Source organism: Oncorhynchus masou, unplaced genomic scaffold, assembly GCF_036934945.1.
Source record: "Oncorhynchus masou masou isolate Uvic2021 unplaced genomic scaffold, UVic_Omas_1.1 unplaced_scaffold_1366, whole genome shotgun sequence".
NCBI lineage: Eukaryota > Metazoa > Chordata > Actinopteri > Salmoniformes > Salmonidae > Oncorhynchus > Oncorhynchus masou.
The window spans coordinates 1-69,703 of NW_027016704.1; the positions used below are offsets into that span (position 1 = coordinate 1).

The 69,703-nt window shown below is 48.1% G+C and overlaps 2 protein-coding genes, 3 non-coding genes and 3 pseudogenes across 5 annotated transcripts; 6 read left to right on the top strand and 2 right to left on the bottom strand.

The window, feature by feature from the left end:
- The first annotated feature begins 6,251 nt into the window (after positions 1-6,251).
- On the top strand, positions 6,252-6,420 carry LOC135539054 (U2 spliceosomal RNA; annotated as a pseudogene).
- Positions 6,421-6,685: 265 nt separating this feature from the next.
- Positions 6,686-6,802, top strand: LOC135539057 (U5 spliceosomal RNA). The gene has a single exon (XR_010455541.1). It is a non-coding gene; the product is annotated as a U5 spliceosomal RNA (small nuclear RNA).
- Positions 6,803-11,653: 4,851 nt separating this feature from the next.
- LOC135539067 (U2 spliceosomal RNA) lies at positions 11,654-11,845 on the top strand. Its single transcript, XR_010455545.1, has one exon. It is a non-coding gene; the product is annotated as a U2 spliceosomal RNA (small nuclear RNA).
- Positions 11,846-12,149: 304 nt separating this feature from the next.
- LOC135539059 (U5 spliceosomal RNA) lies at positions 12,150-12,268 on the top strand. The gene has a single exon (XR_010455543.1). It is a non-coding gene; the product is annotated as a U5 spliceosomal RNA (small nuclear RNA).
- A 4,184-nt stretch (positions 12,269-16,452) lies between these two features.
- LOC135539056 (U2 spliceosomal RNA) lies at positions 16,453-16,619 on the top strand (annotated as a pseudogene).
- Positions 16,620-17,769: 1,150 nt separating this feature from the next.
- On the top strand, positions 17,770-17,894 carry LOC135539061 (U5 spliceosomal RNA; annotated as a pseudogene).
- Positions 17,895-55,831: 37,937 nt separating this feature from the next.
- On the bottom strand, positions 55,832-56,782 carry LOC135539050 (uncharacterized). Its single transcript, XM_064964930.1, has one exon. It carries the CDS (start codon positions 56,780-56,782, stop codon positions 55,832-55,834), a length of 951 nt encoding a protein of 316 aa, XP_064821002.1.
- Positions 56,783-62,703: 5,921 nt separating this feature from the next.
- LOC135539051 (induced myeloid leukemia cell differentiation protein Mcl-1 homolog) lies at positions 62,704-63,425 on the bottom strand. The gene is made up of 3 exons (XM_064964931.1): positions 63,233-63,425; positions 62,900-63,150; positions 62,704-62,820 (listed from the first exon to the last, which is right to left on the bottom strand). The coding sequence occupies exons 1-3, from the start codon at positions 63,423-63,425 to the stop codon at positions 62,704-62,706; spliced, it is 561 nt and encodes a 186-aa protein (XP_064821003.1).
- Positions 63,426-69,703: the final 6,278 nt, after the last annotated feature.

Sequence of the window (69,703 nt, forward strand, 5' to 3'; positions counted from 1 at the left end):
CATGCAACAATTGAAAAGATTTTATTGAGTTACAGTTCATATAAGGAAATCAGTCAATTGAAATATGTTCATTAGGCCCTTATCTATGGATTTCACATGACTAGGAATACAGATATGCATCTGTTGGTCACAGATACCTTTTATTTGCGATTTTCAGAAATCGTTAACATTGCGTTATGCTAATGAGCCTGAGGCTTTAGTCACGATCCCAGATCCGGGTCAAACATTTCGGGTGGCCTTCAATAAGCTTCCCACAATAAGTTGACTGAATTTTGGCCCATTCCTCCTGACAGAGCTGGTGTAACTGAGTCAGGTTTGTAGGCCTCCTTGCTCGCACACGCTTTTTCAGTTCTGCCCACAAATTTTCTATAGGATTGAGGTCAGGGCTCTGTGATGGCCTCTCCAATACCTTGACTTTGTTGTCCTTAAGTCATTTTGACCCACAACTGTGGAAGTATGGACAATAAGTTATTGTCCATTTGGAATACCCACTTGCGGCCAAGCTTTAACTTTAACCTGTTGAAACTCCCCATCCCGGATCCGGGATCGTGACTAAAGCCTCAGGCTCATTAGCATAACGCAACGTTAATGATTTCTGAAAATCGCAAATAAAATGAAAATAATGCGCCTGCTCTCAAGCTTAACCTTTTCTTAACAACACTGTCATCTCAGATTTTCAAAATATGCTTTTGAACCATAGCAATTGACTAATTTGTGTAAGAGTATGCTAAGCTAGCTTAGCATTTTGAGTAGCATTTAGCACGCAACATTTTCACAAAAACCAGATAACCAAATAAATAAAATCATTTACCTTTGAAGAGCTTCGGATGTTTTCAATGAGGAGACTCTCAGTTACATACCAAATGCGCAGTTTTTCCTGAAAGCGTCTGTGTGTAGGAGAAATCGTTCCGTTTTGTACATCACATTTGGCTACCGAAACGAACCGAAAATTCAGTCACCTACAACGTCAAACTTTTTCCGAATTAACTTCATAATATCGACCGAAACATGGCAAACGTTGTTTGGAATCAGTCCTCAAGGTGTTTTTTCACATATCTCTTCATTGATATATCGTTCGTGGAAGCCTGCATTCTCCTCTGAATTCTGTGGAAAAATACTTGCAGCTGACTTTTGCGCACCAATTTCGGCACCGGGCGGACACCTGGTAAATGTGGTCTCTTATGGTCAATCTTCCAATGATATGCCTACAAATACGTCACAATGCTGCAGACACCTTGGGGAAACGACAGAAAGGGCAGACTTACTCCTCTCGCATTCACAGCCATATAAGGAGACAATGGAAAACAGAGCCTCAAAAATCCTGCTCATTTCCTGGATGCCGTCTCATCTTGGTTTTGCCTGAAGCTCACGTTCTAGGGCACGCACAGAAAATATCTTTGCAGTTCTGGACACGTCAGAGTGTTTTCTTTCGAAAGCTATCAATTATATGCATAGTCGAGCATCTTTTTGTGACAAAATATCTTGTTTAAAACGGGAACGTTTTTCATCCAAAAATGAAATAGCGCCCCTAGAGTTTCAACAGGTTAACTGATGTCTTGAGATGTTGCTTCAATATATCCACATAATTTTTGTGGATATCACATCAAATACAACTATAAATAATCTTATCTAAGTCCTTTACAATTTTGGGGGTAAGTCAAGTGATGACGAGACATAAACCAATCTGGATAACCCTTCAGTTTTGGGTAACTCGTTTTGGAGGAGAGCACCTTGGTGGAGTTGGAGGTGGTCCCGGAGATCCAGATGTCAATGGGTATTCAATCCATCAGTAGGCCACAGGAGGAGCAACGGGAGAGTTGGGCTCATCTCTTGACGAAGTATATATCAATGAAGAGGCATTCGGGGCCCTCGTGGGGTAGATGAAGGAGATTGTGGAGGAGCTCCAAATCTCACAAACAAGGACGGCGGAATGGGGGTCCATCTCACCCTTACTTGCCACTCCAAGAACGAAGAGGGACACCTCCACAGCCCAGCAGGCCCTGCAGGAGCGGGGGCTATTTGTGCACTCAGGTGAGGCCCGGAGGAAGAAAAAGAAGAGGCTTTCCTTCGAGATGGGGGAGGGCTAGAGTGGGCTGGGAGGGGTGGGGGTGTGAGAGCGATTGGGGACAGTGCAACAGAGGTGGCCCCCCAGTCACCGCGGGTATCATCTCTCCCACTCATCCCGATGGACATAGATCTGGTGGCCCCTGCGCTGTGTATGCCCGATGGAGATGGGGTGTTCCAGGCTTTTTCTGGGACGCCGGGACCCCCTGCATCTTGGGCTTCTCAGAAGGGGGATGCAGTGGATGGGGAGGCCTCAGAGGAAGGGGGTCAAGAGCCCTTGTCCGTGGATGTACGAGGGGTTGGGGATATGGTCAGTACTACCGAGGTGTCTCCCCTGTCCTCACAGGGTCCATCTCTCCAGCTCTTCCAGATGGACAAGAACATGTCGTCCGGGACCCCCATCCCCAACCCCTTCCCCGCATCTTCGGGTTCTCAGGGGGCGGTATGGGTGGGAAGGTTTGGGGGGGGGAGCTCGGACGCTGGACCAGCAGCCTCCAAGTTCGACGAGGACCTTTACCCACCGGACAGAGTGAGTACTTGAACCCTGCACCTTGTTGACTTTTTCTTTTAATTGTGCAATCATGGCAGAGATTCAAATAATGACTATGAATGTTCGGGGTCTAAGGGACACTGTAAAAAGAACTGCTGTCTTTAGTTGTTTATCAAACATATGTTTTACCTTTTGTTTCTTGCAGGAGGTACATTTAAGGGATGGGGGGGACGTAGAGCAGTTTAAAAAAGAGTGGGTAAAAGGGAAGTCTGTGTGGGGGGTGTTCACTCATCAGGGGTTGGGATTTTGTTTGGGACACGGGAGGTGAGGGTGGAAGGCACGTATGTTGCGATGCAGGGGAGGGTTTTGGGGGTGGACATAGCGTTAGGGGATTTTAGACTTAGGATTATAGGGGTATACGGGCCACAGACGGTGCCAGAGAGAAGGGAGATGGTGGAGAGTCTGGCACCTCTGTGTGCCACAAACAGAGTTTTGGTAGTGGGAGGGGATTTTAATGTAGATTTAGGAGGGGTGGGAGATGGTAGCGTGGGGGCCATCACTGGACTTATGGCAAGCCATGGTTTGGTGGATGGGGGCCTTAACACTACTCCGGCGCTGGCGGGTCCCACGTGGCGTAACTCCCGGGGGGTCGTGCGGAGGCTGGACTATGTATTTCTACCCAAATCCTTGGGACTTTTGTCTGGGCGTCTGTTGCCTGTGTTTTTCTCAGATCACGACGGGGTCCTCCTTCGGGTCAAGGCGCCTGTCTGCCTTTTCGGTAGGGGGTACTGGAAGCTCGACCGGGACATCCTGGAGGAGCGGGCTTTTGTCAATGCTTTCTCTGTTTTTTTGGGGTAGCTTAAGTGTCTCCGGCCTATGTGCGGAGGAGTTTTGGAATGGTGGGAGTTAGTTAAGGTAAGAATTAGGGTATTTATTATTGTTTTTTGTAAGAGGAAGGGGAGAGAGGAGAGAAGGGAGGTGGAGCAGCTTCAACGTTTACTCGATCTCGAGTACGAGGCAGGCAACCTCGGTGCTTCGATGGACGTTGAGCGTGCTACCAGCCTCAAGGCTCAACTCAGGGAGGTGCATGAGCGGAAGGCCAGTGCCTTCCTGCAGCGTGCACACTGAGTTTATAGAGCAGAATGAGACATGCTCGGCAGTGTTTTTTAAATCAGTTAGGGAAAGGCAGGTAAGACAGGTTTTTTATGGGGTGAGGGATGGACAGGGTAGGGTAGTTAGGGAGCCGGAGCAGATGGTCAGGGTGGCAACTGACCTTTTCCGGGGGGTTTTCCAGGAGAGGGTAGTAGAAGAAGAACAGGGTACCGTGTTCTTAGAACACTTGTCCCGGCGTGTGCCGGAGGACATTAGAAAGGCGATGGATGCCCCGATAACACTAGAGGAGGTGGAGAGCGCCCTCAAGAGGATGGGGAAAGGGAAGGTGACTGGGATGGATGGGCTGCCAGCTGAGTTTTACCTCAAGTTATGGGGTATGCTTGGACCGGTGGTCCTAGAAGTCCTGACGGCCTTTCTCGAGACTGGAGTCCCGGGCAGGTCAATGGCTGTAGGCGTGCTGTCCCTCTTCTACAAGAAGGGAGACACCGCCGACCTTAGCAACTGGTGGCCGTTGACCATGCTGTGCGTAGATTATAAGATACTAGCTAAGATCATGGCAGACCGAGTGCGCACAGCCCTTCCCTACGTTGTCCATGAGGATCAAACGTGTGGGGTGGAAGGCCGTTCCATTAGGTGGAACCTCCAACTGTTAAGGGACTCCATCGCCTGGGTTGAGGATAGAAGTCTACCTCTGATGGTAGTGGCGCTTGATCAGGCCAAGGCTTTTGATCGCGTCAGTAGGGTTTTTCTTTTCAGAGTGTTAGGTAGGTTAGGGTTTAGTGATCGCTTTATAGAGTGGATCAAGATTTTGTATGTGGGAGCGGGGTGCCGGGTGAGCATAAACAGCCATCTGGGCGACGTGTTTAGACTCTCCTCAGGGGTCAGGCAGGGATGCCCGCTCTCGGCACTCCTTTTCGTGCTCTATATGGAGCCCCTGGCGGCTGCCATTAGGGCTGAAGCAGGGGTGGAGGGCTTACTGGTCCCTGGTAGCGGCGGTTTGCGTGTTAAGGTGACACAATACGCCGATGACACCACCTTGCTTTTGTGCAAGGACTCGTGCCTGCTAAGGTCTCTGGCCATAATTGGAGACTTTACCCGCGCGTTGGGAGCGGTCCTTAACAGACGACTTGGCGAGGTTAAGTATTTCGGCAGATGGTGGGGTAGGACGGACGTGCCCGGAGGGCTATCTCTCTGTAATGGGGCCCTGAGGATTCTTGGGGTCCACTTTGAGACCTCCTGAACTGGAACATGAGGGTTGCTTTCGTTCAGAGGAAGCTGGCAATGTGGAAGGCCAGATCCTTGTCTTTCTTGGGCAAGGTTCTGGTCCTCAAGGTGGATGTACTGCCTTCCCTTCTGTACTTGGCTTACATCTATCCATTGCCAGCGAGCATGAGGAGGGGGCTAGTAAGGCTCGTGTTTCAGTTCATGTGGGGAGGCAGGTATGAATATGTCGCCAGGGCTCGCATGATCTCAACAATCGGGGAGGGTGGGAGGGGAGTTCCACACTTCCCAATCAAGTTGGACTCAATTTTTGTATCGTTTTTGTTGAATGAGCTCGCTAATCCGGTGATTCATCCCAACGGTTACTTCCTACGGGTGTTCTTCTCGTACCAGGCGAGAAGCATAATGGTGTGGTCCAACACGGTTCCTCGGGCTGAACAGCTGCCGTGGCACTTCAGCCATGCGGCGAAGTGTCTGTGCGCACATCCCGAGGTTGAAGTCGACCGAGTAGGTTTGGACCACAGATGCCTGTACGAGGAGGTCAGACGGACCGTTTGTGCACCCCCTGTGGTGGGTACCCCTGCTGTGGTCTGGGAGACCATACAGGCGCGGGGCCTAGACAATCGTCTTAAGGTTCTAAATTGGTTAAGCCTCCACAAGTAACTGCCGGTACGATCCATCATGTACCGGCATAGCTTGGCACGGTCCCCCCAGTGCCTGAGACCAACTTGTGGTGGGGAGGAGACAATACGCCACATGTACTGGGACTGTCCTTTCGCAGGAGTAGTGTGGGCCAGGGCTCAGGGTTTGCTAGGGAGAGTGAAGGGAGGTTTTGTTTTAACATGGGCGAGCGTAGAGAGAGGGGTAGGGAGAGCAGGGGGAAGTAGGGACCGTTTTCTGTTGTGGCTGCTTATCAGTCTTTTTAAGAAAGGGCTCTGGGATGCCAGGCAGGGGCTGGTTAAGTCAGGGGCAGACATGGGGGTGGAGGCAATAGTGAGGAGAGTGGAGGGAGATTTGAGGGGGAGGATAAGGAGGGAGGAGAGGAAGTGGGGCCACCATGCCGAATTAGAGCAGTGGAAAGGGGGGTTGGGGCTTGTCAGGTAGGTAAAGTTTAGAAGGAAGGTTGGTAGGTTTTGTGGGATTTGGAATGCTTATGCTTATTGATGGCTTGTGATTTTTGTTAGTTTGCAGCAGCCCCCTGGAAAAGATTGGGGGCGGGCGTTGGTTGCCTATCTCTTACCAGAGAAAAAGGGTTTCAGTGTTTTTGAAAAATGATGGGTTGCTTTTTTTGTTACAAGTTTTGTTTGGAAATGGACATGTTAAAAGAAATGTTCACCGTGTAAATGTATGCAAAGTTAGAATAAAAGCTTTGAATCATCATCTGTTCTTATCAGTTTAATATATGATACGTCCCCCATCGGGGGCCTTATATTAAATGGATTCTTCGAACAGGGAGTTGGAAATGGGGCTTGCTCCGTCCGCTCCACGCATCGACCCGGTATTGCAGTACCTCAGGGAACGGTGCAACCTTTCTCCCGTTGTCAATACTCATTCACAAAGCTATGTAGACAGCTAGCTAGCTAGCTAGCAGAAGAAGAGAATGGAAAAAAACACTCAAACTGAAAGAAGGGCGGAGCGACCTTCAATGGGGTCCTCCGTTTCCCGCCATTTTAGTAAAAAAAAAAATTGGGCCAGGATAGTGTGTGTGTGTCTCTGTCTCTGTGACCTTTTTATCCACAGCCCTCGAAAACTTGGAAGAGTGGGTTCCGGGAGCACCCGCGACCTCTGACTTCCATACGACTCTGGTTTCTCTTCATTACGCACAAGCCTTTCGCCTTTTACTAAAGACTTCCGTGGAGAGGAATACTTACGAGTTCAACGTATTTTTGGAGGGGCTTTGCTTCTTGCAGAGCCCGGTATCTTGTTTCAAGAGAAATTGACAGTGGGCCAGGATAGTGACTTAAAGACGCATTAGCGACTTTTTCCCAAAAACACCTGCCTGTCTGTCGCCGGGTGGAGGAGACGGCTTTTGCCAACCCGCTGAGGTCTGTCGAGACCCCCGGGGGCCCGGCGGTTGCAGGGTTCCATTTGTGGGTTATCGCTTCTTGGCCTTTTGGCTCAAATTAAGTGTGTGGCATGCCCGCAGCTTGATCAACAAAAGGAAGAAGGTGATGGCGACTGGAAACTTTACGTCGACCCCTTCGGCGCGACTTTTGAACACTATTCGGTTTGTCGGGAACGAAATGGACGGAATGCAGTTCGTTATGGGAAGAAGGAGTTTTGCAAAGGAAGTCATCTTTGAATTTCTGGGAGTGACGACGGAACGGATCTACTACTACAGAGACTTTCCTGTACGGAATGCTTTCAAGGTCACCTTCACGGGGGAATACCTGTGTCAGGAAGCTTGGAACAAGTGCCTGGAACACAAGGACGAAACACCGATCTCCAACTTCAACGTGGACCTCTGTTCGCAAGTTGGAACAAAAGCAATGGATTACGATGGCATGTGGAATGGGAATAGAAAATACGCTGTCCGATTTAGAACACGGACGGGGGGAATTGAATATCCCCCAGCGTCCTTCTACATTGGCGGTGTAAAGGGGTACCTGTACTTCCACGGACAGCCTAAAACATGTAGAAGATGCGGAGAAGAGGGCCACATTGCAGCATTGTGCCTGAATACATTTTGTAGAAACTGTTTGGAGGCGGGTCATCTGGCAAGAGATTGTAAAAAACCCAAAATGTTTATTCTGTGTGATTCAACTGAGCACATGTTCAAAGATTGCCCAGACAGACACAAAACCTATGCGGAATCACTGCGAAACATCGAAGTGGTATTGGACGAGATCACGAGAGACCATGCACCCGCACCTGAGAACCTCCCGAGGCCTCTCCCGGAGGCTTCCCCGAGAAAGGCTCCGGGTGATGTGTCGGAGCCCTGTGCTTTAGGGAACCCGGTGGCAGGAACCTCAGCTCAACCAGAACAGGCGGCAACAGAGGAATCGTCACAGGGGATAATAATATCAGATACCCCAGTGGAAAGGAGAGTACAGTGGGGTGAAACAGAAGAGGTTAAAGAGATGGATTGGAAAACAGTAGAGGGGAAGAGAACAGCAAAAAGGAAAGTAACAGAGGAGAGGTGGGACAACGAGGGAAAAAAACAAGTAATAGAGACATCCAGCAGGTTCTGCGCCCTGGAGAACAAGGAGCCAGAAGAGCAAGGAGCTCCAGGCCCTGAGCCTCCCTCAGCAAGAGAGCCTCCACCAGTACCGTTGGTTGCACCATCAGAGGAGGACAGCGAGGGCAGCAGGGATTCCCAGCCAGAGTTCGTGAGTGGCTCTATGGTGGACAGTTTGCTGTCAACAATGTTTCTGACCAAGGGGAAAAGAGACAGAACATAAAATAAAATTATGTTTAAAGTCCTGTCAGTTAATGCCAGGGGACTGAGAGACACTGTCAAGAGGGCATCTTTGTTTTTTTCCTTAAAGGCATTGGACTTCCAAGTGTGCTTCCTGCAGGAGTGTCACCTGAAGAATGCAGAGGACATCAAAAGGTTCAGCAAGGACTGGAAGGCAGGTGCTTCAGTATGGAGCATAGGCAACGTGCACTTGGATGGGGTGGGGATATTATTTAAGGATACTGGGTTCGTAATTGAGGAGGAAACAATTATTATCCCAGGGAGGCTTGTATACGTAGATGGCAGGCTGAACAATAACAGGGTGCGCCTAGTAAACGTATATGCTCCGGCAGTAAAAGGGGAAAGGTTAGATATTCTTTAAGAACTTACCCAATGTTTTGTGCACAAACCGCATAGTGATAATGGGGGGGGGGGGGGGGGATTTCAACACAGACTTAGAGGGGGAATATGATTTTACTGCACAATATTTAAAAAAACGTTTTGGGTGACTACAACTTGGCAGACATATACAGGAGACATAACAAAACAGGTATAGGGCATACATGGAGAAACTCAAGCAAGCAAAAGATTGGATTATCTGTTTGTATCCAAGACCATCCAAAGCTTGAGTTTCTTCATGCATCCAAACTGGTTTTCAGACCACGACACAATTGGGGCTTCTTGTGAAACTAAGGGGTGGAGATAGGAAGAGGACGTTGGAAGTTAAATATGAAGGTGCTGGAATGTGCAGATTTTAGAGCCGAGTTTACAACCTTTTATAATTCATGGAGGGATATGAAATGGGCATTTGAAAACACAGCTGAATGGTGGGAGGCGGTAAAAATCAAAATAAGGTATTTTTGTCAAAGTTATAGCAAAAGGAAAAAAAAGGAAGAGAGGCATCTCGAGAAAGAACTGCAAAATGAACTGCAGGCTATACATTCTGAAATAAATGAGGGTAAGCAGGTGTGTGGGGAGGAATACAGAAACATCCAAAAGAAAATAGAACACAACACTTTACATTTCTGGCCAAAATAACAGATAAAGAACAAGATGAAAAATGTTCCAAGTTTTTTTTTCAAAGTATTAAAGAAAAACAAAGAAAGTCTGTAATTTCTGAATTAGAAAGGTAGTGGGAAGGTTACCAAAAAGGAAGATTTAATGACGTGCGCTCAGGAATTCTATCAAGCTTTGTTCAAGAAGAAAGAATTGGATAAAGCAAGAATGGAGGAATTATTAAATAATATAAGCAAAAAGCTAAACACTGAAGAAAGAACACATTTAGAAAGGAAATAGAGGAGGCATTGAAATCTCTGAAAGCCGATAAAACACCAGGGAGTGATGGATGACCAAAAGAATTCTATTGTCGGTTTTGGGGTATCCTAGGTGAGGATTTACTAGAGGTGTATAAAGAGATCTTGGTCGAGGGGATGATGCCGGAATCCATGAGGTCTGGTGTAATTAGCTTAATTTACAAGAAAGGAGAAAAAGAGCTCTTAAAAAGTTGGAGGCCCATTACCTTGCTAAATGTGGACAATACAATTTTGGGGAAAGTAATAACAAATAGATTTAAAGAGGTGATGCCTAGTCTGGTTAATGAGGACCAGACATGCGGGGTTATGAATAGGTCAGCCACATACAACTTACAGTTAACCAGGGATGTGATTGTTTTGGGCCAAGGACAGAAATCTACCTTTGTGTGTGTTGAACGTTGACCAGGAGAAGGCGTTCGACAGGGTCAGTCACGACTTCTTGTTTTCAATTCTAGGAAGAATGAATTGTGGCACCATTTTTGTTAATTGGATTAAGACAATGTATAATAAAGCATACAGTAAAGTACAAATCAACGGGTTTCTCAGCAAACCGGTACTTCAAGAAGGTGGGGTGAGACAGGGGTGCCCACTGTCACCACTACTGTACGTATTATTTGCTGAACCACTAGCGAATTTGATGAGGAATGATACAGGTATAGACGGGGTGCATATCCCAGGGAGTAACGGAGAAAGGGTTAAAATCGCCCAGTATGCAGACGACACCACTCTGTTCCTATGCTCTGACCGGGCGATAGCGATTGTACTGTGGAAAACCTATGGAGAAGCAGTGGGTTCCAAAATTAATTTGGGGAAGTCCTCTATGATGTACTGTGGCGCCTGGGAAGGGAGAACAGAGGGCAAGGGAGGCATAACTGTCTGTAAGGATGGGCTAAAAATATTAGAGGTGCATTTCTTTCAAAGGGATGGGATAAAGTAAAATTGGGAAAGAAAGATTGAAAAAGTAAAGGTAAAACTCAATATGTGGAAAAGCAGAAGGTTAACGATCAGCGGAAAGATCATGGTAATAAAAACCAACATATTACCAACCTTAATCTACCTGGCACTGGTGTTCCCAATCAACGCCAGGAGCAAAATTGTGGTGACAAGGTTAATATTTTCATTTATATGGGGCGGCTCATATGAAAGTGTAAAGAGAGAGATGATGTATGGGAAAGTATCAAAGGGAGGGAGGGACATCCCATGTCTGTCGGTGAAGCTGGATTGTCTTTTCCTTAATCTGATGTGTAAAACCTTGTTGAAAATAATACAGCATAAATCATTTTTCTTTGTCAGGTTGTGGTTCGGGACTACTTTAAGAGGGATGATACCTTGGGACAACAGGGTACTGAATGCAGAGGTAAAACCTAAGTATTACAACACACAGGCCATATCATTTCTGAAAATACACATAAAGGAAATAGAAAGAGAGGTCTTATTGGACCACAGGAAAATGTATGAAATTATAAGGGAAAATTGGGAGCAGAGATATGATCTGAAAACAGTTAATTGGGAGGGAATACAACCAAAATGGATGGATAACGAGTGCAAGGATCTGGGATGGCTGTGTGCTTTAAATAGGTTGGCCGTAAAGGAGAGGATGTATAGACAACTGCGCAGTGAACGCAGAGTGCCCCAGGTGCAAAAAAAGTGAAACAGTAATGCATGTATTCTGGGAGTGTGGTTTTGCAAAAGATTTTTGGGGAAAGTGCGCACCCATTATTAACATGGTATGCAACAAGATTGTTTTGAAAGGTAAGAATATTGTGTATGGAGAGGAGATCCTAACACTGCCAAAGGAACAGTTTAGAGCCATATGGCAAGTTATTAGTTTGGGGAAGCTGGTACTGTGGGAAAAAAGAAATGTTTGTATTAAAAAGGAGAAGGACATAACTGTACCAGTAGATGCCTTCTATTTGTTTGTATGGAAGTTAAGAAATGTGATTGAAATGGACAAACACGTGCATGGGGAGGACTTTTGTAAAATAATTTGGGGAAGTGTAAAACTTGGATGAAAATGGAAAAGTGTTGATGGAAAAAAGAATGTCACAGTAAACTGTAACTTTTTTATTAATAAAAAATTAAAATAAAATAAAAATCTGTTCTTATCAGTTTAATATCTGATACGTCCCCCATCGGGGGACCTTATATTAAATGGTTTTTTGAACAGGGAGTCGGAAATGGGGCTTGCTCCATCCGCTCCACGCATTGACCCGGTATTGCAGTACCTCCGCGAAAGGTGCAACACTTTTCTCCCGTTGTCAAGGAAAAATACAAATTCACAAAGCTATGTAAACAGCTCGCTAGCTAGCAGAAGAAGAGAAGGGAAAAAAACATTCAAACTGAAAGAAGGGCGAAGCGCCCTTCAATGGGGTCCCCCGTTTCACGCCATTTTAGTAAAAAACAACAACAAAAAAAATTGGGCCAGGATAGTGTGTCTCTCTCTCTCTGTGTCTCTGTGTCTGTGACCTTCTTTTTATCCACAGCCCTCTAGGCGGGAACCCGGCCTAGAGTGCACAGAGTGTGTCTCGGGCCCCAACCTCTGACTTCCATACGACTCTGGTTTCTCTTCATTACGCACAAGCCTTTCGCTTTTTACTAAAGACTTCCGTGGAGAGGAATACTTACACGAGTTCAACGTATTTTTGGAGGGGCTTTGCTTCTTGCAGAGCCCGGTATCTTGTTTCAAGAGAAATTGACAGAGGTGGGCCAGGATAGTGACTTAAAGACGCATTAGCGACTTTTTCCAAAAAACACCTGCCTGTCTGTCGCCGGGCGCGGGGGACGAGGACGGTGGGTGGGTGGGTGGGTGGGAAGGGAGGGAGGAGACGGCTTTTGCCAACCCGCTGAGGTCTGTCGAGACCCCGGGGGCCCTGCGCTTGCAGGGTTTCATTTTGGGTTATCGCTTCTCGGCCTTTTGGCTAAGACCAAGCTTGGTACTGCGGTGCCCCAGAGCTCGCTTAGCTGAAAGCCGAAGGCCGGAGGGTGTATGAAGTTGTGGTCGAACTAGGATTATTTCCTTGGTCTTTACAACGCTATTTTTTCTCAACGGGTTCTTTTTTGAAGAAGGCCAGATTTTTTTTTCTCGAAAAAACCATTTTTCCTGGGAGAAATGGCAAGATCTTCAACAAGCAGGATGATCCCCGGGATTGGCCAGGCGAATACCATTCAATTTATTTGGAGGGAGAAGCAGATGGAGCCATTTGGAAGAGAGAGCTTTGGGAGAAGTATTCTGATGGGAGACCTGAAGCTGACAGTAAAATAAGTTTTCTGTCTCCAAGGGAACATGATGGAGGGGAGTTTTGATGTGACCCTCTACACCGAAGAGCAGCACGAGGAGACGATGAAGAGGATAAAAGAAGTGGGAGATGCGAAGCTGATGGGCCATCATGCAGTCTGGCCAAGAATAATTTCAGGGTGGTGACTGTAAATATGTATAACCCCCACGTAAAAGATGAAGATGTGAGGGCCTTCCTGGGGAGATATATGGAAAACATCTCCTCAGCAAGGCTTGTCAGGGATTCTCTCGGATTCTGGAATGGGAGGAGAAGCTTCCAGGCTCTCCTTAAAGAAGACCCCAAAGGCCTGGGGGGTTATCTCCATCCCCCTGCAATGTTCTCCCTGGGGGCTGACAGGGGGACTTTGCATTATGCCCGTCAGCCTCCTTTCTGCAGGCGGTGTATGGCCTACGGGCATACCATGGCCTCGTGCGGTGACATCAGGAAGTGCAGAATCTGTGGATCAGGTGAGCACGAGGCTAGGGCCTGTGCCGAGCCCAAGGTGTGCCACGGCTGTGGCTCATCAGCACACCTGTGGCGGGACTGCCCAGCTCGCCAGAGGTCGTACGCAGTTGCAGCTGGAGGGGGAGTAGGAGGCGGAGGAAGAGGAGGCCCGGAGACAAAAACAGGCCCAGAAGAAAGAACAGCACAGGAGGAGAGGAAAAAGGGGGCAACGGGAGGAGGTGTGCAAAGGGTTGAGAAGGACGGAGCTGAAGAAGAGGGAGTGGAGAGGCAGGAGACGGAGGACAGAACGGTGAAGGAAAAGAAGAGAGAAGAGAAGACGGGAGCAGATAGGGAAGATGGAAGGAAGGAGTGGGGGAGTGATCTGGTGGAACAAATGAGGGAGATGGTGGAGGGACTGGCGGGGATGGAGGACATGGTCACCCCTTTGCCTCCATCTCAGAGGAAGAGAGGGAAGAAGAGGATGGACCTGGGGGACGGAAAGAGGAGGGGGGGGAGGGGGTAGCAAAGAGAGGGAGGGGTAGGGAAAAGTTTCTCTAAATTCATTGTTTTCTTCTGCCCCTCAGGATACGGTGGAGAGTGAATCCCTGGAAGGGGCTCGGGACTGTCTGGCTGGGGTTTCTCAACTCCTCTTTGAGGAGATGGGGTCCCCTAGCCTCGGCCCGGAAGCTTTCAGGGAAGGAGTAATGGAGGGTGTTGGTGGAGAACCCAGGATGCAGGACACTTCAAGGCCTAAAACCATACATGCATTCTGGGTTGGGGAAATGGAGGAGGACGGGGGTACGTCAGGAGAGGAGAAGGCATCCCCGCCAGATGTGATGGAGCAGGGGAGCATCGGGTGATCCTCCTGTTTTTGGTTTGGGTTTATTTACTGAGGTTTTTGTTGTTGTAAATAATTAATGAATAGTTCTATTAAATTGTTTAGTTTAAATGTAAGGGGTTTGAGGGATTTTGTTAAGAGGAGGGCGGTGTTTAGTTTTTTAGAGGGGGTGGGTTTTGATGTTTGTTTTGTACAGGAGGTTCACCTGAGGGATGGAGGGGATGTTGTTAGATTTAAGAGGGAGTGGAATAAGGGAGAGTCATTTTGGAGCATAGGAGGGGTGCACTCGACAGGAGTAGGGATTTTGTTTGGGAATAGGGAGGTGAAGGTAGAGGGCACTTTTGTTGTAATGCAGGGGAGGGTTTTAGGGGTGGATGTCACATTTAGGGATAGTAGGTATAGGTTAGTGGCTCTATTAGATGGAACCTACAGTTGATTAGGGACTCCATCGCTTGGGTTGAAGATAGAGGGCTGCCTTTGATGGTAGCAGCGCTAGATCAGGCGAAAGCCTTTGATCGCGTGAATAGATCCTTTCTATTCAGGGTGTTAGGTGGATTAGGATTTGGGGAGAAATTCATAGGATGGATCCATACATTATATGTCGGAGCGGGGTGCCGAGTTAGTGTAAACAGTCACTTGAGGGACGTTTTTGACCTCTCGTCTGGGGTCAGGCAGGGATGCCCACTCTCGGCTCTCCTTTTCGTTCTGAACATGGAGCCTCTGGGGGCTGCCATTAGGGCAGACACAGGGGTGGAGGGCTTGTTGATCCCTGGAAGCGGTGGTTTGCGCGTCAAGTTGACGCAGTACGCTGATGACACTTCCTTGCTGCTATGCAAGGACTTGTCCCTGACAAGGTCTCTTGCCATTATTGGGGATTTCACCCGAGCGTCGGGGGCAGTTCTTAATCACATTAAGTCTTCCGTCAAGTTTTTTGGAAGATGGCGTGGTAGGACGGATGTGCCTGGGGGGTTATCTCTCTGTGACGGGGCCCTGAGGATTCTCGGGGTCCATTTTGAGACCTCTGGCTCAGCGACCCTGAACTGGAACATGGGTATCGCAGTGGTACAGAAGAAGCTAGCATTGTGGAAGGCTAGGTCTTTGTCTTTTATAGGTAAGGTCCTGGTCCTAAAGGTGGATGTATTGCCATCTCTTTTGTATTTGGCGTACATCTACCCATTGCCGGCTTGTCTGAGGAGGCCTCTAGTGAGGCTTGTGTTTCAGTTCATGTGGGGTGGCAGGTACGAGTGGGTCGCCAGGGCGCGCATGCTCTGTCTTATCGGGGAGGGAGGTAGGGGTTACCACATCTCCCCCTCAAGCTGGATGCAATTATCGTTTCCTTTCTGTTGACAGAGCTTGCTCATCCAGTGATACACCCGTCCGGGTACCTCCTGCGGGTGTTCTTCTCGTATCAGGCGAGAAGCATAATGGTGTGGTCTAACACGGGTCCTCGGGCGGAACAGCTGCCGTGGCACTTTGGCCATGCGGCCAAGTGGCTGCGTGCGCACCCCGAGGTTGAAGTTGCCCGAGTAGGTTTAGACCACAGGCACCTGTACGAGGAGGTCAGGCAGGCAGGGAGTCCGGCGCCTGTAGCGGGCATCTCGGAAGTGGTCTGGGAGGGAGTGCAGGCGCGGGGCCTGGACAACAGGCTCAAGGACCTGAATTGGTTGAGCCTCCACAAGTGCTTGCCGGTACGTTCAAGGCATAGTTTGGCGCGATCCCCCACCTGTCCAAGATCTGCTTGTGGCAGGGAGGAGACTGTGCGCCATGCCTTTTGGGACTGTGCCTTTGCCGGACTAGTATGGGCTAGGGCACGGGTGTTGCTAGGTGTGGTTAGGAGTGATTTTGTGTTGACATGGGCTAGGTTAGAGAGAGGCGTAGGGAGAGCGAGGGGAATGGATAGGGACACGTTTCTGCTCTGGCTTCTCATGAGTCTCTTTAAACGGGGGCTGTGGGAAGCCAGGCAGAATTTAGTTAAGACAGGGAGAGATTGGGGGGTGGAAGGGATAGTGAGGAGGGTGGAAGGAGATTTAAGGGGGAGGATGAAGTGTGATGAGAGGAAGTGGGGGCAGCATGCGGCACGGGAGAGGTGGAAGGGGGGTTTAGGGCTGGGAGTGATAGTTAGATTAGGGACGTGGAGATAGGGAAAGGATTTGGTTAGGTATGACGTGGATGGACGATGCTCCCCTGAGTTTTTGTTTTGGTTTGTGTGGTCTTTGTTAATTAAAAATGCCATTATTTGAGTTTGAAAGAAAAGTATGATTTTGAGTTGTATGAATGTATGGCATTGTGAGTAATAAATAATTTTTTCTATAAAAAAAAAAATCTGTTCTTATCAGTTTAATATCTGATACGTCCCCCAATGGATTTTTCGAACAGGGAGTCGGAAATGGGGCTTGCTCCGTCCGCTCCACGCATCGACCCAAGTGTCCAGCTGTCTCGTCTCTGCCTGGCCGGTTCCCCTCTTTCCACTGGGATTCTCTGCCTCTAACCCTATTACAGGGGCTGAGTCACTGGCTCACTGGGGCTCTCTCATGCCGTCCCTGGAAGGGGTGCGTCAGCTGAGTGGGTTGATTCACTGATGTGGTCATCCTGTCTGGGTTGGCTTGGGTTGTGCCATGGCGGTGATCTTTGCAGGCTATACTCAGCTTTGTCTCAGGATGTCCTCGGATGGGGCCACAGTGTATCCTGACCCCTCCTGTCTCAGCCTCCAGTATTTATGCTGCAGTAGTTTGTGTCGTCGGGGGCTGGGGTCAGTTTGTTATATCTGGAGTACTTCTCCTGTCCAATTCGGTGTCCTGTGTGAATCTAAGTGTCTAAGAATCTAAGCCCCAGGACTACCTGACATGATGACTCCTTGCTGTCCCCATTCCACCTGGCCGTGCTGCTGCTCCAGTTTCAACTGTTCTGCCTTATTATTATTCGACCATGATGGTCATTTATGAACATTTGAACATCTTGGCCATGTTCTGTTATAATCTCTACCCGGCACAACCAGAAGAGGACTGGCCACCCCACATAGCCTGGTTCCTCTCTAGGTTTCTTCCTAGGTTTTGGCCTTTTTAGGGAGTTTTTCCTAACCACCGTGCTTCTACCCCTGCATTGCTTGCTGTTTGGGGTTTTAGGCTGGGTTTCTGTACAGCACTTTGAGATATCAGCTGATGTACGAAGGGCTATATAAATAAATTTGATTTGATTTGATCGACCCGGTATTGCAGTACCTCCGGGAACGGTGCAACACTTTTCTCCCGTTGTCAAGGAAAAATACAAATTCACAAAGCTATGTAAACAGCTAGCTAGCTAGCTAGCAGAAGAAGAGAAGGGAAAAAAACATTCAAACTGAAAGAAGGGCGAAGCGCCCTTCAATGGGGTCCCCGGTTTTCCGCCATTTTAGTAAAAAAAAAAAAAAAAAAAAAAAAAAATTGGGGCCAGGATAGTGTGTGTGTGTCTCTCTCTCTGTCTGTCTTTGTCTCTGTCTCCCTCACTCTCTCTGTCTCTGTGCCGCCTCTGTGTCTCTGACCTTCTTTTATCCACAGCCCTCGAAAACTTGGAAGAGTGGGTTCCGGGAGCACCCGCGGGAACCCGGCCTAGAGTGGACAGAGTGTGTCTCGGGACCCGACCTCTGACTTCCATACGACTCTGGTTACGCACAAGCCTTTCGCCTTTTACTAAAGACTTCAGTGGAGAGGAATACTTACACGAGTTCAACGTATTTTTGAGGGGCTTGGCTTCTTGCAGAGCCCGGTATCTTGTTTCAAGAGAAATTGACAGAGGTGGGCCAGGATAGTGACTTAAAGACGCATTAGCGACTTTTCCCAAAAACACCTGCCTGTCTGTTGCCGTGGGGGGGGGCTTTTGCCAACCCGCTGAGGTCTGTCGAGACCCCCGGGGCCCGGCGGTTGCAGGGTTCCATTTGTGGGTTATCGCTTCTCTGCCTTTTGGCTCAGATCAAGCTCGGTACTGAGATGCCCCAGAGCCCGCTGAGTCAAAGGTCAAAGGCCGGTGGGCGTTAAGAGTTTTTTGGGAATTTTTCCCAAAATTTCTGAAAACTAATTAAACTACAGCCATACATATATGGCTGGTAGTGGGAACACATTGTCGGTTCCGAAGGCCGGACTAAAGAACACTATTCGGTTTGCCTGGAAGAATGAGGAAGAAGTACGAATGCCAAGAGATACATTTGGGAGAACTGTGCTGATGGGGGCCCTGAAACTGAGGATACCAGAGGTGATGTGTCTCCAAGGCAACACTATGGAAGAGGCTTACGACGTGACTCACACAGAAGGAATGTGCGATGTGGTGATGGACAGAGCGAAAGCGGCGGCTGGGGAGAGGCCTTTGTCATTTTTTGACATAACGTGCCTGGCAAAGACCAACTTCAGGACGATAAATGTACATATGTACAATCCGCATGTGGCGGACAGTGCGATAAGAGCGTTCCTGGGCCGGTATTGCGATGTGACGTCGGGGGCAAGGTACGTGAAGGACTCGTTGGGGTTCTGGAATGGTCGCCGCCAGTTCCAGGTACTGCTGAGGCCGGATAAAGAAGGGTTCGAAGGCTTCCTCCATCCCCGGCGGTCTTTTCACTGGGCTCAGACAGGGGGATGCTGTTCTACACTCGTCAACCCCCTTTTGCAAGAAGTGTAGGGAGTATGGGCACGTCACGGCTGCCTGCAGTAAGGGAAAATGTCGTTTCTGCAAATCGGGAGAGCATGAGGCAAAGGACTGTAGGGAGCCAAAGGAGTGCCATGGGTGTGGTAGTAGGCTGCACCTGTTCCGCGACTGCCCGTCCCGTCGGCAGTTATATGCCGAGGCAGCGGCAGGAAGGAAGCAAGGAGGACATTCTGTGGGGGAGCAACTGGAGAGGAAGGACCCAGAGAGGAAGGAGCAGGAGAGACCAACCTCACCAACGCCCAGTCCAGGTGGCAGGGCCGGGAAGGAGGTGTCATCAGAGCTGCCAGCTATGCAGAGGCCGGCGGTGGAGGAGGCGGGGGTGGAATGGAGGAGATGGGATCATCACTGGATGGGGTGGAGGGGCTAGGGGCCCTTGTTGAAATGGTGGGAAACCTTCCAGTGTTGGGGTCAAGAGCAGGGAGTGGGCCTCGCACTCCGGTGTGAAGGAACCGTCAGTCTTCTGTGTCTTCTTCCATGTTCTCTATTTACAAGAGGTTTATTTAACCTCTCTAGGCTATGTTAGCGTCCCGTATAGGATAACATCCAGTCAAATAGCATATTGCAAAGAAACTAAATGCACAATTCGTAATATTAAACATTCTTGTAAATACATGTATCTAACATAATTTAAAAGCTTAATATCTTCCTCTTAATCCAACCACAGTGTCAGATTTTAAAAATGCTTTTCGGCGAAAAAAATCCTTACGATAATCTGACGACAGCGCGCCACACACACATATTACTAGCATTTTCCAACCAAGCATTAGCGACACAAAAGTCAGAAATAGCAATCAAGAGCTAAACCTGCAATCAGAGAGGAGAAGGGACATTGGCACTCTGTGCTGGAGGAGGATGTGTTGCCTACACCTCCAGTATTCAGACCGAAAAGGCCATCGGGACCTCAGCTGGATATAACCTCCAAGTACAGTCCCATGCAACTTTTTCAGCTGTTTTTCACCTCGGCAGTTGTTGATTCCCTGGTGTCGAACACAAATAAGTGTGGTGCTAAGAAGCAGGCAGGCAAGAAAGAGGGATGGAAGCCCATTTCCATGTCAGATGTTTCTTGTTTCATGTCAATGGTCATTTACATGGATCTTGTGAAGCTAAAAACCCTGAAAGACTACTGGAAAACTGCTCCCCTCTACTGCCTTTTCCCTTCACTGTCATATTATGCAAAAGGTTTCTGACAATCTCACGGGCGCTTCATATCAGTGACCGAGAAGAAGAGAGGCATAGCAAGGTTTGATAGGCTCTGCAAAATAAAACACCTCTACCCCTGTTGGGGAATAATCAGAATTAGTTGGTAACATAGGTAAGATGTTTTATATTCATCATATGTTCATAAGTTACTTCTCATCAGAATGTTTATTTTTGTATAAAACTGTGGCCGGGTTTGCAGTTATCTGTTAATTGTCAGGACTAAGTTACGTGGGCTGGAGAGAGGGGAGAGGTCAAGCGTATATTTCTTGGCTCCACAATGTCTGTGTGCCAGTCAATGTGTCTCTGTGATCTTGTCAAGATAGGGTGGATTTGATATATGCCTGTTGATATGAGGATTTGTTTATGGTTCTGAGTTTGAGAAATTAACATGTTTTAGGAGACAAAGCTTAACGATAAATTATGGCCAATGCTGTCTGGATATGTGTGTCTTTGCTATAAAGGATCTCAGTTGCAATATGTAAGGGACTCTCAGAGAATTCATTTATAGACACTGAATTGATCTGAGAGTCACAGGGTTGTGATGGAGCTCATATAATTAAAGATGGACTTCGTGATAACTAACTCTGACTTGTGTGTGGTTTGCTCTCATGATTTGGTAAATACAGGAAATTTCCACGACACCCCAGCATCGTTGAGGCCTGCAAGACCTATTTTCAGCCTGCCCAGAACGTTTCCGTCGATGAGAGGATGGTAGCTTCAAAGGCCAGAATTGGCCTAAAACAATACATGCTTAAGGGACATGGGGGATGTTTCTGTTTTTTCAAGGGGGTGGATGAAGGGAGAGTCCAGATGGGGGTTGGGAGGGTGCACTCTTCTGGGGTGGGGATTTTTTTTGGTGGGTTATTTTCTGTCAAACAGGGGAGTGTTTTAGTGGTTGATGCAGACTGGAGTGGGCACCTGCTGAACCTCGAGTTGGAATGTATATTTTTTTCTTCCTGACAGATGTTGGCGTTACTAACCGAACTGTGGTTTTGGGCGGGGATTTCATTGACTCCTTCGAAAGCACTGGAGACTTTAGCCTACCCTATTTGGTTTCTGTGGTTACATTTTTTTTCTTTTAGGGACTATTTCAGAGTCAGTGACCCCAATGGGGAGGAGGGTATGACATGGGAAATCTCAAGGGGTTCCTGTAGTCTTATAGATTGGATTATTTTTTTAACTGTATCTGTGCCAGTCTCGCAAGTCACTGTTTCTCCAGCCCAGGTAGTGTTCTCGGTAGAAGGTTTTTGGAAATTAAACTCCCACATTTTGGCAGATCTTTCTTTTAGGGAGGCTTTTAAATCCCATTATGAGATATTGGGTGACCTCAAGCCATTTTTTGGTTCCCTAGTCGAATGGTGGGGTTGTGTAAAGCGCAATGTGCGCACCCTGGCCATTTCGCATTGTGTCGCTACGGCCCGTACAGATAGGGAGGTTTTTCAATGGCTTCAGGGGGAGCTGATTGCCTTGGTGTCAGTTGAGAACAAGGGTGAGGGGAGGGATGTGGAGAGGATGGAGGTTTTAAAAAGTAAGTTGGGGCTGTATTTTCAGGGGAAGGCTAGGGACTTTCTCTTTAGGTGTCAAAGAGACAAATTCGAGTTTAGGGAGGCTAGCAGCTCATATTTTTTAAAACAGGCTAAAGCTGACCGTGCCAAAGCAGGTATTGCTCAGCTGCAAACAGTAGGGGGGGAATGGTTTCTGACCCCAAGGGCATGGTGGAAGCAGTGTCCTCCTACCAGTAATCTTTTAGGGAGAAGGACATAGATGGTTCAACAGAACATGTCTTCTTAGGGTTTTTGAAGGAAACGGTTCCCCCAGAGGCAGCCTCTGATCTTGACCGCCCTTTCGAGCTTGCGGAGGTTGAGGCTGCTTTGTGGTTTTACCAACCGACAAGGTTCCAGGTTACGATAGGCATCCTCGGGAGTTTTATGTTACCTTTTGGGAAATTTTGGGCAGAGATTTTCATTCGGGAAAAAAAGGAGTGTATGATTCAGGGCTTCTGGGGTCTTGACACTGCTTTTCAAGAAAGGGGAAAGGGATAACCTAGGGAACTACAGGCCCATTACACTATTGTGCGCAGACTACAAGGTGGCAACCCATGTCCTAGCGGGCCGCCTAAGGAAGGGACGGTGCTCCCTGGGTTATAATTTTGGGTTTTTGTTTGTTTTGTGATATAAATGCCTTGTTGTGAGTATTTGTGGTGGTTTGTTTTATTATGCTTATGTTTTTTTTGCTGAGAGTTTAATAAAACCTTTCAATCATCTGATGTCTTTGATTTTAACCATGAAATTAAAGGAAATGGCATTTTTAGCAAAACAGAAAAGTAGGGGGTTATTTTAAGAAGTAAGGAGAGGGAATTAGAAGGGGAGAAGTGTACGAGGCACTTTAAGAAAATAGTTAGAAAGGGTAGGACGATGACAGGATTAAAAGCAAAGATGGGTTTTAAAAAAAGATAGAGGGAATAAAAGAAGTAGTCGAGGATGTTTATGGGGAACTGTTTGGAGTAAAATATTTGTGTGAAGAAACCATGGGGAACATTTTAACATACATTGACAGGACCTTACTCAACACAGACAACCTGACAAAAGACCTGACAATGACAGAAATTGATAAAGGACTGAAACATTTTAAGAGGGGTCAGTCACCGGGGAGGACAGCCTCCCTTGGTGTTTTGTCTGAACTTTTGTGATGTCTTAGCCGGCAAACTTCTGTCGTTACTGACTTTGAACAACTTGACAAACTACCTGACAGTTTTAGAGTAGGGATTGAGACTCTTTTACACAAGACAAACTGGAGACCGATTACCCCTTTAAAATTTTGACTGTAAACTTTTTACTAAGGTTCTAACATTCAGAATGTCTTCTGTTTTAGGGGAGGTGATCCACCTGGACCAAACCTGTGCCATTCCCAAAAGGAAGATCACGGACAGCCTGGTACTGATCAGAGATGCCATCTGTTATGCGAGAGACAGAAACACACAGCTTGTAGTCCTAAATATAGATTTTGATCGAGCCTCGCACCAGTACCTCTTCAAGGTACTGCAAAAAATGGGCTTCCCGGACAGGTTCTTAGCTTGGGTGGGACTGCTGTCGGGGATATCACCAGCAAAATCCTTGTAAATGGGCTTTACCAAAAGCAGTGGGAGTACACTGCGGCGTCTATCAGGGCTGTCCGTTATCTCCTCTTCTGTTTGTGGCCTGCATCGAACCACTGGCACAGGTCTTGAGAAGGGACCGACGGATCAGTGGGGTAGGTATCCCGGGGAGTGGGGAGGATGACCACCCAGTGCGTTTTTTACATGGACGTCGTCAACCTTTTATCTGTCGACAGGACCCTGGACAGAACAGACTGGTACGGACGAGCCTCTGGGGCGAGACTGTACAGAGACAAAACAGAAGCCCATTTTTTCGAACCATGGGCAGACCCAGACTTAACCAGACTACCACTGACTGTTCAAATGACCTACATAAGGGTACTGGGGGAAAGTTTGACAGGGAGGGAGGAGGAAGCGGCAAATGAAGTGGGATCATGGGGACAGTAAGACAGAAACTCGATTTTTAATCAGTTCTGTTTTTATCCCCCACGAATAACTCTTTTAGCACTGGAACAGATGCAGTTTTACTTCCTGTGGGGAAGAAAGTGGGAAAGGCTGAGAGGCAGGTGGTCAAGAGGCCCAGGACCAAGGGGGAGGGAAAGGCTTGCCTGACCTCTACTTGTTCCTGGGCAGCCGCGACACAGCGTTACATCTGACTCTTGCCACCTCCCCGGTCAACAACAAGACCCAGGCCCTCACACAGTTCTGGCTGGGGTCTTACCTTATAACCCTGAGGCTGATCCCAGTCGACCTGCAAGCCCCAGTCTCTTTCCTACTCCTGCACACTATACCCAGCTCCAGAGGTGAAGACATTTTTAACTGGAAAAAGAGGCAGTAACCGTTTGAGCTATACATCGTGCGCTTCTTTCTCTTTGCAGGAGCGGGAACCAGTGTGTCCAGTGCACAGGCTTGCTACAGGCGAGCCCACAGTGGTTTGGCGCAACGTGGCCCATCCGGCTCTTCTGAACCGTCAATGGGACTTGTCCTGGATTGTCATCCAAGAGATCCTCCAGGTCAGGGCCGTTATGAGGAGGAGGACACCCGACCAGGCTGCGGCCAAGAGGAGTCGGTGAGGCACTTGCTCTGGGAGTGCAGAGCTGCCAGGGGCCTGTAGAAGGAAGCACTGTGGTCCTCCCACAACCTGCTGGTAGCAAAACGAGTTTTGTCTACCCCCAGGCAGTGGCCATGGTAGCCACGGTAGACCTGGGGTGGTACAGAAGGGGCCTCAACCCAAGGCGAAGGGTTCCCCTAAACACCCAAGGTCCCGGCCTGACAGCGCTGCGGCGCCTAGGGCGATGCACCTAGGGGAGGGATCTCCTCTGGGCCCCGAAGGGCAGGACGGTTATTGAATTTGGAATAGCACTTTTTTAAACAAAGTTTGTATTTAAACATTTATTTTTGTTAAATAATTTATACACAATGTAAATGGCTTTTACAGATTGGATGTTTTACAAGACAAAATACATTTATTCATGGTTGTTTCTATTGTTTTTAACATAGACTAACAATTTAAATGTAATATTAAAATGCTGTTTTTATGTGTATAAATGTTGCCCTTCCGTTGTCTCGGCGGGTCAGAGTAACCCGGGGCAGTTCCGAGTGTATTGCCCGTGTCCGTGCGGGTCGGAGTGACCCCGGCGGCGTTAGCAAGGTGTACGTTGTAACACTCCTGTCCCTGTGTGGGCGGGGTCATAGTGACGTCAGAGGGGTCAGAGTGACCCCGGCGGCGTTAGCAAGGTGTACGTTGTAACACTCCTGTCCCTGTGTGGGCGGGGTCATAGTGACGTCAGAGGGGTCAGAGTGACCCCGGCGGCGTTAGCAAGGTGTACGTTGTAACCCTCCTGTCCCCGGCCGGGCTCTCTGTCCCCGTGTGAGTTTGGGTATCGATTCTAAAAACGCCCCCTACCTTCCCCGGTTGTGGAAATTTGTCCCCGGTGAGTTTGCAAACCCCCCCCTTCAAACTACCTTCCCTTGGTTGTGGAAATTGTGCCTTTTGGTTATTGCATTCATTACTTGTACCACACTACCACCAGGTGGGCCGGGCTCTCTGTCCCCGTGTGAGTTTGGGTATCGATTCTAAAAACGCCCCCCCTTCAAACTACCTTCCCTTGGTTGTGGAAATTGTGCCTTTTGGGTATGGCTGTTGTTACACAACCTTCCCCCTTGCCTTCGGCGGGTCAGAGTTACCCCCGGCAAGCTTTACGAGTTCAAACTACCTTCCCTTGGTTGTGGAAATTGTGCCTTTTGGGTATGGCTGTTGTTACACAACCTCCCCCCCTTGCCTTCGGCGGGTCATAGTTACCCCCGGCCAAGCTTTACGAGTTGATTCCCAGTGTGTGTGTGGGTCAGAGAGACCCCGGCGGCGTTGGCGAGGTGTATGTTGTAACCCTCCTGTCCCTGTGTGGTGCCGGGTCAGAGTGACCCCAGGCCCTGTTGTTAGGAGTTGTTAGGAGTTGTTCCCCCCGCTCTGTCTGGGACGGGTCAGAGTGACCCCGGCGGCGTTAGCGAGGTGTATGTTGTAACCCTCCTGTCCCTGTGTGGTGCTGGGTCAGAGTGACCCCAGGCCCTGTTGTTAGGAGTTGTTCCCCCTCTGTCTGGGACGGGTCAGAGTGACCCCGTCAGGCCCCACTCACTTGTCCCCGACAACTCAGTGCACGACCTCGGTGAAATCACACGGGGAGGCCAGCCGAGCGTACCGGATGGGACCCGAAGGGGCCGAAGGAGCAGACAGGCAGGGCCGACCACGCGCCTCGTCCCATTCACGTGGCCACCGTAAGCGGGGCGTAGAGAGGCTACTAATATTGTCAGGAAGAAGAAGAAGAAGAAGAAGAAGAAGAAGAAGAAGAAGAAGAAGAAGAAGAAGAAGAAGAAGAAGCAGAAGACGACGACGAGGACGACGACGACGAGGAATACGACCCCGCCGAGCGCGAGCCCTCCGCCTACGACTGTAAGCAGGGCGTAGAGAGCCTACTAATATTTTCAGGAAGAAGAAGAAAAAAGAAGAAGAAGAAGAAGAAGAAGATGAGGACGATGATGAGGACGAGGACGAGGACGACGACGACGAGGAATACGACCCCGCCGAGCGCGAGCCCTCCGCCTACGACGCCTCGCAGTCCTGGTTTCAGCGCGGCTCAGGTCCTGGAACAGATATCCTCCAGCGTCCACCAAGAAGACAAAGAAGACTACTGCGATTCCGAAGAGGAGGACGTTTCGGAAGATGAAGACGGCGAGGAATACAACCCCGAGCGCGACGCCGACGACTACGACGACGACGACGACGACGACGACTACTCGCGGTCGTGCTCCTCTTCGGAGGAAGAGCGAGAGGGAGACGCGGCCGCTGCCCGAGTGCGAGACATCCAGCCAGACAGAGAGCGAGCCAGAGACAGAGACAGAGACAGAGCCAGAGAGCCAGAGCGAGAAAGGGAGACGTTGCTGTCAAAAAACGGCAAAATCAAATGGTCCTCCGCGGCCTATCGCGGCCCGGACCGGCCCCGCGCCGTCCGCAGGCCCGGCCCCGCCGTGACGCCGGGCCCCACGGCCTACGCCGAGTCGCGAGCGATCGACATCGCGTCCTCCTTCCGGCTGTTTGTCACACCGGCGATAGAAAGGATAATTGTGGACATGACGAATCTGCAGGGGGTGAGAAAATACGGCGACGGCTGGCGACCCATGGACTCCACCGACCTGCGCGCCTACGTAGGGCTGCTGATCCTAGCCGGCGTCTACAGGTCCCGAGGCGAGGCCGCGGCCAGCCTGTGGGACGCCGAGAGCGGCAGGACCGTGTTCCGCGCCACCATGCCGCTCAAGGTGTTTCACAAGTACTCGAGGCTGCTGCGATTCGACGACCGCCAGTCGAGACCCGCGAGACTCGCCACCGACAGACTGGCGGCCGTACGAGAGGTGTGGGACCTGTGGGAGGAGAGGCTGCAGGCCCTCTACAACCCGGGGCCCGAAGTGACGGTGGACGAACAACTGGTCCCGTTCAGAGGTACCGTCTATGTATCTGTGTTTTGTACGTGTAAGCATAGAGAGCACGCATAGAGAGCACGGGCAGTCTTATGTATCTGTGTTTTGTACGTGTAAGCATAGAGAGCGCGGTAGCGGTCAATGTATCTGTGTTTGTACGTGTAGCATAGAGAGCACGGGCAGTAGTAGCACGGGCAGTAGTAGCAATCGGCAGTAGTAGCAATCGGCAGTAGTAGCACGGGCAGTAGTAGCACGAGCAGTAGTAGCACGGGCAGTAGTAGCACGGGCGGTAACGTAAACGCGGTGCGCCCCGATGGTGAGCCAGTAATAACGATGACGCTGCTAATCTCCTCTCCCTCTCCTCTCCCTCTCCTCTCCCTCCCATCTCCCCCCCCGCCCGAAAGGACGCTGTCCTTTCCGACAGTACATTCCCAGCAAACCGGCCAAATACGGCATCAAGTCGTGGGTGGCCTGCGACGCCAAGTCCAGCTACGCTTGGAAGATGCAGGTGTACACCGGCAAGGCGGCCGGCGGAGGCCCCGAGAAGAACCAGGGCGCGCGCGTGGTCCTCGATCTGACCGAGGGACTGCCGGCCGGTCACAACGTCACCTGCGACAATTTCTTCACCTCCTACGAACTCGGGCAGCGGCTCCTCGAGAGGGACCTCACCATGGTGGGCACGGTGCGAAAGAACAAGCCCGAGCTCCCTCCCGCTGCTCCAGTCCAAGGACAGACAGGTCTCGTCCTCCAGGTTCGCCTTCACGCCCACCGCCACTCTAGTGTCCTACCTGGCAAAGAGAAATAAGAACGTGCTACTTCTGAGCACGCGGCACGCGGAGCCCGACGTTAGCGATCGCCGAGACCGGAAGCCGGCCCTCATCCTAGACTACAACCGCAACAAGGGCGGCGTGGACAACCTAGACAAGGTGGTCGGGACCTACAGCTGCAGACGGATGACCGCCCGCTGGCCCCTGGTCATCTTCCACAACATCCTCGACGTGTCCTCCTACAACGCCTTTGTCATATGGCGAGAGATCAACCCCGACTGGATGCCTGGGAAGCGGAACAAGAGGAGGGTGTTCCTGGAGCAGCTCGGAAAGGCGCTCGTGAAACCCTTGATCCAAAGAAGGCAGCGTCTCCCCCGCACCGAAGCCGCGTCCGCGCTCGTCAAAGTCCTACGGGGCGAGCGTGTATCCGCCGACGAGGCTCGTCCGCAAGCCCCGGAGCGAGCCGCCGGCCCGGCCGCCGCCGCAGTCGCCACCCCGGCCGCCCCGCTGGGGGCGAGTAAGAGGAAGAGGTGTCAGCTCTGCCCACCCAAGAAGGACGCCAAGACACACACCACGTGCTGCAGGTGTAAGAAATACATCTGCAAAGGCTGTTCACACCCATACTGTCACACTTGTGCCCACTGGGCCTTTAGCCAAGACGGGACAGGGTGACCCAGGGGGGGGGGGGACACTGTGTGCTAGGCATAATAGGAGGACAACGGGAGGGTTATGTAACAACAACCATACCCAAAAGGCACAATATCCACAACCAAGGGAAGGTAGTGCAGGAGGGGGGGCGTTTTTAGAATCAATACCCAAACTCACACGGGGCCCAAGGGCAGTACGGGGGGACAGCCTGTCACTTCGCACACAGGGCCCTTGCCCGGAATGTTGAATCTGTGAGTGTCCACCACAACCTCTCAGTTATCCAAAACTTTATGTTGTATCCTGTCTGTGGAATGTGGAGGCTGTGACAATACATCCAGCTTTCAGTAGTGTAGCAAACCAGGTATCAGTTATCCAACACTTGATGTTCTAGCCAACGTACCAATACAGGGAAGTACTTATAAGTCAGTTTGGGTTGTTACAAGACTTTACATTTATCAACACTGGGGAAGAAGTATCAGCTATAACAAGAAGGACTATGATGGGCAACCTGTTGATCTTCGTTGCAACAATCCACTTGTCTCTATGTATGCATCTGTACGAAAAGCACAGTGTAATCAGTGATGGACCTGTGCTTGAAGAAGACTACCTGGGTGTGGATGGGGGACTTGACCTTGATGGAGAATATCGTGGTATGGATGGGGGACCTGAGTTTGACGGAGAAAATGGGGTTGTGAACGGAGGCCGTGAGTTTGACAGACCCGGATTACAAGGGAGATCTAGAGTGGCCCGCTCTATCCAAGGTGGTTCGGATGACCACTCTATGCCTGACCTCATTGGGGTAGAGAAAGGTTATTGCTACAGGAACATTTGTAGGCAATTTGACACCTGGAACGTTACTTACCGGGTGACATTGATGAAACCATACCAAGTGTATAAACTTGATGGTAAATGTCTGCCTATCACTCTAGTGCGCTACTACGGAAAAGGAAAGCCTGACGTCTCAGTGTTCTCTGTGGTGTTTAACTGGAAGACAACGTCTACTCAGTCTCTAATACCCAGTGGATCACAATACAAGGCAGGTCTACAGATCTTGGTGAACTGTGCATCTGGAAGAGACATGGATGGTCCCGGAACAGCCGTGGTAGATCGGCCTTACTACGCAGCCTGTCCTGTGGACTGTACCGGATACAACGTGAACACTGGTGCCAGACTACATTCCCTGGGTCTAAGTGTACTGAAGACTGAAGGTGTGAGGATGATGGACTTGTCATCGGTGTCACTGAATCTGACACTGCTCCGAGAAAGTATGGGGGAGATGTAATTATCCTAACAGTTGAAATGTTATATTGTATACATTTGGTACTATGGTGATGTGGACCTATTTTATCAATAAAGTACAGTGGTAACACTTGACAGTCGCTTGTCTGAGCATACTTTATTTCTTACTTGCATTCAACAGCATTATAAACTATAACATGGATACCCAAGCCCTCACAGTCAGCAAGCATGGCAGCCATTATAGGCTCCTGTGGCTTCTGTCAAGCTCTGTGTGATTGATGACGCTTTCCTTAGGTCCGCCCTATCATGACTCAGTCAGCAAGCATGGAAGCCCAATAGGCTCCTGTGGCTTCTGTCAAGCTCTGTGTGATTGATGACCCTTTTCTTAGGCCCGCCCTATCATGACTCAGTCTGCAGAACTGTGGGTCTTTGACAATAGGGGCCAAAGCGATATATTAATGACTATACTGATGTCTCTCAAGAAGCAGAACAGAGTGTATAATGGCACATGGGAAATCAGAGTCTTTCTATACACTCAGACATTGTAATACAGCAAAGGAGAATGACAGTAGCGACGACTCAGACATTGACTTTGTTAGTGGCAGCACATGCAGAGAGCTGCAGTTCAACCCTGTTACAGTTGAAGATGCCCAGTTGCTGTGCACTAGGCTGAAGGTGCAGTGCAAGAAGAGGTCTCTCAGTCATACTGCGTCTGGTGTGTTAGGTGCTCCGTGTAAGAATGTGAAAATAAAAGGTGACGGAAATTGTTTCTTCAGAGCGGTCAGTGAAGCACTATGTGGTACAGAGGAGTACCATGAGCCAATTCGAAATGCGGTGGTGCAGCAGCTACAGAGCAAACAACATATGTATAGGACCATCCTGAGAGTGTGTTACCGTTCAGTGTCAGAGTACATTACGGAGTCCAACATGAATTGTTTAGGTAGTTGGGCGACCGAAGTGGAGATTCAAGCCGCTGCAGACATGTTGGGTGTAAGCATATATACATACTATACCAACCGTTGGATTGAATACAGATCTAATAGTTTAGAGGTGTCTAAGCAGGGCATATATTTGGAGAATAGTCGGAACCATTACGAGACAGTTGTTTGTGTCAAGAGGCCTCAGACTCAGTCTTGTTACGGTTACTGCCAGGGTTATGAGATTGGGAACAGCCTTATACCACAAGCAGTTAGGTCCTCAGGCTCCAAATCATCTGATTCCGAAAGCAGTTCGGGAGCGCCCATGGCAGGTGACTACGAGGATTGGATGTGTGATGATTATCAGGACAGTTGTCAAGAGGACTATACCCATAACCGAGATACTCCCGGTGCTGACATGGAGGATACCAGAGACCAGGAGGCTGAAACTAGTCCCCGTTCAACCGATAGTCTTGTGGACTACGACATTTACGATTCCGAGGAGTCAGACCACGAGGTCCACACCCAAGACGTCGACAGTGAACAGCTCTACTGTGAACAGGTTGACGACGAAGAGGTGGTCTACTGCGAAGAGGTCTACGGTGAAGAGGTTGACACCGGCGCTGTCGTGGAATGTGAAGAAGTCGATGATGACGAGGTGGTGGACTGTGACGACGTGTACGCTGATGAAGAGGTTTACGACGACGAGGTGGTGGACTGTGACGACGTGTACGCTGATGAAGAGGTTTACGACGACGAGGTGGTGGACTGTGAAGACGTGTACGATGAAGAGGTTGACGATGGCGAGGTGGTGGACAGCAACGAAGGCTACAGCGAAGAGGGTGGCGAGGTACAGGTTTACTGTAAAGATGGTCACGACTCGATTCCAGCTGTGGAAGATTCGAGAAAGCAACATTCGATGGAAAGCATGCTTAGTTGGTCTATACTGAACACATCATGGCATTCCTTCCTAGAATGGCTGGGGGAGCGCTGGTGGGGATCAGTTTCTAAAGAGCAGATTATCACATTCATGGATACAGCTAACAGTCGCAAAGGGGACATTGTTGTCGCAGCACACTTCGGCGGCATGCAAGGAGGAGTGTGTTCGATTATGGTGAAGACACAGGATTCAGTCATGACCTTTACTGTTGTTATTAGTCGAGGCAGGTACATCTGTACCGATATGGTACAAGGTCTATTTTCAACTCCTATTGACATTATGAAAGTTCTGGTGCGTAAACTGGGAGAAGGACACTTGCTACGTAGACCCAGGTGGATGGCTCATAACCCCAAATACTTTGCTATGACACAAATAGTGGACGAGCTGTGTTATATTGTAAAGCTGATAAAAGGCTCATGGTGGGGAGCTGCATTCCTCAGTTTGGAAATGTCCCCACCACATGGTAAAGTGATAGAGCTTCTAAGAATGAGGACAAACAAGCACACCAACCCAGCTGCCGCAATCCATTATATGAATGAGGACAGTTTGGGATACCTCTTTGATATTGTAACTGCCAAGGGAAAGAGATTCAAGGTGACGTTTGATAACTTGGGGTTTACCATTGGGACAGGTGCACACTTTCCAGATATCACATCTATTCTTTCCCGCATCTGCTGCCTTGAAGATGCAATCTTTGTAGCCCGACCAAAGAACCACATTTTTGGGGATGAAGGGCTGGAACGTAACCCAGGTGTCACAGATGCCAGACACACTGTCTAGAGTGGGAAAGATATAGGTGGAGAGCATATGTAATCACTGTCATATCGCTTGGTAAATGTGCCATTACAAAGTGCTTGTGGTCTATTATTCAATGTCCATATCCTTCTGTGAATAAAGACAATAATATCCTGAGCAAGAATACCAGGTCACATTTATTTACAGAGTACATAACATTTACATACATCCATACCAAAAGTAGGACATAGTGGCAGCTCAAAAATGAATAAAATGGGTTCAGTGTAGTTAGGTCTCAACACATTGCAACCTAGTCATCTCCATCCTCATCAGCTCCATCTTCATCACCTCCATCCTCATCAGCTCCATACTCATCATCGGCCATATACTTGAGCGAAAGAGACATAACCACATTACCAACAAGTCATACACACGAGCAAAAGTGTCATCACAGTATACACTACCATATCTACCATTTCATCTTCTGCATTGTTCAACTGGGGAAGAGGAGGTAATGCTAGGTGAGGTTGAGGCCGGTTGATGACTTCTGGGGGCAACAGTGGAGGGGCTTGTTCCAAGACAAGGTTCCTAGGTCCCTCCTCGTCAGACGATAGTATGTAATCACTCTCCTGAATGTTTATTAAAGACATGGGAAATGTATCACTTATACATGGTATACTTTACAACAGTGAATGAAAGGACATCAAACCGAGTACCTACAGAACGGGTCAGGATTATGGTAGATACCTGTGGAATAGAGATGAGTGTTAGAATCAGTATAAGCTAAATGACTATGATGAGCATGGTCTATGAAAGAGGTGTCTATAGAGTATGATATAACATGTGTGTATATTACCGCGCTCAGCTCGCTATTGTCAGTTTCTATACCACTCTCATCTGACATGATCAGAGGTCGGAAATGCAAAATTGCCTGAGGTAAGGAGATATAGGTCCATGATTAGCTGTTAAATGCGACAGTTGCAGTAGGTGTCACAGTTAAACACCTTTTCATGAGTGGGTTAAGTTACGGGTTAGGTGTGGTTGTACAGAGGTGAAAGCTGTTCATAAGGCTGCATGTGATCATAATCATGATGAGCAACTAGCCACGTCTCTAGCAACAACAGTTATAAAACATATGGCCCTTTCCTGGGGTTGGTGAGAGTGTGCGGCTTTGGGGTATGGTTCCACTTCTCCTACTACTTACAATGGCTGAATCACAAGAACTATGATACCAATTACATACATATAGCAAAATAGATAAGTGGTTGGAAGATGGCCTATATGGGGAGAAGACAATTCGACTCACTCCGTGTCTCTAGCAAAGGAAATATGGCAACTGGCCTCTATTGAACAGATCCTGGCTTCCACTGTTAGAATGGCTGGGTGAGAGGTGGTGGGGCTCCGTCTCTGAAGAGCAGCTAATGGCATCCCTAAATAGACCCGAAGTTACTGTAGGAGCTATTGCCATCACGGCCTACTTTGGTGACATGCAGGGAGGAGTGTGTTCCTGTATGGTGAAGAGCACTGACAATACTCTCATCCCATTTGAGATACACGTCACCCAAGGCTATTACAAATGCACTGAGTTCCTAGACTGGGACAGAAGTGAACCTGTTCAGCTAATAACCGATGTGCTTAAAGAAGTCCCAAGCGGTTACTTGATGGCTAGACCAAGAGACATACCTGATGAACAGAACAATTGGTCTGGCAAATGCGTAGTGGAAGGGATGCGTGAAATGATACAGCTACTAGAGGGTGCATGGTGGGGACATTCGACGGGCAGTTCCCCAAGGTCATCAAATCACATTGAAGTTATACAGGACCTAAAAAAGATGGAAGATGAATACCCCAAGCCAGCTGCAGCGATCTGCTACATGGATGAAGAGGAATATGGATACCTCTTCGAAATTGTAACAGCAAAAGGACAACCATACAAGGTCACGTTTGATAAGTCTGGGTTTGTGCTTGATACAGATATACACTTTAACTCAATGACAAGTTTGCTGGACCATATGACAACGGTTGTAAAGGTTTCCTTTGTACCAAGACCCCTTTCTACAACACGGGACCTGTGCATGAGCAAGATGGATGTAACAGGAGGGAGAAGGAGGGGACCAGTGGAGACAAGTGGAGGCCTACCCAGTCTCAAACGTTCCATACACACTAGCCCGTATGACCAGAGGTATAGGCCATGACCATTGTATTACTGTACATCTCAATTAATATTTGTGACAGTATATGTGTAATATGATGTAATATACATTACATATCATTGTTTTGACATACAATCAATAAAGTGTATCACCAGTCATGTCAGAGCCTTGTTCTTTTTATTCACATATGTTACAAAGAGCAGTACCATTGCAACTACACATGTTTCACAAAGTCATTATAGCTGGGCTATCCACTCGGTACTGCTTCATCCAACCATGTCTGTGCTGTCCAACAAGGGTCCATTCATGCCACAATGCCTTGGTTACCACTCATCATAAAGTGGCTGTTGTATCCACAGAGGCTTACTTTCTCCAGCCCTGCATGCCACAATGCCTTGGTTACCACTCATCATAAAGTGGCTGTTGTATCCACAGAGGCACTTTCTCCAGCCCTGCATGCCACAATGCCTTGGTTACCACTCATCATAAAGTGGCTGTTGTATCCACAGAGGCTTACTTTCTCCAGCCCTGCATGCCACAATGCCTTGGTTACCACTCATCATAAAGTGGCTGTTGTATCCACAGAGGCTTACTTTCTCCAGCCCTGCATGCCACAATGCCTTGGTTACCACTCATCATAAAGTGGCTGTTGTATCCACAGAGGCTTACTTTCTCCAGTTGCCACCTTGGTTACCACTCATCATAAAGTGGCTATCCACAGAGGCTTACTTTCTCCAGCCCTGCATGCCACAATGCCTTGGTTACCACTCATCATAAAGTGGCTGTTGTATCCACAGAGGCTTACTTTCTCCAGCCCTGTCTTGTGTATCTCCCCGCCACCTTGTCAAGGGCTCTACTTGTTTATCCAGCCCTGGGCACTCATCCAACTGTTTCTGTGCTGTCCAACAAGGGTCCATTCATGTCACAATGCATTGGTTATTCATCCGTGGCTTGTTAATTCAACCTTTGCTGTGTTTGTCTCTATATCCACAGATTATCCATGTATCCAACCTAGGGTGTTTAGCAACTCATATACCACTCATCATAAGGTGGCTGTTGTGTCCACACAGGCTTACTTTCTCCACCCCTGTCTGTTTATCTTCCCGTCACCTAGGCAACGGCTCTACTTGTTTATCCAGCTCTGGGCACTCATCCAACCTTGTCTGTGCTGTCCAACTGTCTGTGTTTACCCAACCGTGTATTACAGGGAGGCAGTTAAATAGCAAGGTCTGTTCTTAGGATCTGTTAACAGTTTGCCTCTCTCAGCACTGGGGAAGAAATATCAAGTGTGTATTCGAAATGACTGGGATGGAAGTGACCTATGGAAACTGGCCTCTATTGGACAGATCATGGCTTTCATTTGTAGAGTCACTGGGTGACCACTGGTGGGGTTCCGTATCTGAGGAACAAATGATATCTGTCCTCAATAGACCCGAGGTGAAGGTGGGAGCTTTTGCCATAGCGGACTACCGTGGAGCGGAGCCCGGAGGAGTGTGTTCGTGTATGATGAAGACAGGGGATTGTGACATTATCTCATTCGCCATATATGTCACTGGAGGCCGTTACAAATGCACCGACTTCCTACAGTGGGAATACAGTCAACCAGGAAAAATTATAGAAGACATGATTGCAAATTACCCAGGAGGGTACCTGATGGCTAGACCTAGAGCCATACCTGGTGGTCAAAGCAAGGGGACTTGCATACGTGTAGTGGAAGAGATGCATACTATGATACAGTTACTAAAGAGTGCATGGTGGGGACTGTCTCTTGGGCAGTCGCCAACTGGTAGGTCCCCAGGGTCATGTGAGTACACTGCCTTGTTAAACAGTCTAAAGAGTATGCAAAGTGAAAACATGAACCCTGCTGCTGCAGTATGTTACATGGATGAACACCGCTCTGGATACCTCTTTGACATTGTAACAGGGAAAGGAAAGATATACAAAGTCATGTTCGATAGGTCTGGCTTTCGATGTGGGACCAATCTACACTTCTCCACCATAGGAGAGTTGATTGACTACATGAGAGGGGCTAGTAATGTAACTTTTGTGCCACGACCTTCCCCCTAACGTGAGGGGAGACAATGACAAGGATGGAGTAGGATCGAAGGACACAAGAGGATTCGATATTCTCAGCACAAGGCTATGGATATGAATAGTGAACTCTTTTCATAACATACTCTGTAAGATATTATACAATGTTACAGCTAGAGTGTACTTTTTCTTTACATGAATAAACCAAATCAATCAGTATCTTTTGCCTTTATTCAATAAACCAAATCAATCAGTATCTTTTGCCTTTATTCAATTTATTTGTGAAACATTACTGTATAACATAGTCCTCCTGCACATATCACGCAATTGTTGTTAACCCATACATGTTGCCCCATAGTAAAAGTTATACCAATCCCTTAAAGACATATGGTTATTCAACATAAACTTCAACTGGGTTCTCCTGATCAACACCTCGGTGCTTAACTGTGTGACAGTAGCAAGACTGTCAATGTCTTCTTCCTCACATCCCTCCGCAAGCCTCAGCCCATGGATGAGTTTGGTGTATATGTCCCAGAGTGTTGTTCCATAGAGTATGGTGATTGAGATATGCCCAGTGATTTCACCTATGTTTTCAGAGGGGCTCTGGATCAAGACTTTGATGTGAGGCCTATTTTCGTCTACAATGGCAATGTTGTCCGCGTACTCGCTCATGGTCTGGTACAGTGCGGTGACATATTTCATCACAGCATATGGGATGACAATGCCCCCCCCATACATGTGTCTAGGAGGGAAAGATGTACAGTCGAGGTCTTGGAAGGCTCGTGGGGTTGCCATTGCCATCTCCTGAGTGACTCTGTGGAGAATTCCAAGGTCGTCAAGGGAGGCAGATCGCCAAAGAGCTAGGACATTTCTGAGAGCATCATAGTCCTTGTCAGTGCTGAGTTGATGGGAAGGTATGCACACGTAGCTGTCTGCACACTGGGGGAAAGAAAAGGATGCTATTCCACTGGGTCCCCTGGTAATGCTGACAAAGCCTTTCGCCGAACACAGGCCGCATATGAATTGAAACTCCCCTCGAGGAGACGCGACCAGAACGTCTAAAGCTCCTTTCGCTCTGTCCGAGGCCCAGAGACTGTTTGACATCATGAAGGCAAAGACATTGATGAGAGCCTGCCTGTTGTCGTCATCATACACAGATAGGGTTCGATTGAAAGGAACTGTGTCCGTGCCAGCTATCTTGATACAGGAGCCACCGTTAATGTCAACGTTCCACTGGGATGAAAGTTTAGATGGATCATTAGTCAGGATCCTTGTCTTGTTGTCATTGAGGACAGTGAACTTGACTGGTATTTTGTCCAAGGTGCCTTGCTTGTATACGGTAACTGTCATGTTGTCAATGATGAACAGAGTGCTGCAGTCTCCAAAGGGTATGAGCCCTTGCAAGTCAATCTTGAACATGGTAGGCTGATGTGCTTCACTGACCTTGTTCATTGTGTGGGTGAACACATACTCCTTCTGACTGAAAGACATCTTTACACGTGCTTGGGATGCTAAAGGTATACTATCACCGGTCTGTACTCAATGCATGTATACGAAATGGTATATACAGTGCTTTTCGTCTCGATCTACGTTCAGGTAAATGTTGAATAGTGTCACCGTTGCCAGGCCGGGTCAGGATCACGAGAGCCACCGTCTTTCATTGACACACCGTCCTATCCTTCTCTTCTTGTCTTCACCGTAGACACGCTGGATAAGCCTGTGACCGGGGATATTGTTGGTGAACAGGTCCTTGTAGAAGTTTTTACAACCGGTGCAATGATACGTAACCACCCTGCGGTCAGAGGGAGGACGTCTCCTCTTTCCGAGCGTGGCCCGGACAGGGGTGATCCACTTTTTCTCCTTAAAGGTCTCGATCCAGGTTCTCATGACTTTTGCGTCGGCGCAACAGTACGGCATGATGCAAAGAACAGATTCTGGGTACATAACGGGCCCAGAGCTGAACGCGTCAGGGGTCTGTATCTGCAACATGAGTACAGTCTGATACAGAAGGCCTGCCAGGTCAACTAGAGTCCTCTCGCACAGCTCGCTTCTCACTATGGAAAGCCTACCAGTAGTAGAGTAGGTGATCCCAGCGTCTTGCAACATGACAATCGGCAACGAAAGCAAGATGGAGGCGTCAGAGCAAGAGTCGTTGTCGACAAGGGACAGTATGCCTTCCGATATGGCTTCCGTGAGCCTTTTCCCGAGCGAGGCGCTTATGTTCCTGTAGACATCACGGGGCTGTAGGGACATGTCCTTGGTGATCACATTGCTGCACACCTCGAGTTTCTCACCGGGCAGACGCGCCACAGTTTCCCTGTTCATCCTTAGGTGCTCCAACTCACTACTACCGCAGACGGGTATCATGTGTTCAGGGCAGTTGTTCATTACCGTGTTGAAAGCCATGGTTGCCCTCTTCAACCTCTGTCTGACTGAGGAGATTGAGGTGAGCAAGTGCTCTTTGCAATCATCCAGGCTGTGGGAGCCAAGAGCAGAACTGTACATGTAGCGGGGTAAGCAGTAGTCTATAATGCAGTGAGCTAAAAGCTTTCCAGAGCGGTTCACCAAGGTAGAGTCTGCATAGTGAGCTATCAGCACCCTGGAGTTGGCGAAACATTTGTTGAAAGGCTGGTAGGGGTGTGAAATGATCTCTGTGTAAGACGAGGAATCGATTGGAGTTAGGGTTCTGGGGGCCGGGGTGTGATGCTCCTCCATGTTGTCATCTCTAACGGGATTGGACCCGTGTTCATTATCACCGCCAGACACCTCGCTTGTGTCGGAACGCTTGGCCTCGCATATGAGCGATCCACCGAACATGGCCGTGATACACCCTGTGTTAGCCTGGAGGTTCAAGGGGTATCTGTAGAAGGCTGCTTCGCAAGGGTTACACTTGTGATACTCGGGGCATTCGACCGGCTTGACAGAGAGTCCTGTAATGTGCTGTAGCCACGTCTTCACAGTTTCTAGGTAGGTCGTTTTAACACTGGAGTTGGCTACCTTCAAGCGATCCAGTGTTTGTTGACTAAAGTGCTTGTTCTTTGATGATTTGATGAGACTGCTCCAAGGAAAGAACCCTGCTGCCATCTTGGACGCGATGAGTTGCGATGCTTTGCACGCCAACAGGTCTCTGAGGATGGCTTCCTTGCGCGAGAACATGTGGTTCATGCAGTATTTCCAGTCCTTGTACAGCGTTCTCACTGTGACGGCGTCGCTCGACGCAGACTCGTAGTCCTGTACGGGAACCAGTGTCGTAGAGACCGCGGAGAACCCAGAGTCTAGCTTCAACGTTATAACATCGTCCACTCTGTAAGAGGTGAGGAAGGAGCTAGCTCGATGTAAGTCTAACCACTGCCCGTCATCGTCAAGGATCGGTTCCCTCTCCAGGTATAAGATTACATCTCCAGCCTTGAGCTGGTGCCAGGGAGAGGTTGAAAAGCAGGATAACACGTCAGTCTCCAGTTTGACACAGTCTCCCCTCATGACGCAGGATATGAAGGTGTCCGTCACGGCAGAATCACAAGGGGAGCGCATACTTTTGAAGGCCGACAGCCCCCTGACCTTAACGGAGATCGAAGACAGATCACCCTTGTCGTCTAGGTTGTGACTGAGAGCCACGTAGGTCTTCTTAGCTACGTGACAGTAGACCGAGCAACTGTTTTCATACTCCAGCTTGACTCTCCTGTCTTTAACGAAGGGCCCTGTGACATCCGCAACTTCTTCGGACCCAGGGACTCTTGCCACAAAGACGGGATATCCTTCCTTGGTGAATGCTCCTTTCGGGTCTCTGGCTACATTTCGGTGTGTGTTACCTCTGCCTATCACGTACATCCTCTCGAGAGTGTCCTCAACCAAGGCAGTGTGCACGTAGTCCAGAAAGGCAGGCACCTGGGAGCCAGCCCTCTTAAACATGTCACCCACAGCCTTTCGGCCATTACAGGCAAAGCTCTCGAGGAGTTTGATGTCAGTGTCCCCGGACCGGGGCGTATCTTTTCTGTGCACGACTACATCAGACACGTCCCTTTCGGGGATGTCCCGGGGACCGTATCCAACTGAGACCATGACACTGTCAGTGTCTCCGTAGACAACGGGGCAGCTGTGCCGGTAGAACGTAGACACACAGTTGTTTACAACGGCAATCTGTTGCCTGCCGTGGCCAGATATGAGAGGCCCGCAGGGACGAGGAGCCGTTCCGTAGAAGGAGTTGGCTAGGACTTTACACTCTCCCTCCTGTAGCTTGTAGTAGACCCGCTCGGCCTCGCTGATGTCAGGGTTCTTGAGTTTCCTCTTGAAGTCAGCTCGCTGGTTGAGATAGTACTCTACCGAGGAAGAGAATATGCCCGGGGCACGGATGAAGCAGCCTTGGGTCTGGTCGTACTTGAGAATGAGCGATGCGTACGGAAACCCCTCAGACTCCCAGTTGTAACACACCCAACCTGATAGATCATGGGGAAAGTCAACGGGAGGCCAGGGGATGGTGGTCTCAGGTGAGATGTTGAGAGCGCACATGATCGAGGGGTACATACTGGAGAAGTCAAAGGACAGCTCCAGACCCATGCCGGGCCCCGAGTAGTGTAGGCCAGTGAGTGGGTCACACACAGATCCTCCCTTCCACATGTCACTGTCACCATTGTCTGAGGCGAGATTAGGATCCCATCGCAGTCGGCTGTTCAGTTCCATGCCCAGGGGTCCCGCTTTCACTCTGAGGGTATCGAGTGTAAACTTGAGCTGGGGGATCTGAACCGAGTGAATGCTCTGCACAAAGCCGCAAAAGTTATCCCCTCTCCCGTGTACCACCACGTCTATATTGAGAGTGGCCCTACATCGATGAAACAGAGCTGATACTGGGTTGAGAACTTTAGCCAGCCTGGCGCACAGCTGTGAGTCGACCAAGTTGTAGACGAGCACGGCAAATAGACTCCTACCTCCGAGTCTGATCATCTCGTCCATGCTAGAGTAACCCACGTCCGCTAGCTTGCGAAGCTTTCTGGTGTCCTTTGGGGCCTTTCTGTGTAGCTTCCTGACCTTGGAGATGACAAAGGGTGCCACGTCGTTCAACTTCATGCTGGTACACGCAAACTTTATATCTCTGGTCCCCGCCATCCTGTACAGATCTATGATGTTCATACCGCAGCTGTTCATCTTGAAGTGGCCCAGCTTGGCCTTCTCTTTGTTGAACGTTTGGATGTGCACAGATATCAGTTGGAGCTTGTACTCGGTCAAGGTTCCATTGAGCAACACAGAGCCTACGCTCTTCAGCATCTCCTTGTACATATCAAGGTAACGTACGTTTTCAAACTGGAAGAACGGTACCATGTCATGGGCCAGGGCCTTGGTGACAAAGAGGCCGTACCAGGCTCGCAATAGCGAGGCTCCTCGTTCCTGGGTAACGGCGTCTCGGAACTTGGTGTAATTCGATCGAGTGTAAAAATGCACACGCTGCTCGATCACTCTCACATCGAATTCGGCGTTGAACACGTACAGCAGTTCTATGCCGTACTTGTACAGCAGTTGGATCATCTTCTCCAGGACTGCGAGTTCTCCGGAGCACGGGAAAAACATAATCCTTGTGACATCGTCTATACCGGCACCCCTGGCTAGTTCGTGGTCAGCCTCCGGTTGATGGTTGTGTGTTACCTTACATTTATTATAGACAACTATCAGCTTCTTCCTGTGGTGGTCAGGTGAAGTCTTGGGTATGTGGAGTTGAGGATCACGAGAGAGATGCAGGTTATCTCGTGCTGCTGACCTGGCATGTCAGGAGATAGAGTAGGGATAGAGACGTGCTTACTATGTTTTGGCAATTGTGACCTGCCAGTGTTTAGCATTTGAACCAGCTTAGTCCTGTACTCTGTCATGCCCTCGACCGTACGCTCAGTGCAGTAGGGGAACCTGTAGGCGAATGAGTCGCATCTTAGGGACATGTCTCGGTATGATTTGTCAAACACGGTCTCAATGTCCAGACACGCTGCCTTGTAGAAATAGGCCACGTGTTTACTGTCAAAGAGCTTAGTCTCAGCCTCAGACAGGTCGTGATCATAGATGAGTTCGGATACTGAGAGCACCTGGTTCAGCTTGTTTGCAGACATGAAATAGACCCTACCGAACATGACATTGGAGCACAAGGCAGGCGTGTTACCGTCTCGAGCAATGTAGTAGCCCTTGTCGGGGCAGAAGTCTCCGAAAGTGAGTGCTCCCCTTACAGATTCTACATACCTTTTGGCCAAGGATATACATTTAAGCGGGAAAACGAGAGCATTTACTTTCCGCTTAATGTCATCATGGAGAACGTGGACGTTCACTGGCTCAGCAGCAAAGTGTTTAGACCAATTTCTACCAACCAGCTCCCAGGTCTCTTCCTCGCCATCCTGATCGCGACCCAAGTCTAGGTCATAACCCACAACAGGAGCTATACCAGTAACTTTGAAGTGTACCGTAGTGTAGATTTTGATATCTCGAGCCTGCACCACCAACCCTCTGCATAACAGCGCCTCCTCCTGTCTGTTAAAGAGGACAGACTTGATCATCACCCCTACCAGATTAGGTTCAAGGTCAGGGTTTACAACTCTACGCTCAGGGTAGATGTCAGGAAAGTAATCCACGAAAGGCACGGCTTTGTTCATGATTGTTACTCAAGAGACCTAGGCGACTTTATTTTACAGAGTGTAGTCACATCTTTTCATAGAACTACTGTTCAGTGACAACCTGATGCCCTTTGTATGGTATCAAGCATCCAACTGATGCTAAGATATCAAATGTTGAACTAAGGAGCATATGGAGAGCAAAGGATGAAAGATCTTAATCGAAACCAAGTACAGACCTACACAACCAGGGCTGAATCATCCGAGCAGAGCTGAGTTATCCATTTGTGGCCAAGTCTGAGGTACCCGACCACGGCTGGCTCATCACAGCAGAGCTGAGTTATCCATTCGTGACCAAGTCTGAGGTGCCCGACCACGGCTGGCTCATCCGAGCAGAGCTGAGTTATCCATTTGTGACTAAGTCTGAGGTGCCCAACCACGGCTGGCTCATCCGAGCAGAGCTGAGTTATCCATTTGTGGCCAAGTCTGAGGTGCCCAACCACGGCTGGCTCATCCGAGCAGAGCTGAGTTATCCATTTGTGACCAAGTCTGAGGTGCCCATGGCTCATCCGAGCAGAGCTGAGTTATCCATTTGTGACTAAGTCTGAGGTGCCCAACCACGGCTGGCTCATCCGAGCAGAGCTGAGTTATCCATTTGTGGCCAAGTCTGAGGTGCCCAACCACGGCTGGCTCATCCGAGCAGAGCTGAGTTATCCATTTGTGACTAAGTCTGAGGTGCCCAACCACGGCTGGCTCATCCGAGCAGAGCTGAGTTATCCATTTGTGGCCAAGTCTGAGGTGCCCAACCACGGCTGGCTCATCCGAGCAGAGCTGAGTTATCCATTTGTGGCCAAGTCTGAGGTGTCCCACCACGGCTGGCTCATCCGAGCAGAGCTGAGTTATCCATTTGTGGCCAAGTCTGAGGTGCCCGACCACGGCTGGCTCATCCGAGCAGAGCTGAATTATCTGTCTCCAGTCACATGCTCATCTATCCGAACACGGCTGACTTATCCAAATACGAGACACTGACTTCTCTGTTCAGAGCTGAAGTGTCCGATCCAGTCACGAGCTCATGTATCCAAACACGGCTGACTTATCCAACTCAGAGAAACTGACTTTCACTGTTCAGAGCTGAAGTACCCTGTCAAGGACATGAGGTTTAGTGTAACATGTATGCCAAGGAGTTAGGAAGTAGGCTCTAGGGCTCTCAATTGTGTTAGACCAGAGAAGACAACACTATCAAAGCATGGCCACTAAGAAAAATACAACGGTGTCAACCTATTGTAATGTTTTGCCTCACAGACAAGCAAATACAGCTGTGTTAGAAACAGTGAAGGTGCCTTCAAATAGGAGAGCCTTCTTCTTAGCGGTTGACACTGACATACTACACGATAGGATATCGGATGAGCTGTCTTTCGGAGCGTTGTCACCAAAGGACAGAGCTACTTTCCAATTTCTCCTTTACCTGACATATTGCTGCAAAGGCGAGGTTTTCCAAGTAACTCTGGAGAACACAGATTTCTGCAGTATGTCACCACCTATCAGAGAGGATTTTGCTCAGGGGCGCCTATTCTGTTTTATCCTAGACATGAGTAAGGAGGAGCCATGTGAAACAAATACGCCGTCGTCTAGCCTCGGTGTACAGTCCCAGTTAAGCACACTGGCCGCCTCTGGTGATACGGATGTGGATGTGTCCAGTACCCAGTTGCTCAGTCTCATGAACATGAGTGTGAACATGGATGTGTTCAGAGGAGATGACGCCAGGTCTGACACCAATTACGACACGTCCCCACATCAAGCAACTGACAATGAGATGACAGAAGCCTTTGAGGAGGCGTTCAACGCTTTCATGCGACTGCAATTGGTTAGGAAAAGGGCATCATCCATCAACAATGCTATGATAGTGATGAGAGACAGCAAGGGAGAGCTAGGCTCCATGTTCGACTGGGTGGATATCCGCAGTGATACACTGAATGCTACCAAGGTGGATAGGAAGAAGGTGAAGGAACTACAGGGTTCCATGTACACCCCAGCCTGTCAGTCAGGGAGGCAGGTGGTTTCCTTACCGGAGTCTATAACGGACCTGAATCTCAATGTTCTGGAGACCTCCATAGGGAGGATCACAGACAGTACAAGCAAAGGTGAATCCAAGAACCTTTTCCTAGCAATCATGTCTAAGCTGACGTGCATGCAATGGCTGAAACAGAAGGTTGTTGAAACGTGCTACAACTCGACCATTCCAGAGGATATGAGATTTGTGGAAAGACTGAAACGTTTCACGGTCGATCTCAACAGGTCCTCGGGAGGCATGGAGGTTGACATCAGAGGTCTCTTGGTATTCAGGTACTCTGTGGAGAAACTCATTGACAGGGAGAACCCGGACCTATTTCTCAACTCTCTGATCCACAGGCACATGCCCGTCACCAAGAGCCGCATTGCCAGGGTATTACGTGATGTAAAGAGTAGACGCAGAACTAAAGCTATCGCGTCTTTGCTGAGGAAAGGACAGTGTTATTGCAAGACAAGGCTCACCAAGGACCACATTGGAGCGTGTAGCGGAGAGTGTCAGACCTCATATTCTTGTTTCTACAACGCCTCAGAGCATCACCCCTTCATTGTGAGTAAAGACGACCACAGCTACTACTTTGCGCACCTGTACCCTCATCTGGGTAAACTGGAGCGCCTCAGCAAGGAAATGAAAGTCAAGTACAGAGGCCGCAGACAGTTCGAGAGCATAGTGGATATGGTGTTCAATATCCTTGTCAGGCACCAGTTCAGTGAGAAAGACTCACTATACCAAGGTTTGACAGACGTGATAGACGACAAAATGAGAAACTCGAGCTTGTCTCTCGGTCACGACCTCACCGAGATACACGAGTCGTTATACCTGGCGCCTGGCAATGACGATGACTGTCCGGAGCATTCGGACCCTCTGAATCCGGTGAAAGTGTACGACCAAGCATTGGTGCGCTACTTGTTCTGTGACAGCCTTCAAGTGGGCAGGTTGTTTCAGGCTTCTACAACGTTCAATTACATTATCACCAACACCGCTCCCAGGTACACCATCGAACGGATTATGCTCTTAAACGTTACGGGTCCCGGTGAAGGTAAGAGTTACGCAAACAACGTGCTCAACTACCAGTTCAGGATGGTAAAAGGCTGCATAGAGACGCTGACGTCTTTCACCCCGCAATCTTTCAAGTACAAGCAGAAGAGGAACTCCTGTGTAGTCATGATAGACGATGCACATATATCACACGAGAAGAACTTGAAATCAGTCGACAAAGAGTCCAACGTGATCCCCAATACGTTCAAGAACCTGTTAGACACCAGCGTACTGGAGAGCGATGTGGTAACCAGAGACATGAGCAGCGGCAAGGTGGACACCGTGAAGTACCACGCTGTCCACAACTGCGGCTTTGTGTGGAACACCAACACAATGGGCTTTGTGAGCGACGCTTGGGCCGACCGGTGTCTGATCATGGAGTCTGAGTTTCCCGAGCATGTAACTCGCACGCGTAGCACCAATCAGATACAGGACACAGTAGTCAAACTCAAGATGGACCGTATAGCTGCAGTGTGTCTGTATAGGCAGAACCTGATACAGTCAGCGACCATGATTGCAGAGTCCGAGATAATGCAGTTCGGTGTGAGGTTCGACACCAGCAGGGATGCATGCCTTGCAGCATTATACGGTAGTCACATTGTGTGCACGGGAGTCGTCAGTCGGAGGGTTTCGTTCTGCATCAACCAGCTTGTGTTTGCTGAGGCCATGAAGTTGGCATGCCACTTTGTCTTTGACATATGGATCCCTCCGTGGACAGAGATTCCAGATGAGAAGGATTATCCCCACCTGAGGGGTTACATGAAGCAGATGAACAAGAACAGGCTGCAAGCTCTGAATCAGCTTTCCTTCGGACAGATCTGCCTAGAGACCAACGCTGTCTACAAGCTGTGCACCGCGGCCTGTCTTCCGGACATATGTCCCCGTGCGGTCGACATACAGGGTCACTTTGCCTGCAAGGTGCTAGGGTACATCTTAACCCAGATCCATGAGCAGCAGCTGAAGACTAGTTTGAAAAATGGACACCTGTCCATTTTGGGTATAGATGCTATGTTTTTCTCTGATAAAGAGATCAAGGGTGGCAACGATGTTGCGAACGGGATGCTTTTGCTGTGCTCCACATGCAAGGTCCCGGCTCGGCAGGGTACGAACTCTGCTATAACAACTTACAAGCTGTGTACGTACAGATACGCCACGAACCACAATGCTCCGCATATCAGGAGAGGAGCCTCGAATCATTGCAAGAAAGTAGGTTCTGTCACAGTTCCACTTGAAGCGGTATATGATTTACTTGCCCTATACGCTCCAAGGTCTCACTCAGGCTTTTGGGATCAGTTGGGTGAAGCTATGGTGGAGGCTTACGAGAAAGGAGACTTCCAGGACGTGAATGCTTTTGGACAGTTTGCCAATGAAAGCAGTGACGATCAGCTGCCTATGCCAAGATTGATATTCACCTTGGACTTCAACAAGGATCCGCTGCGGTCCGTAATACTGGAAGCCACGGCTGCAATAGAACCACTAAACGAACTCACTTTCAACAAGTGCGTGCTGGGAGGGGAGACTTTCCAGTGCTCTGCTCCCTTGTATTATGGGGGGGTTGTAAGAAAGGCAATGTCTCCGAATGCACCTAAGGAAGCCTATGATAAAAGACACCTGAAAGAATCTAGACTAGGCCCGAGCGGCACCTTTCACGGACCCAGACTGAACGTTTACTCAGCGGAGTACTCTGGTGTACCCGTGAAAAACGTTAGCTCGTTTTGCACCACACGGACCGTGTATCACCAGGAAAAGATACTGTTGAGAGTCAACCGTGATACTCGCGGTCACTTAGCTGAGTTAGAGGAGGATTGGGAGTGGAAGGACGCGACCGACGTGTTCAACAAGGTTCACGGCACTGACGTGTTCTCGGTTGAGATGTTGAAACGGGACTACGCTGCGACAATGGTGGATGTAAAGGGAGAGTTGATAACCGCAAGGCCTTGGCATTCCCGGAAACTCTGTGCCATGACAACTGGACTGCTCGAGGCAAACGGGCGCTCAGCACTTGCCCTGAGAAAGGGTATGAGGCCTGCTAGTGACACACAAGAATGTAGGACTCAGAAGCAACGTCTAGAGCAAGTACCCAGGACAAGTAGCAAGGGACATAAAAGGACAAATAATGATCACCAGCCCAGAGGCTCTGTGGAAAGGCTGAGAGTGGAAAAACGCCCCAGGTTCGAGGGTGTAGACAACAGCTGAGACTAATGTGAGCTCAGATGCCCATATAAATTGGTAGACCCTGAGTGGTTGTTGTGACATATAACAAAAAGACCATGTAAATAACACCATGTAAATAAAGTGTACATGCAACCCAGTAACCACTGTATAGTGATTATGTTATTATATCACCCTCTTTGATATGATAGGACAAATGTCCTTTATGGGCATGACAGATTATGACTGGGGGAAGAGATCACACGTTGGACAACTGTTTACTTGGCTTTCATTTATCATGTGTCATAAGCAGTGACATTGGGTACAAAAGGGTCTACATCTCAGATATATTCAGTCATTGACTGCAGGCACATAGACTTGTTCACCACACGTACAACCAACGACAACCTGGTTAATTGTAAAGCTATCTATATCAGTCCACAGTGTTCACAGTGTTCCCAGTGATCACAGTGAACCTTATGCTCTCTAAGTTACATTCCCATAAAGTCATACTATTTTATAATACATTACAGACTACATTGGACTGTGTATCATACATCATGTATTCTCGGTCTAGATCTCTTCAACAGCACCGACGAGAGAGGCGAGAGAGGCAGCAGAGGCGGGAGAAGGTTAAGCTCAACCCTCTAGTTAGTAAGTGCCTCAGGGTCATGGGAATGTCCCGTTTTGCCATGTCGTTTGAGAACACGAGTTTCATCCAGTTCATCCGCATGCCTGTGGATCAGTACAGGGTGTACGGGGATGATTTTGTCAGTTCTTACACAGCACTGCTCGAGAGGATAGAAGCTCTATGTGCCAGCGCCTTCGTGATGCTAGATGACATGAGCACAACCGGACACGTCGGGTTGGACGACCCTGAGCAGAACAGCCTTGCTGTGAGGCAGACGTGTCCAACACGGGTCGATTACAGCCCAGACCTATTTGCTGATAGTGATCCTCCGATGCATCATACAGATTTTATCCACAACCAGAACTCGGACATCGCCCCAAAGATCCGATGTAGAGACTTATTTGATATGTCCTTGCATAACAATGCTCAGCTCTTCGACGTATGCCCCCATCAAGTGGGCAAGTGCGATCGATATCAAACCTAGGTTGTCAAACCATGGATGTGACTGTGGATATGGTGTAGTTTCAGCACAATGGTGTTTCAGTGACTATATTTTGTGTTTTAATAAACCGCACGTCTAACATTCAGTGAAAGTGGGTTTGTCATGTTTTATTCAGAATCATACACAGTATACATTTAGTTTAGATATGTCTTTCACAGAGATGGCACACACAAAATGTCCACACAAGTTCATTTATCAGTGGTAACCACTTCAACAGCATCATGACATCCAGCCTCTCGCCTACTGCCTGAGGTCCCAGTTCATTTTTGGCATACAGTAGCTGTGCTTGTGGCACACATAGCAATGGGCCCTTTAGTCCGAAGTACACCTAGTCATCACGGACACACCTCGCCAATCGTTCCCGCTAACAGGCTGTGGTTGCATCAGTGCACCTTCGCTGAGGTGGAGGAGTATCTCTGCTTCGGAGACTAAAGGAGCTTTGGAAACCCCTGCGGGTCCTCATAATTAGATACAAGGTGGGACTTGTGATACAGTGCATGTTCCCTATAGCTATGCAGATATTGAGCACCACGTACTTCACCTCCTCACAATGGCCATGGGAGTGGTAGTATATGATGCTTGCAATGAAGGGTAGCCAGCAGCACATAAAGAACGTGGCAGTGAGAAAGGTCAAGACCTGTGCCCGTTTCATCTTAAGTCCAAACGAATTCCGTTTCACGTGCTGTCTGACACTGTACACTATCATGCCGTTGCAGTAAACGAGAACGACAATAGGTATGATGAAACAAATGCTCATCCTCACCCAGAAGACTGTAAGCCAGAGACTCGGATGCATAGCGTTGACACAGATCATGTTAGTCTCGGATATGGGACGAACAGTGTAATAGCATATGTCCAAGAGAGCCGAGAGCATGGGTACACAGGCACACAATCGAGCCACGATTCTCCTTCTGCTTGCCGCACGTCTGTTCACCAGACACTTCAGTGTTGTCCTGTTGTGTACCACCTTCATGTATCTCTCTATGTTGATATAGACCATGAGAAGTATTCCGTACTGGAAACAGAACTGTAAGGAATAAGGGAACAAAGGACACGTCGTTACTTGAGCTGGTTGGACACGCTTATGTGTACATGTCCTCATGGGCTAAGATTGCTGTTACCTACCGAGATCACCCCTTTCAGCAGTTTGCACATCACGAAGCCAAACACCCAGCCCCTCACGAGAACCGTCTGCGTAACCCACACCGGGATAGTCAGCAAAGTGGCTATGTCACAGACCCCCAGATGTGAAAATAAGACATCGATATCACTGAGGACCTTCCTTTGCCTCCCCGAATACTTTGAACAGGAACAGTAGAGCGTGATGACCATGTATAAATTGACAACCAAACCCGTGACCATAACCAGCGTGTGAAAGAAAGGGATGTAAATGGTGCGGCTGTATTCATAGAGACTATAACAATGTGAATCCGACTCTGGGTAGTGTGATGGTCTATTCAACATTGTAACATTATCCAGTGTGACATTGGCAAGTGAATCCATTGTAGAGCTGTAGGGATAGCAGGCCAATGACACCTTTGGTAACAGGACACGAGCCTTTATAAGACATATCTATGGTAAGTGGAACTGTAGAGTCAAGCTTATTTTGTCCGGCCAATAAATGTCACATCTATGGAGTTCTGGATGTCCAACCACTGCTGGTGATCAAACCAATGGAATTTGGAGCATCAATACAAAGCTCCTTCGTCCGACCACTGCTGGATATAGAAAGCGCCTTCGTCCAACCACTGCTGGATAACCCAATCCCTGCTGTGACATTGAAGGAAATGTTACACGTATGGCCTTCTAAACATCCAAACGCTGCTGAGTACCCAAACATTACTCCTACTAAAAAGCCTCATTCACTAGTATAGATATACATTTACCCTTTTAACACACCTCATAAGTGATATCGGCCTCTCCCTTCACCTCTACTATGGTGGATAGTGTGTCTGTGGACGTCACCTCCTCATGTGATGCATGGTGTGGGCATGTGAGTCATGAACCAGTCTCTTCAGAGATGATCAAGAAGCTTTACTTGAACAAGGCTGGTGTTGATGATGAATGTGATGACTTTTGGGAAGGTGCAGCTGTGTTCATGGACAGTATGTTGAAAGAAACACCTCTACGTTTCCAATACGGAAACAGTTGTTTTACCGATGTCATAGAAAACATGTCACATCTAACTGTGTCCGGGATGAATGACATCCTAGCAGTGGGCAGTGGGTTCGGGTTAACCGAATGCTACATTGCTTACAAGGTACTTGGTGCAACGACAGTTCATATAACGGACATCGAGCCTCCTCACCGCATGGTGGAAAAACTGTCCTGTGTCGACGCAGTTGAAAAGTACACTGGAGCGGACACCTTGATGTTTATATACCCCTGTTTTTATGCTAGTGGCTACGAAGGAGTCATCCGAACATTCAAAGGGCAGTACATTGTACTGGTAGGGGAGATGTGTGTCTTTGGCCATACCAATCCTGGTGGTCTTTTGGAACAGATTAGTGATTGTTTCGAAAAAGTTGCACATGTGGATATGCGTCGATGGAAACGCTCTTATGGGTGTCGCGAGAGTCTGGCCATATACAGCAGACGTTAGGAAATGTGAAACGTGGTGTAGTTCATGAGCCTCTGTTGAGCCACTAGTCACAGTTCCATTTGCCGTATATCTCTACAATTGTCCAACCTCTTGTCTTACAACTACACAAGGAACTGTTCTGACCTATTAAAGTCTCCACATTTTTGCAGACAGCACAATCTCATTCCAGATCGTATCAGATAGTTAAGTCCTACTGCATATTCTATGATGGCCAAAGTCCTGGTGGACCAGCAGCGACATGGCCTTGACACAGGGAAACAAACTGTACCGATAGCTTTGGGTTCCACTCGATCGAAGCTGGAAAGAGACACTCGGGAGCTTCTAGACCGTATGATCGCACTGAATATGCCTCCACCCATTTTCAAACTGAACTACACCGTGAGACTTTCAGGCTTTGCCAGATACAAGACGACTATGACCTGTCTAGGTTTTCCAGGATTGAATAGAACCTTGAACGAGATACAGACACTGCGCTCTGAACACCACACCTTCCACCGCCTTATGTCCGAGGTACAAGCACCGTGTGTTTATTATCTGGAGAAGGGGAGATGTGCCGTCAGTGAGCCTCAAACTCCGCTCAGCTCGGAGTTCATCTGCCCCAGACAAATGGACAACGCAGACTTCGATTTAACAATCACCTTAAGCGTCGATCAGGCTCTCACACATCACACCAACATTGAGGTCAACAACAACTGCTCCGATGATCTCAAGGAGACCTTGACAATGGGCACTCATGAGGACCTTTGTAAGGTCTGGAGGTCTATGGAGAGGGTTGTCTATTATGTGTTGTTCAACACCTTCCATGCGGTCTTACAAGGACACCAGTGAACGACACACAGAAGGCGTGACTGGTCTATATGTGTGTCTATGTGTGAATGAATTACCTGGTGTTCATAACTGTCAGTCTTTTTAACTATGCTCCTACCACTACCCCTATAGTGCTTTTACAGGAGACATTCCCTTGCCTGGAAGCCTTGTGACTTGATGTTTCATGGAAGCACTTTTATCAAATGTGTTGGTTTTGTAACATATATTATTACTGTAATAGATACATCCTTGCCAAGGGAGTGTAACATCTATCCAACCGTAACTCATATACTTAGCAGTTACTCCGGGTTAATAATACTGCAACTGGTTTGAATCCCAGCACAATCAGTACAGGTGATACAATGTCGAACACAAGAGGTGCTTACGGTACTTTCTCTGTGGATTACGTAGTAATTAGAGGGGGTAAACAGGAGCTCGACTCACATGGTCTGTTTACGAATGACACTGTGATGGATAAAGACTTTAAGTACGACTTCTTAGTAGACCTGGACTCGTCCTATAGGGGAGAGTACAGCTCTGTTCTGGACCAAGAGCTGCTTGTTCATGAATACACACGGTACATAACCAATAGACTGAAGGGCTTTGAAAGCACACGGCAGCAGGAGGAACGGCGCGTACTGTTTGTGTCTTCCAGTTACATACCCAGACCCTTGATCTCGATCACAGGAGCGAGGAAGGAGATGATATCCTGTTTTTTCAAGTGTTTCAACAAGGTGTATGTGGTGAACGGAGAGTCATTGTGCAACCCGGTGTTTGTGGACAAGTGGCGTGCTGAACGACAGCTCCCTGACTATCTGCTGGATGCTGATGCTGTTCTGGACAGTTACATACCTGTGCCCTTGAGCAACGCAAAACGTTTATCACTCATGTCTGGCGAGCAGGAGGAGGACATTCAATTGGATACGTATCTCCTGTATACAGAGGACCATATCACGTATATCACAATGTCTCAGTATGTGATGCGTCTTAGGCTACAGTGGAGATCTAAGGCTGGAGTGTTCGAGAGGAAGCGTAACTGTCAGTATGTGGTAAAGCCCTGTGGTGGAATTGTCTTTATCCGTGAATTTCACTCCTTGAAGAGTGTGTTTCTCTTGAACAAACTTATTTCCCTGTTAGCGTATATATTTTGATCCTGATTCAGTAGGCTATGATGTAGCATATACATGTGGGTCTATATGTATCATTTATTGTAATAAACAGTGACACCTGTGTATGAGACTTTGTATTGCTTTTCACACTCAACACTTTGCTACTAGTCCAGCATTCCCATACCTGATCCTGTGTCCACATACATTGGTTGGATATATGGGGTAACCACTCTCTTTACACATCCAGAGCTACAACGTTATCAGTGTTTTGGTGACAGAGCTAGTATGAAGCTCTCTGGAACCCATGTACGTGGACTTGTAAGTTGTATGTAGCTTAATCATACCCCTCGTAGACTTCACATTGGGTAGGTTGAATCAGCCACGGGTGGATGAAACATAGATGGCAGGGGAAGGGGATGTGTTTCATGGGGTATAAAAGGAAGCAACTGCTCCTGCAGGAGCCATTCATAGGCTGCACTCTCTGTAAACACAGTCAAGACTCCACTCTGTCTAGCACTTGTATAGAACCGGCCACTATGGAAATGCACATTGTTATCAACGTGTGTATGCTGTTCACTTCAGCAAGTACATTTGAGTGTTTTGCGTTGACAAGAGCGCCAGGTCTTACACCTGAGAGACCTGAACCCATCACCATTGTAGCAACAATGGGAAACACTGTCAAGTTGCCGGGATACTTGGAGAGTCCCGCTGAGCCTTTCTATAAAGACAATAATGTTGTGTATGCTAGGGAACACATATATGAGGTTACGGCGACCCCAGTGGGGTCCCAGGTTATAATTCGCTTCCTCACGTGCACCGACGAAGGCACTTACAGGATAGGAAATGAGACCTTCACTCTGAGTGTGAAGTCAGGCACATGTGCTATGTTCTACTATACTGCCAAGGTTGACACGGTTAAGAGGGCAGCCTTTGTTAAGCCGCTGAATGGTGTCATTACAATCTCTATGCTCTACATAGAACCTGGAAATCGCAACATGTGGAGTTTAATTGAAGTGTGGAATGACACTATGAGCAGAATGTTAAGCCCACACCAGTGCTGTTTCATTATCAATGAAGGCACCACGTTCGGGGGATATGGTGATAAGCAATACCATTATTTCATGTATCAGAGACACGGGCAAGCTGACATGTCATGCTCCAATGTCCAACTAGCAGCCTCGGCGAGTGCCACCACCACTACAACAACCCGAAGAAACTCAATGTTGACCATGCCAGATCTGAAGGAGTTGGAGGATGTGAGGACACCGGTGAAACTGCTCAACATCAGTGACAGTGTGTTGCACGTTCTTTCCTTTTAATTACATTACTACTACTACTACTACTACTACTACTACTACTACTACTACTACTACTACTACTACTACTACTACTACTACTACTACTACTATTTACATTGGGCTCACCCTGTCTCTCCCCTACAGGTATACGGAACCTGAAGAGGATGATAGACGGATTGGAAAAGTCTTGGTCGTCTGCTGGAACTAACCTCCAAACACACATCCTGACACCACTGTTCATTACGATGGCAACGCTGATCATGTCCATTTAGTCATGTGCCGATTATATCTGTTGCCTGTTGCTTGTCTTGTGTAGTGCAAGCAATAGTGTACCCTCTACTGTTGGACTTGTGTATATAACACTGACATATAGGACCCATGTGATGCATTTCTTATTAAATCATTTATTGATGATATACCTGCTTTTGTGACAGTGCAATGATACCATATCAATCATGAATGCATAAGGATATTGAATAAAACATGTAAAACGAGTCATCGCACACTGTCCTGTTAGTGTTATTGTCTTCACCTCAACACCTCACTGGTGTGTGAATTTTTAGTGCGCTGTATCTGGTCTCTAACTATAACTTGGTCTTCCCTGGTCATATCAGCAGCACGCATCCATTCTGTGTCCTGAAGCAGCTCATGAGCCAAAAGTCTCTCTGGGGCACGGAACTTCAGCAATCTGAAGACTATCCTTTTCACCAGTTCATACTGCATCACTTTAGGCATTATGATGTCAGGGTCACAGGGTGTACTTGATGCACTGGGGTGGTCTTTGGGACATAGAGTCCTTGTGATAATCTCGTAGGTGGACATAGTCACACGTCTGATGTTACAGCTAGCGAATTTAACCTCCCCTTCCATTGCATCCACTATCAAAACCCCTAGGCTCCACATGTCTATGGCACATGTGTACTCTATACATCTACGTTTTTCCAGGAACAATTCCGGGGCCCTGTACACCTCGGTGACCACATTTGGGCTCATCCAGTTGGAGGACTGTCTAGAGAGGCCCATGTCAGCCACCTTCACTGTGAGATCTTCTGTCAGCAGCACGTTGTAAGGCGTCAGGTCCCTGTGTACTATATTCAGTCTGTGCATGTAGGACAGGGCATTAGCCACCTGTGCACTAAAGTGAGCAACGAAACTGAAAGGGAGACACTCTTGGTAGCGGTCTTCTTCGTAGTAAGACTTCACACCGTATCCATTGTGGATCGCATCACCCAAGGTGTAGGGTACGTAGGCCATGAGCATGGCTATCGTGTCATTATCTACAAAGCAATCGTGCATGTGAATCACATATGGGTGACCCCTCAGTGCTGCGAGACATGAGAGCTCTCTGACTGTTGTGTCCTCTACGCCACGGGTGTGGTATTTCAAGGCATACTCCTTCCCAGTAGTCAGACAAGTAACTTTGTACACGGTTCCATATGCACCGTTGCCTAAAACAGGGCCTCTCTTGTAGTTCTCCATTCTGATTGGTATAGTGGTTCAGTTATAGTAGCTTATATATAGCCTCATTGACTTTTGAGGGAGTTGTTAAGGTCTGACCAAACAGTGCTGTGTATTCCACATCTGTCTGACCAATCCAACCACAGATTCACAAGTCAACCATGATGCTGCCTCAAGCTTGGTAGTCCGACAATGGTTCCTCTGAGGAACCGATTACGACTGGACAGTCCAGCCATTAATTTGCAATATAACCATGATGATGCTTGTAGCTCGGTAATTGGAACATAGTTTTTGAGGACCTGTCCTACAAACACATGTTATATCTTCCCTCACTATCAAAGGGTGCTGTTATCCTGCAAGAATGGCCCAGCACTTACACCGGTCTCACCTACACTGCCAGATAAATGGAACCTTCTCACCACAGAATGGAATCCTGTCCATAGAGACGCTGTTAGAGAACACACACTTTGACAACGGACCAGGCTCCAAGGGTCTGACAGACCTTAAGATGTGCATTAGGAAATACCTTGATTGCGCTGTAAGTCATACACTGTCACTGTGTTAAATGGACAAGGGTAAGGTAGTGAGCTTGTGTAACACATTGATTCTGTCTCCTTATCCCCCCCCAAGGTTCAGATACCCCAGGATAACGGAGTTCCACTTGCATTCCGCCTGAGTGGATGTATCGCCGTGAGAGATCTCACTGAGTCCCCGTTCGGGAGCATAGCATGTCCGGGTCTGTCTATTTACACAGAGGGTAAAATCAGTTTTGGTTGTGCACAAGGCAAGGCTTTGACTGCTTTGGAAATGGCAATACTGTTCTATTTTACTCCCCTCTCACTATGTACTGGGTTGGACATGATGCATATATAAAGTGTTCCGCATGATGTGATAACCACTGAGTGCCACTCTCCACCCGCCGCTACGATCGACCGCTAAAGTCGAGACTAAGACCGCTATGGGATCCAGGCTGTAACTTGTACCTGTGCCACACACTTGTTAACCAGAGTTGAACACATGGCTCCAGATGACACTTGTTCTGACACAAAGAATGTTTGTGAACACTTTCTGTTGCAGTTGTACATGAAATACATGATGTTACCAGATGCACTCTGTGTTCGTGAGTTTTATTGTACACACACACACACACACACACTTCTGTAGCATTTCATCATTTTATTATTGTTCATTTTGCAGTGGATCATTTGCAATGGATACAGACACAATGGTACATTGACATGGTTATATTCTCAACAATATAGAAGTGATACATAATAAAAGTAAACTTGTTCCACTATCCTGTCAATGCAGATTGGGCTATTCGTTACATATCACCCGCTGCCGGGTGTCCAACGTCCACACCGGACCCTTCATCCGTGGCAGCTACCGGTTGTCCTGCATCCACACCTGCTCCTTTTGAGCTTGCCCCTTCCACACTTGCTCCTTCCATCATCATATCCCTCACCATTCCATCTAGGTAGGTAGAGAGCAACACTCGACAGACCACATTCTTCATTGCGCACCAGATGTCTTCCATGTTATAACCCGGTCCCTTGTTCAAGATGAGTATCATGTTCTTGGGACACCTAGGACCAGTCTCAATCCTAGTCTGATGCTGTAGAGTTTGATCAATCTCCATGGTAAGGCAAACATCAAAGTCGTCTTGGGTTGGTTGTTTGACGTCGCCGGAGCAGTTTGACACCGAAGAAGACGTTCCTGGAGCTTTGGCAGCAGCAGCACCTACGGCGCTTATAAATGACTTACATACCATGTGAGCCCTATACAGATAGATGTGATAGGTCCTGTGCCTATACGGGCACTCGTGTATATCCTTCACAAGGGCCATCATTCTTCTGTTGCCCTCCACAGAGATCGACGTATTGACTCTGTCGTAGCTTGACATCATCACTTTGAAAGTTAACGTGAAAGGAGGGCCTGATGTAGCAAATTCGACCATACGGTTGAACATATCATTCTCTGCATCGGTCGTATCGGCTGTGTCACTCGTCTCAGATTGAATCCAGGGGCTGCTTTCGTCAGTTAACGTCAGGGAGCGACGCCCGAAGCCAGGGCTGCTATCGTCAGTTAAGATCAGGAAGCGATCGCTACCTTGGTATTCCAGTGGTAACATTGAAGGCTCCTGTGTGGGTTTGCAATTGAAGTCTGAGTTCGATGCCATTTCAGAAGCTACTGTTGAAAGAGTATCTACACCACTAGCTCTTATAGGAAACATGATATCCTAGAAGATGTAAGACACAGCTATGATGAGAGGTTGGATTACCTGGATTACCTGTCGAAGGTTCAGTTATAGAGTCTAGAGTAGCAATGAAGCACAGATATGACAGTAGGACATGTCAAGCTAGGGTTCATGTATCCAACCTACACTGTGTTGTAGGGGGAGGTTGTATCCAACGATGGATGTTTCAGTGTGGGTATGGAGAAGGTAGTGTCACTGTACAAGGGGTCCGTTGACCAGACTCAACTATATGCACTCTGATTCTGGCTGTGTACTCACAATTGTATTCAACCTCTATACCAAGAAGGTGGCTGTGCTCTATGTATACTGGATCAATGGAGTGTGACCATACAGCAGTGATGCAAGGTGTATCGAGTTTGACAGTGGAAGGAGAAACCGTGTTGAGGCAATCTAAGCCGAAGGGTGTTGTTACTAGGTCTTCCCAGCTGGCGCGCTCCACCAAGTGGCGTATTCTCGTGGACCCGTACGTCCGGTCTGCCTTGGAGGCTCTAGGTGCCAGACTGAACAACTTCACCTGCAGTTACATACACATCTGGGTGTACCCGTCTGCCAGAGACCAAGGTCCGGACCTGCTATGCGACTGTCATGTTATGGGCCTAACTGAGTGCCACTGTCAGCAGACTACAATCCGTGGCTACTTCGAGACTATGATGCCTATGACACTCCGTGAGGTCGAGAAGCTGGTCGGGATCCCGTGTACCTTGTACAAGGTAGAAGAGCGGCACGAATGTACCACTCAAGGCCTCCTGTTCTGCAAGGGCGACCACATATTCAACGAGTATAAGGGTTTGAGACGTGTCCACGTTTACCCAGAAGGATACACTGTGTTCAGCTACTTGCAGAATGACGGCCGTAGGATATTTGTCAAGACCGAACACTGGGGACATCTTTATTCATATTCACATCTTCAGTCGATGTCAGAGTTTGATTATTTTTACGACACATACCGTTGTTTAAAGTATCAGGCACCTTGTTAATTGCCGGATTGTGCTTGTTCTGGTATACTTTGCTTGTGTTTCGTGAAATGATTGTGACCCATATCTGTTGTAATTGCCATCGAAATAAACAATGATACCAGAGTTATTCTGTGTCCGTGGGTTCTATTGTACACCATTAGATACAACCTCTACAGAAGAGAAAGTAGCGTAGTACACCCCGCGGTTCCTTTCCTCACCCTATTAGCAACGGCCAAAGATACAATAGTGTTGCTTATGGTTCACAATGATTACAAAGGGACTATGTAGACCCGGGCATGCTGTGAGCAGTGCAAGAGCAAGGTCCATCGGTTATGCTACTGAACAACTAAGCAGTCCTTGGACACTACCCAGGGTTGACATATTAAGCCTCGGTTGCATGAATTAGCCATGGTTCTAGGTGTCAGCCTTGTTTGGAGGGATCACTCTTGCTTGGCTGTACAAGTCTTAAGCGGATACGCGCCTTAGTTGCCATGTAGCCATGGTTAGAGGAGTCAGCTTTGGTTGGACAAGGGTGTATGTAGCCACGTTTGGAGGAATCAGCTTTGTTTGGACGAGGGGTGTTGTTGGATACCATAGCCTTGGTTGGAGGGGTCACTATAGGCACGATCTGAAACTCATGGTTGGACAAGGGTGTATGTAGCCACGTTTGGAGGAATCAGCTTTGTTTGGACGAGGGGTGTTGTTGGATACCATAGCCTTGGTTGGAGGGGTCACTATAGGCACGGGCTGAAACTCATGGTTGGACAGGGTGTAACAATTAAGCAGTCCTGAATTAGGCATGGCTAGAGGAGTCGGTCTGGGTTGGATATGCAAGTCCTAAGCGGATAGGAGTCATAGTTGCCATGTAGCCATGTGTGGAGGGATCAGCTTTGTTTGGACGAGGGGTGTTGTTGGATACTATAGCCCTGGTCTGACGAGTCACTATAGGCAAGGCTGATACACATGGTTGGTGTTGGATGAATGGACTACTTAAAACCCCTTTAAAGGCATTGTTGGCCAGACTGTAACAGCACACACTGAGTCTCTCTACTAGGCAGCATAGGGTACATCCACCCACCCAAGGACACTGTATTACGTTACCCTGTGTCATAGTAGTAGTAACCATGTCTCAGTCACCAGTACCTGAGGACGCACATCTGGCCACACTTACAACACAGACCTTACACCTAATGGAGATCTTGAACACTTTCACCTACATCTCTCTCGTCACGTTATTGAATCTAGACACCAATGGCAGTCGCAGACTATATGACGTACTCTGCGCCCTGGAAGGTATTGGACTTCTGAGTAAAGATAGGAAGATATACACATGCAAACGACAAAGGTATCAGTTGCCGATATTTAAAAGATGTAGCATGAAGAAACACATTGGAACTGTTTACCGGCATGTGCGCAATAACCCAGGGATGTTCACCTTGCAGGACTTGGTTAGGAGATTTCATATTACACGACGTAGGATGTATGACATTTTCGGTGTGCTGAGCATAATTGGTGTTGTGATAAAAGGAAGGCAGGATGCTACACATCTGCCCCACAGTCGGTGTGGTCGGACTCCCAATGGAAACGGACTCTGGAAAGGATATGGGGTGATTCCTCTGAAGTGCAGGTCGTGGAGAATAACATACCAGAGGTTATGTGCATTGACGCTATTGACATTGGTTCTGACACCCAGATTATCCAGATTGACTCCTCTGAATGCCAGTTGCTTTATGTCGACAATGATGGCCTGATATCCGAGTCCTATACCTTACCAGTGTGTATGTGTATTGGCACTAATGACATTGGTTCTGACACCCAGATCATCCAGATTGACTCCTCTGAATGCCATTATGTCGACAATGATGGCGTGATATCCGAGTCCTATATCTTAGAGACCAATTCCATATTAGAGCCAGTGTGCCTCCCGGTGGAGAGCAACGGTACACAGAGAGACTGTACCAATGGTGAAGTGCAGTGTATAGACATCAACAATGCGTTTCATGGGTACAAGGGCATACTGAGAGACTCTCACAAAAGCCAGGGGCTGTGTACGGACACCGAGGACCTGCCACTTTACACCTTTGACACTCAGGACATCCTGATGAACATTCCCGAGGGCAGGGTTGATTGGACCAACACAGACAGTCTACTAGAGTCCTTATTATGGTTAGATAAGGACTCTGACAGCAACCCTGAAACAGTCTTTGGTTTCCAACAGGAAGATTGTGAACAGGACAGTACCTGGCCTACACCCAAGTCTATCACTGATGTACTGCATATGACTTCACTCTGTCTGTAACTACACTGTTGTATTATACCATTGTACATACCCACGCTTTTGTATTACACCATTGTACATATCCATATATCCACTGTTGTATTATGCCATTGTAAACATCTATGTAACTCCACTGTTGTCGTAAACCATTGCAAATAAATTGTACACCTTGATGTACTTGTCTTGTGTAGTAGTAGTAGTAGTAGTAGTAGTAGTAGTAGTAGTAGTAGTAGTAGTAGTAGTAGTAGTAGTAGTAGTAGTAGTTGTGCACTGCACTCATGTGTTATTTTGTACAACTGACACAGGCTCATGATAGACACATAAAACACAATAATGCGGTTCACTACTTTATTAGCCTTTACGGTACATAGTCCTAACATCATACTCAATCTCTACTATGGTGAGAAGCATCAAGTGCGAAGTGGTAACAGGTAAAGGACTCTTCTGAGAGTCACATAACCAAGAAGGTCATTGTTGCCCCAATACCAGCCAATCCAAAAATGGTCATGATGATGTTCCTACATCTGGACCCAGGTTCTGCTACTGGAAAGAACTCCACGAACCCATTCTGGAAAATTTCAAAATAAATATTAGATTACAGGTAGACCAAGACAATGTTGGCATCTCTCAGTCATTACTGAACGTACCCAGGAGTTATGTTTGACTAGCCAGTCCTTATGGTGAGTGACCAGGTACTCTGATATCTCCTCTCCCACCAAATCTACACAGTCGTCTCTCCCCTTGTCTCTCAAGTACCGGCACACCGCAGCCCCAAAAGATGTCAGGCTGGCAACACGGCCCCAGTTGACGGTCCCGTCTTCAAAGATGCTATGGGCTACTGCACTGATGAACTTCACGTTATCCCCTCTGTCATCCACATAGAGTGTGTTGATCATACCTGTAACATCCATAGCGCAAACATGCTAAATTACTTTGTCACTGGCTTGTGTTAGCTGTTGGTGTCATAACACAATACCTACCGTTGTATGTGTATCTGTGCTTCTCTAGTAATTGCCCGATAACTCTACTCATTGTTGACAGAGCTTTGCTTTCGTTCCACCTAGGTTTCAGAAGTCCCGTACATTGTCCTAGGACACATTTAATGAGTTGCCTGGTGTCGGTGTCCAGGGCTCCGGTCTGGTGCTGGTATGTTTCCCGATGTGATATCTTCATTGTGTGCATGATTGTGTGCATTTATGAGTCAATGGTAGCCTATGGTACACCTATGACTGCAATGATAGTCTGCAGACGTGTTGACACTTATATATACACGAGGGGAGTTATTCACGCTAGCTCTAACACTGACATAATGCAACTATTACACCAGGGGTAACATCGGCCTTGTGCAGTCGACCAGGTCAAAGAGACAAGAGGATATCAAAGGCGTACTTCATGTTACGTTTATTTAAATACAGCGACACTACAATCCCAGTACCGTACATGATATCGGCCATGCTCATAGAATGTACGCTCATACAATGTCTTATGTTTGTTACAGTAGAAGGTAATGTACAACAACAAGAAAAAAGGGCAACATGTCAAGGTATAAAAGTGAAAGTCTTCAGCCTCATCCGAAGTTCTTTGGTCATTTCATCACAGTGAGGGTGATGTCCTTGGGAGGGTAGGTACCTTCCCTGGATGGTGAGGGCACTGCAGACAACGCAGCGGTTCAGGTCGCTGATTGAAGTGTACCCATAAGCCGAGTTGGTGATGATTCTATCAGGGAATGCAATCTTTCCCCTCCTGTACCGTTCCTTCCCCAGTAAGAGCATCATCTCGTCTTCTCGATTCGTGTACCTATCGGTAAGGTACTTACAGCGGCCGCTTGTGTTGTACACGTGAAAGATGTGCTCACCCAGCAGGGTGTCGTTCTCAACAAAGTTCTTGATTTCTATGTTACACATGAAACATTTGTGTGTGTCAACCGTATTTGGAAGGTGGTACATGTTGGCAGACTCTCCTAGTACACCAAAGTGATTGGTGCCGTAAGCTAAGCAGCTATCCGTTTCGAGGTCTCCCCATCTGTACTCATGTCCAGGTCCTCTCCTAGTGAACAAAGGAGTGCTGTCGATAGACCCTGCCACTTTCAGATGCTTCAACGTTGCCTTGAAGCGGCTACCAATGTCAGGGCATGCCATGTAATGATCTTGGTCTGGTGGCGATGTACAGATGATGCAATGTTTTGTACCTGCGATTGTAACGTAGCCATCGTTCGAGTACAACGTGAAGTCAGGGAATGCTAGCATCCCACTTTGGAACCTCAGCCTCCCTTGTAGGATGATAAGCTCCTTTTCACGTCCCCTGTACTGGAGCTTCACATAGCGACACTGGCCTTCCCCGTGTCGCACGTGTTCATTTAATCCAGGGTCACCTCTTTTGTATCCAGACAGTACTATGTTACAATCAGCACACTTATATGTGTCATATGTTCCATCAACGCGCATCATAACATTAGGGTCTTTGAGTAAGTCATATTCATTCCTCCGACCTTTGAAACAGTTTTCGCGAGCGGTGCCTTGAGGGGTTATAGTCTGGTTACTGTCCACCTCAAGTCTATGGTCGAAGACAGTCACGACCGTTGCAACCACCCTGAATTATCTGCACTTCTGGGACACACTCCAGTGTAGTACTACTGTAGTTTGGGTTCTGCATGGTTCACTACGCTCCACAAGGTGTTAGAAAAGCCACTGATGGTTTGTGTTAAGTACACTGATAGCGAGGTGCAACATATCTCAGTCTTTTATACAAGTACACAAGGGGCCATGTCCCTAGGCTGTATAAGGGGATACGATTTGGGTGTATGAACTCTGGTTGGATCAGCCTAAGGCAAGCCATAGGACTGGGAACGGAGCGTCTAACCACGGAGCCGATATCACACCCAGGGTGGGCGTCCAAATGAGCAATTTTATTCCAACACACTTAGGCAATGTATGTGTTGACAATGGTACACGGGTCTGAGGGATGTCAGGGTGCACCTTTCCTCCCTGGAGTTGTTGATACTATCTATATACATGTGATGTGACTGTATTGTACTTTGGGAATAATAAAAACATTCTATTTGAAACATTGTGTAAGGATCTGTTATGACATGACTTTATTTCATAGGAATATGGACATTGACATATATCATCATTAGCTACATAGGTTACATAGTCACACTATAGACCAAGTGTCATTACACTACACAGAGTACCGTGCCACTTTATTAGCAGGTACCCCTTTTCCCTTTGTTTGCCTAGTCCAATAGTCATCACCCTTTCCCCTGACAAGAGCGGTCTTCCTACACTTGCAGCAAGACATAGATGATATCTTACGTAGAGCCTTGTACACACAGGGTTGACAAAGGAACTGCTGCATACCACACAGCCCTGAGTCAACATCTCACTAAGTTCACACAACTCGTTCTGTGTGAACTCGCCAGGCTTCAGCTTTTCCAACAGCGACATCAAACTGCTTTCCAGACGGAGTCCCTCTTTGGGATCCATAGTGCACACCTTGATCACTCCGAGCAGGCAGCATACAGCGATGCACTTCCAACTCTTGAAGCGTAACAACCTGATGTCCAATGTACGTTTAGAAAACAGCTTGGCAGCTACCAGTATGACCCTTTCATTCAGCACATCGATAGGTGACGGGGCAAGGGACGTTTGTCCGAGGACGTGTTCCAGAATAAGATACTTGCACAGTATACTGATCATGTTGTCACCGTTGGCAGGGAACACGGCTCCTTTCAACTTGGTAATTATCTGCTTCTCAGCCTCTTGTATCCCCTTTTCATCTGTCAAGATGTAAAGGTTGAACTTGGGCTTACCCATATCTCTGGAGGACTCTATAACACATGCCTTGTTTACCCAGTCCCTGTGCTCGCACAAGCCCTTTAGATCACATTCCGTGAACACAGCATGCATCTTAATTGAGAGCGATAGGCATGCAGCTCGGATGTTAGCGATGTTCTTCAGTAGCTGAGACGGGTCCTCACCGAGGTCGACACAGGTGGTTACGTATCGGTCCATGACATTCACAGCCGGCGTAAAGACAGAGTGGTGCGTCTGGGTGTGAATCATGTCGACTGGTATTATCTTAGCAAACCAACTGACGGCCGCTAGCCGATAGTTCTGGTACTCTGTGACAATATCATTGGTTAGCTCCCGGTGGTTAGGGCGATCTACCCCTGTCTCGTTTGCAGCGTTTGTACTGTGCAGAGACAATTGGTCGGTGAAGGCTCGCTCCAGTTCAACCTTACCCATCTCTGGCATACCGAAGTCCAATTTGGGAAATATGAACACATGGCGATCCAAAGGGGTAAACGGAGTGCAGTCTTGCTCATACCTGAACATCTCACGGGGGACAAGGTGCTGTTTCCTCCTGGACTTGATGGGGGCAAGAGTTGTTGCAGTTGTAGTACAAGACCGTGTTTTTTGAGAATCTACATTAAGGGGTTCCATTTCAATATCTGCAGACCTCCTAGACCCCTGATGTTGGGTGTAAGCAGTAGTTCAAATCCTCACCCTTCATAACCACCGTGGATATTTAACTTTACCCATTGCATCCTGCCACGGCTAACCCGTCCAACCCCGGGCTACACGTCCACCCCGGGCTAATGGCAACGAAACCTGGTGTCGGATAGCCCTGTGAGTGTCGAAGGGAAGATGGGTGTTTGTCTGAATTAGCACATAATCCTCAGGACTTGGAAATGTCATGGGAGATGGTCACCCTAGCACACCCACTGACCGAAGGACAGAGTTTAGGTCTGGGATCTACAGTGAAACACTTCTACCCCATTATTATCTTAGCTACAGATATCCCCCACTAGCAGTAGCAAGTGACATCTACTCAATGGTACTGTGTCATGGGACTCCCAACACAGAAAGGAATAAAGACATGTTACGGGTCCACGTTGAGTCAAGTTTAGACATTTCTTTATTCATGGTACAAAGCATTGTATAGTAATTTACGTACACGCATATACATGCCACAAGCAACATAGGTGAAGAGCATATCGGCTTCAATAGAGATTCAAAGGTTACACAGAACAAGTAAACAAAGCATCTGTGAGGTTACTTGTTAGTTACAAAACATGATGCGAAATCACGGCAGGGTAAAGGGTTATCGTTATCCGCTTTGTGATTGCAGCATTCAGTCATCATCACATGGGACCATGGGATAGATTCTCCAATGATAGAGAATATCGAGGCCCGGAAAGACTGTAGGGCTGTATAATCTGCGTCCGTGTGATATATATCCCGAGAGCCGTTATGATGTTCAGGGCAAGGTCCTTATTGTGACCCTTAAACCTGTCGACAAAGTACATGTCCAGCCAGGATTTCACATTCGTGTGTGTCTTGTTTCTTTCGAATATACAGGCCAAGCCATCAACGACTGCTTCGACCAGGTTCATATCGTCCATCTCACCCTGAGGAAAGTGCTCAGGGTGATGGGGGTTCTTCTCGTAATGGTGCTTGAATCCAATGTTTGCCATGGCTGACATGTCAGCTGTGTTGTCAATACACAGCTTCTCCAATGAGCATGATTTTATTTCTTCTTCGTTCTGGTTACCTCCGTAACGTTTGTTGAGCTGGATCCTTTTCTTCTCGTTGACGACCAGGGCTTCCTTGTCCATGTGTATGGCCATGATACCTGAGTACGCAGCTGCTTCAATTGCACTGGTCTTGCTAGAGTCGTGACACGCAATGCTTCTCACGTAATAGCGATCGGCCAGCAGATCCAGAGTGTCAGCACAACTCCTGGTTGCTTGTTCTAGAGCTCGGGCAACCACAGCACCGATCATGGTCACAAACATGTTGTGTGAGAGGAAGGCTTTGTGGTGTTCTCTCAAGGGAGACTATCGACCAAGGCTTTCTCACACTGGGACTCCAGACGTTGGCGTCTGAAGCGGAAGACAGGACATGCACCAGTTTGACAGTGCCGTACTTGGTCGTAGGGATCTCAATCTTCACCTTCTTGGCACGTGCGCACCTTACAATGTTCTGTACGAACTCATTCATCGGGGATGGCTTGTAGACATATTTGTTATGCTCAGGGATCAAGGGTAGCGGTTTTCGTGGCACACCAGTAACCTTAGCAGAGGCTCTGGTTCTGGTAGTGGGAGGTTTAGCAGAAGACATTGCACGTATCCCGAGTGGAGTCCTATAACACGATGTAAATGTACAAGTCAGGGACGCCGATGGTATCTTATGCAGGACACGGGAGTTGAAGCTAGCAAGGTTAATAAATAGAGATTAACCACACTATAGGTCCTATAGCCAGTGTGAAACTGGCCGCTGTCAGACGTGGTGATGTGTTTACAGGGGCAAAAACATTAACACGGGATCCAATATCTACTTTCCTCGCAACGGTACAATTTGAAACAGAGAAACTGTGCACTTCATTGGTGTAGCCCACTCTAGCCGACCTCTTACACTGGTAGGTTGCAGTGTGGTTGCATGTGTCACTGTATATCATTAGAGTGCCTTTACTTGTTTACGTTGTGGGTCACCTTCATCTCCGACTGTGTATTGTACCAGTCCTTGTATTTGGTGACATCGCCCTGTTGCGAGATGCGATATAACCTGTACATTATGTCCTCCTCTATCAAGGTAAGCCAGCTAGTGGCCAGAAAGTGGTGAGGATTCGAGTTTGGACATACAATTTGCAGAGGTGTAGCAGTACGGTTAGGAAGCGCCTTAAACCTAGGAGGTGAAGTGAAAGTAGTAGAAGGAGGCTCGGTGGTACCATCATTGATCTTGGTCGCTGTGTCAGGTGTAACGAAATTAAGGGCCGTGGGCCATATCACCACTGGCATTCACAGTCTTGGTTGTAGTGCCAGCATTCCAAGGTCCAGTTGTAAAGGTTGCATGTGTGGTTACTGTCATACTAGGTCTAATTGTTAGATGCCCGTATGTTTCGGGTACCGAAGTAGTAGAGACTGGTAGCTGACCCTCTGCAGACAGGATGGTGGCAGTTGATAGGGTAACAAGTAGATAGCTCAAGGGTATAGAAGCACACCATGGTTTTAACAACCAACACTGGAGATGATGTGGATAATGCGCATAAAAACTTAATAGGCTAAATACGGAAATAACCAATTCTCCCCCACTACTACTTTAGATAGACCACCTAGACCTGACGATTTGTCTGCCACATCAGTCTTTGGATGGAGCCATGCCTCCATGGTCCGTTGATTGGCTTAACGACACTTTGTATGGTTCTTGCCTACACCATTTGGCTTTTTGTCACAGTGCAGACTACATATCCCCCTCACTCCCAAAATCAACCCTACACTCACAGGAGTTGATCTCGACGTTCGGGTTGTCCTCATCGGGACATCTTGAGTCTTTGTACCAACCATCACTTTTACAACTAAAATGATCAATAAAGGGCAGGTTAGAGCTGAGAGGGTGACTGAAGCAGCAGTTAAGGAACCGATCAAGTGCCTATCATGAGCTCGCAGT

Coding starts and splice junctions, on each gene's coding strand:
- LOC135539050 (XM_064964930.1), bottom strand. CDS start 56,782: ATGGAGAACTACAAGAGAGGCCCTGTTTTAGGCAACGGTGCATATGGA.
- LOC135539051 (XM_064964931.1), bottom strand. CDS start 63,425: ATGAAGATATCACATCGGGAAACATACCAGCACCAGACCGGAGCCCTG. Junction 63,151..63,232: donor GCACAGATACACATACAACG/GTAGGTATTGTG, acceptor TGGATGTTACAG/GTATGATCAACACACTCTAT. Junction 62,821..62,899: donor TAGTCAAACATAACTCCTGG/GTACGTTCAGTA, acceptor GAAATTTTCCAG/AATGGGTTCGTGGAGTTCTT.